Below are 58,871 nucleotides of genomic sequence, written 5' to 3'. Positions count from 1 at the left end.
CAGTTTCTTCATCCATCAAATGAAGATGACAATAGTAGAGTTGTTGTGTAGATAGAATGATATTATATATATAAACATTAAAGGCACATAGTAAAGCACCAGGAGAGCATATAACATGAAATCTTACATGCTGCTCTGGTGGCCTGCATGCTTCTTTCCAATTTTTATCCCCTGCAGTGGTCCTCAGGGGCACATGTACAAAAGCTCTATGAATCAGTAGAGCACTATCTGGACACTACTGATTAAATAAAGGAGTTTGTTCAGTTGTGTGTGAAAGAAGTCAGATCTAAGAGACTTAACAGAATCAGCAAGTGAATGATGTGTGGTAAATCAGAACTGAACAGGACCCCAGCATTCTAACTTGGATAACCTCTTGCCTGGTGTAGATGAGAGTCTTGTCTCCATGACGAAATATGGAGGAGACTGAGATCCTGAACATTCTATGGATGCTATAGGTTACTGAAAAGGAGGCAGCAGAAAAGGGACTGGATCAAAGCCCTGAGTTTCACCGATGAAGTTCTGCCCCCAAACCTCACTGCAGGACCTGTTTCTAGTGAACAGGCAGGATCCTGGTGAAACAGGGTGTCTCCTTCTGTTAAGGCTTCCTTTCCTTGGGTTCCATCCGGTCCCAGGCACGTATAACAAAAGGAAGAAGACGACGACCTAAGGATCTACAGAGACATTCCAAAGAGAGACCATACAGAGAAAACAAAGAGAATCCAGAAGACTTGCATTGGGAAAGGCAGTCTCATGCAGCCCTTACTCGGCCACATGAGAACGGGCCCTGCATCTGGAATATTTCCTTGGCGAGGGCTAAAGCCCACACTTCTGTGGGGGTATCTTTCCTTGTTTCAGGCTCAACGAGCACTCTTTTGTCTCTGCTTAAAGCACGTGCATTGTATGGCACCTGACCAACCCCATTGTTTTATCTGTCCTCTAAGGGGAGGGGACAAGGTTCCTTTCTGCGGCATGAATGGGGTGCAGTGCCTGAGCCAATTACCTTCTGTCAGCAGCAGGGCGAGACCCAATGGCTATGGGGGACCGTTGCCTACTACTGAAGCTGATCTTGCTTTGTCTCTTCTCTGTGTAAGTAAAGTGTTATCCTATCCAGTGCTTGACTGTGTTTTGTTTTTGTTTTTGTTTTGGGGGGTATTTTTTTGTTTTGTTTTTGTCTTTGTTTTTTTTTTGCAACTCCAGCACCAAGACATGATGGGCAAAAGTGTTTGGAGTATTCCCCCGGTTTCAGTAACCAGTGCTTGACACCATGCCACGTGGACACAAAAAATTTCTGTCCCTAAGGACTACGGCCAGAGGCCTCGTAATCCATTGGTCCTTTACCTACTTCCCAGGGGTGAGGTGAGGGGAGACAGCATTGAGCTCCCCTTAGAGTTGAAAGATGACAATAAACTGGAGAATGAGGGAATGGAGCAAGTTTTGATTTATTCTTTCCCATTGCAACAAATGTGTATTAAACACTTATAATGTATTACACACAACTCCAGGTGCTAAGAAGATAATGGTGAACAAAAACAGACATGGTCTTTGTTCCCTTGAAGCTTGCAGTCCAGGAGAGGAGAGAAATATTAATAGAAAGAACTGTTCAGTTAAATGTAAATTTACAACAAAGATACGAGTTGTAAAGGGAAATGCATGTTGCCCAGAGAGTATTTCATAGGAGGCCTGGCCTGGTCATGAAAGACAGGAAGAGAAATGATGGAGGAGCTGGAAGGAAGGGAAGAGTTAATAAGGTAAGGGGAAATTGCTGGGAAGGGGAGGAAGGAAGGGTGGTCCAGGCAGAGAAGTGCCAGGCTCAGTGGCATTTAGAGAACTGAAAGAAGACCAGTGTGAGCAGAGTGCACAGGAGTGCGCGGGACAATGAGAGGCCACAGGAAGAAGTCAGACCCTGCTGGGGTTACGGTTCGCGTTAAAGACTTTGAGCTTTCCCCTGGAAAACCACTGAGCTGTTTTAAGCAGAGAGGTGACCTATTAGACTCACAGTTCAAAAGATGACTCCAGCTGAGGCATGGAGAATGGATTAGAGGGCGGCAAGAGTACGCACATGAAGGCAGGTTACCAGGTTATTGTGACTTCCAGTTTAAGGTGACAGTTTGAACTGTATTTACTTCCATTCCTTTCAGAAATCCTAATAAAATATCAGAAAAGGAATTTTCAGAAAAAGCAAACACCGGCAAGAATGAAAATGATAAAGTAGGAGGCATTGGCCATAAAACTTTGCAAGCAGGAGACAGATTATTTCTTCTATGAACCCAAGAGGGCGAAATTCTACATTGACAGTGGAAAAAGCTAAGAAGCAACCTGATATGCACCAAATAGATCCACAAAGGCTTAGGAGGCCTCAGTATCATCTGCTGGGGAAGAAGGTGAAAACAGAGTTAGTTGAACATCGATTTATAAAGCCCTGAGGACATGCACTCAAGACTCCTTCCTTCCAGGACAAGAAACCTGTCTCTCCCCAGTTACAGCAGAAGACTGGAAGTTTGTTCTCTGGAGAGAGTGTGACTAGGGGACGAGGGGTACATATGAGATCAGGGGCTCTATCTATAAAAGATGAGCATTATGTCAGTGATGAAACTGAATGATGAAATTCTCTCTCCCAACTGAACCTGGCAGCCAGGCTTAAATCCTTCAGGGAGAAGATTATTTCTGGGGAATCTGATCAGCACAACGTAGAGGGCTAGGGAGAAAAATACCAGCATGGGGGGATGCTATGTGGTTCAGCCCGGGCAAATCAGCTACCCCGTGCAGCCCAGTCGAGAAGCCCCACCAAGGAGCTTTCTGGTGTACTCCACACGTTACATAGATATTACACATCTACATACAATATACATCGGCAGCCAAGGGCCACCAGGTTTCTAAGGAAATCCTCTAACACAAAACATAATTTTGAAGAAATTAGGCAAAAGAAACCTTTAAAACACTATCAGTGATGTCCTCAAAGAGATAAAATATTGCATCCATGAAAGAATACTAGGATGTTATAAATAAGATGTAATCAGCAAAAAAGATCTCCTAGAAATTGAATTAATAATAGTAGAAATGAAAATTTCAAGGGGATATCTGACAGGGAAAACTTAGACAATCTCACAGAAAATGGTGCAAAACAAAATAAAATGTAAAATGGAAGAGATAATATAAGAAAGTTAGAGAAACAGTCCAGCAGGTCTAATATCTAAAAAAATTGGGTATCCCAGTAAGAGAGAATAGGAGAAAAGGAGAAGAGGTCTTCAAAAGAATAAGTAAGGTCCACGAAGTGCTCAACACAAAAGAAGACTATGAAACACCCCGAGACACATCACTGTAAAATTAAGAAAAATGAGGACAGAGGGACAGCCTAAAGCCTTCCAAAGGGTAAAAAACAAATTACACACAAAAGATTAAGAATCAAAATGGCAGCAGATTGTTCAACAGCAGTGTTAGAAACCAAAAGGAAAAGGAGCAGTGTCTTCAAAATTCTGAGGGGAACTTATTTCCAAACTAGGAATCACATACCCAAGTAAACCACTGAGTAAGTGTGAGGGAAGAATAAAGGCATTTTCAGATACACAAGGTCTCAAAAATTTACATCTTATGCACCCTTTCAGAAAGCTGCTAAACTATGCGTTCTACCCACACAAAGAAGTAAACCAAGAAAAGAGGAGGATATACAATCCATTAAGCCTGAGATCTCTCCTTAACACAACCCTGTCTTCCTCTCCCAGCTTAACAGATTGCGTATTATCTTCAGTCTTGGCTTACTGCCTCGAGGAGAGATCACATAACACAGTGGTTAAGAACATAGATGCCTGAGGCATCAAAAACAAAAATAAACCATTGGGACTACATCAAACTAAAAAGTCTTCTGCACAGCAAAGGAAATCATCAATAAAATGAAAAGGCAACCTACCAAATGGGAGAAAATATTTGCAAATCATGTATCTGATAAGAGGAAACTATCTGAGCTATATAAACAATTCATACAGTTCAACTGCAAAACAAACCAAATAATCTGATTTAAAAATGGGCATAAAATCTGAATAGACATTTTTCCAGAGAAGACATACAGATGACCAAGAAGCACGTGGAAAGGAGCTTAACATCGCTAACCACTCAGGAAATGCAAATCAAAACCACAGTGAGATAACACCTCACACGTGTTACAATGGTTATTCTCAAAAAGGCAAGGAATAAGTGTTAGCCAGCACATGGAGAAAAGGGAACGCTTATGCACTGTTGGTGGGAATGTGAATTGGTGAGCCACCAATGGAATGGAAAACAGTATGGAAGTTCCTAAAAAATTAAAAATCGAACTACCATATAATCCAGCAATTTCACTTCTGGGTATTTATCTGAAGAAAATGAAACACAAACTCAAAAAGATGTATGCACCTCCATGTTCACTGTAGCATTATTTACAATAGCCAAGATGGAAAAACAACCTAAGTGTCCATCAATGGATGAATGGATAAAGGTGTGAGAGAGATACATATATCTATATAATATAATGATAATATATGATATACATATATATAGGTATATTATTTAGCCACCAAAAAAGAATGAAATCTTGCCATTTGCAGTAACATGGATGGACTTTTAGGGCATTAGGCTAAGTGATAATTCAGACAGAGAAAGACAAATACATATGATCATCATTTCACTTGTATGTGCGATCTAAACAAAATAAAACAAAACAAGCTCGTAGATACAGAGAACAGACTGGTGGTTGCCAGGGGCAGGGGGTGGGTAAAATGGGTGAAGGGGGTCAAAAGCTACCAACTTCCAGTTATAAATAAGTCATGGGGATGGAAGGTACAGCATTGTGTACAGTATACTGTATATCTGAAAGTTCCTAAGAGAGATCTTAAAAGTTTTCATCACAAGAAAAAAAAATTTGTAACTATGTGTGGTAACAGATGATAACTAGACTTACTGTGGTGATCATTTTAAAATATATACAAATGTTGAATCATGTTGTACACCTGAAACTAATATAATGTTACATGTCAATTACACTTCAATAAAAAGAAGTAAATAAAATAAAATATTTTCCTTAAAAAAGAAAAAGAACATAGATGCCTGGATCCTAATACCAGTTCTTATTAGATCTCTCTTTTCCTAAATTTTCTCGTCTATCAATTGGGGATAACAGTACCTACTTCAAAGGGCTATTATAAGGATTAAAACCACTTGGAGGAAAGCCTGGCACACAGTAAATATATTAAACATATTGAAAGGAGATTTACAGTTCCGAGGAAGAATTGAGGATTTTTTTAATGATAGCACATGGTAACTAAAGAAGCAAGAAAGCACTTAAGAAAGATAAAAATTGTGGTATGGTATATGACTCCAGTGTGAACAGCATTTAAGTAGTCATAATAATGTAAAAGTGATTACTACTCTAATTGAAATTTTAAATAAATATATTAGAAAGATGTAGGGGTTCAGAGAATGTGGTAGAAAGCAAATCTTCATCTTCCATAGCAGGCAGTCAATTGATAATGCCTAAAGCTGAAAAATTAAGTTTAAAAGAGGCCATTGCAGTAATTTAGATGGGGAGAGGTTCTATTTTAGGATGGTTGTGATGGTAGAGGTTAAGAAAAGTAAAAGAATTAAAGGGATATTTGGGCAATAAATTCAAGAGATATTTACAAGATAAAAATCAAGAAGTCTTGCCAATGGACTAAAATGGGAAGATGAAGGAGAGGAAAGCATCAAAAGTGACTCCTAGATTTCTAGCCTATATTACAGGTTGGATGATGTTGCCATTAACTAAGACAGAGGACGCTAGAAGAGAACAAGTTTGGGGGTGGGGGAAGGGATCGAGATCCCCTGTTTTTGGACACCTGGACTTAAAGATGCTTCATTCCACCTAAATGGAGTTTTCAAGAAAACAGCAGAAATGCTGATTCAGAGCTCAGAAAAGTTATTTGGCCTGGATATATGTAATTGTGTGAGTCATCCAGCAAAAGTGGTCATTGAAGGTCATGGACATGGTTGACATCACCTAGGAGGAAAACCAAAGAAAGGGAAGACAGAAGTCTAGCACAGAAGTCCCTCAGGGACTCCACATTTAATAGCCAAGTAAAGGAGGCTGAGCCTACAAAGGACAGAGAGCAGGAATAACCTGAAGAAAAACCAGAAGAGTGTTCCATTACGGAAACCAAGTTCAATTTGGAACATACCGAATACGATGTGGCAGTTGTTTATACTAAAAGGTACTGGCACTACGAGCCTGGAGTCTGGGAAAGAGTGCAAGGCTCACCACACAAAGTGCCCCAACTGTAAGACCTTGATCTCATTAATTCCCCTTCTGACCACAACCTCCACTTCCGCACTCTGAATTTGTCCTTCACATTCTGTGTGATGTTTTAATTCATTAATCCCCTCACGGACTCACTTGCCTTCCCCTTTTCTTTATTAATGCCCAGGAAGGCACACCCAGGGATTCAGGAACAGCAGTAATGAATTGGAGATAAAAGTATGGGCTCTGGTGTCAAATTCTAGGGTGAAAATCATGATCTGAGTGTGACCCTAGAAAGTCATATGTGCTTTCTAAGCCTTGGTTTTCTCATCTGTAAAGTAAAGGTGATGATAATTTAGGTCCCAATTTAGGATCAAATGAGGTACTGCAATGCCTGACACATTGAAAGCAAGCAATTAGTATCAATTATTTCCAGTTTTATCCATGGTCCTAACTCCCGCCAACATATTAGATAATTCCTGTAAGTTTAATTTCTACCTTTACTTTTTTTTCTCTATTCAATAAGAAGGCTTTATTGCCCCCCAGTATTTTTATGTTCCTTTAATGTCACAGTCCACCCAGTCACCCAAATCAGAAACCTGAAAGTGAACCTTGTTTCTGCTTCTTTACTTCTTCTGTCCAAGTCATAAAATTCTCACAATTCTTCCTCCTAAACAGGCTTTTCATTCATCTCTCCTGCCTCTCCCTTCTTCCTTTGCCCCAGTTTAGATCCTGGATTTCTGCTTTAGCCTCCCAAGTGATCTCTCCCTCTAGAGGGTTTCCATATACCTCTTTCCTAAGACTTTTTCTAAAATGCAAATCTGATCATGTTACTCCCTAGCTTAAAGCCTCAAAAAGCTTAAAACAATAGGAGGCAAATACAGGCATGCAAGAACCTTCATTTTTTATTTCTTCCTACTTTTTTAACCTCATCTCCTGCCACTGACCATACATATCATACACCTCAGGGATACTGAGATACATGTCATTCTCCAGTGTGCCTGCTCACTCACTCATGCCTCTGGGTCTGTTCTGCTGGTCCCTCTACCTATCCTGTCCTACAGTGTCTCCTCCTCTGTGATTTCTTCATTGATCTCCCTCCCTTCCACCAAGGGAGGGTTAATCCCATCTTCAGGTTCCACAGTCTCAATGAGAGCAGTTCTCTCAAAATATGTTAATAATTTGTTTCTATGTCTTCTTCTCTACTAGATTATGAGGCCCCTGAGGGAAAGCACCAGGGATGGATTCTTGTCCCTAACAAGTGTCTACTCACAGAAGTGCTCAATAAATGTTTGAAAAATCGTTGAACTCCCCACCAAAGAAGAGCTATCTTCTGACTTCTCACCTAGGACTCTCCTTCCTGGTGATCATGCTCTCTTAACTCAGTTTAGGGATTCAAAATCACAATAGTCTTTGGAGCACTCAAGGTGATTCCCATTTCCAAGTCCAACCTCTTGGCCAAGTCCTCAACATGCACATCCCTTTCTGCTATACCTCTCTACCTGTGTAGGCAGTTCATGCTCAGCATAACCAAGCTATACTCATCTTCTCCACACACTGCTCACCTTGACCCTAGGTCTTCGCTAGCCTATCCTATACCTGCTCCCACTCCACCAAGATCTAGCCCTGCAGGCAAGATCTAGACTTGCTGCCAGTTGTCAACCCTAATGATTTCTCTTACCCAGTTATCCACTCTACCTTTTTCAAAAGATTTCTTACTTTTACCTGTGTTTTTTACTGTTAGAATACTGATTTTGCTCAACTTCTCTGCTCCCCAGCCCAGGATTTCTTGATGGCTTAAATCATCTTTCTTTCTTCTTCCAACCTGAGAAAGAATGACTCTCCTCCCCTTAGATGGTCCTTCTCCCACTCTTACAACCTAGTCCTTGACCCCTTCCCAGGAGCTCAGGAGAGAGTCAGTTATTCCTCTCTTTATTTTTTTCCTCTCCACTTATAGACATATTCTCCTTATCCTAAAAAATAAAATTATTTTAGCTCAGTCCTTTCTTTTGCCATCCTCTGAAAGGAAAAGAGATGGAGATAAATTCTAGCTTCACCACTTCCTAAAGTGTAACTTTTTTGATCCTCAGTTTCTTCTTTTGTAAAAGGATACCAAAAAAGAGATAGTGTTCCCTCAAAGGACTGTTATGAAGAGTTAAGGTTAATGCTATCAAGTGCCTAGCACAGTGCACAGTGTGGAACACAAAAAATCTGCTCTTTTATTGCTATTACACAGTAGACAACGAGTAAATATTATTGCCCTGATCCCTCTCACAGAGCATATAACAGTATGTACTTTGTTAAGGAAGACTAGAGTTAAAATTCATCCATAGGAAGCTTTTGCAGATTAATCTCAACTATTCTGTCCATACCCTTTTTGAGACCCCATTAATATTTATACAGTCATATGTTTTTCAAAAATGATATTCAGATAAGTGATTTCTACTTCAAATTAGACACTCCAACAATATGGTAATTACTCAAAAATATTTTTTAGAATTCCTCTTTAAGGAAGTTTTCTCAGAACATACACATGACCTTCTTTGTCATAGATATTAGTGACAGAGTGAATGCTGGTCTTTTGGGGATGGTCACATGACAAATACTAGGTCTAATGGTGGCTAATAAAGTTATCTAACTTCCTTAGATGCATTTTTCCACACATATTGAGAATATTATATGTGTGTGGTTTTTCCTTAATAGTGATAAATCATCATTTTTCTTACAAAGTTTGTGCTTTTTTGAGAAAGCCAAAAGTCATTTAAAGCTACCAGTGATGAATAAGGTGGCTTCAAAATATGCCAGATTTTTTGGGGGGCAGGAGGAGGAAAAAAATATAACAATAAAACAAATAAAATGCAACAAAAGCAAAGTGAAATTTAACTATTAAGAAATAATTTTTTTCTTTTATGACCCAGAAACTGGCTTTGAAGGTAATTCTAAAATGTTTCGGGACTAATAGCCTCCAAGGGTGCATATTTTGAGAGACAACGTTCTATATGTGTAAATTTGACTTAAAAATAGGTTTCTGTTTTACTCACAACTGGGATAAAGACGATCTCAGTTTATATCCAAGATTTCCTATGCTCAAAACGAAGAACATAGAAACACAAAGAAAAGTCTGCCAGGAAAGATCCTTTTTTAGTGCTTGAGCCAATCTTCTAAAATTGCATATTTCAAATCAGTGTTTTTTCTTCTTTTTTAAACCAATGTATCTTGACAAATACATTTTTGAGATGTCTCCTTTAACACGAAAATGACCGAGTCTACAAAAATTCTGATGTAAATATTTAACAGTTCAATGAAACAATACTTACTCTTGATTTGGATGATAAAATCAGGTAATTTTTTCTCTATAGTATTCTATTTCGCGACCTTTTAAACTGATTTCACGTCCCGCTAATGGGTCGTGTCCCAGAGTAGATGCAAATGTTTAAATAGCCGGTCGCGGCTGCCACGATCCAGTTAGCTCGGGCCTTGACCAGCCAGCTTCCCGCGGCTTTAGTAACCTAGCAACCAGGTAGCGCAGGCCGACACTTCCGGAACCCTGGCCCGCCGGTGTCCAATCAGCTCTGCAGGTTCCCCGCGGAGGCTGATGGGGCGCTGGAGACTGCGTGCCCGCTGGAGACTGCGTGCCCGCTGGCGTCTGCACCATGGTGACTGGCTGCCGCGGGGCGTGGGTAGCAATGGCGGCTTGGTTCGCTTTCTCCATCGCGACTGCGACTGTATTCCTCCTGTTGGTCCTCTCTCGAGTTTCACAGGCTCAGGTCTTCTTCTTCCCCTTCCGGCAGCCGGAGACGTGTGGCCACAACGAGTACTTCGATATCTCCGCGCTCTCCTGTGTCCCGTGTGGGGCCAACCAGAGGCAGGATGCCCGAGGTGAGACGGTTCGGGGTGGGCCCTGACCAAAGTAATATTCTGGCTTTGAGGCTGCCAGACCCCGGCATCGCTGAAACACCTTTTCTTTTGCGGAAAGAATGCTTCTGAACGGTTAACCGCCCACGCCTGAGAGTGGGGTTTTCTTGGAGAACTCAGCTTGCACACAACACATGAGGTTAGGGAAAACCTGAGTCTGCTACCCCGTAGGCCGTCGCCATAATCAGTTTCTCGGCTCCAGCCCCCCGGTCTTCATCTGGGGGCTCTTTAGGGAGGTACCTGGAAAGCTGACTACCGAAGTAAGGAAAAATAGAGAAATGATCTGAGGTGCAGAGGAGCAGGTGACAGGACGGCTTGGGGAGGGAATGCAGGTTAACGCTTGTAAACTTGTTATCTTGCTTTTCAAATCCCAGAAATTTAGAGCTGGAAGGGACCTTAACCATAATCAGGTCTAGTCTTCTCGTTTTACAGGTGAGGAAACGGAAGCCGAGATGAGGTCGTAATGTCTTATTTGTCGCCTAAATTGGAGACTAGAAGAACTGCTGTCTCTTTGCCCTCAGTCTCCACCTGTGTATTCCCACTATATTGTATGTCCGTAATATAGATTTCCTTAGGACTCAGCCCTTTTATTGTTGAATATTACTAATTGCCCTTAAAATCCCTTTAAATTAAAATTAACTTTTTTTCTTGAAACGTTCATCACTTGGTCCTAGTTCTCCTCACTGAAACTGCTCAGAATAAGATACTTCCCATATTTTGAAGTCTCGGATTTCTTAATCTCGATTTGGTCACCCATTGTTTTAAATTTCTTCCATCTTCAAATCTGATGTATCCTTATTTAAATCATCGTATAGGGCAGGTCAGGCTTCTCAGGTGAGGAAATATGAATGAGAAAGCATCTCACAGACTCTGAAGTGTAAGGTGTTAGTTTTATAGTTATGAACCCTGATATCCTACTACATGGATTCCTATGGGTGCTCTGTCCACTTAATGCCTTCTTAGAGAATGCTGTCCTTACCTATTCAGCAAGTTGGCTAGTGATTGTCTTGTAATGTTTGCTGTCTTTCCAGAGGAAAACAGTTTTTTTTTTAATCAGGGTTAACTTTCCTAATAGGGTTTTGCTTTGAAAGGTAAATATGAATTCGTTGAATATATGCATATGGTTAGGTGAAACAGAAATGTAAAATTTCCCATAGCAGTTAATCAACAGTTTGATTATTAGTTTAATAGTTATAAGTTAATAGTTTATTTATTCTCACACTTAAAATGGTAACAGACAATATCCACTGTGCACAAGACACATTCTAAGACCTTTACATATAATAACTAATTTAATACTCAGTTAACTCCAAGAGGTAGATACTGTTGCCCCCATTTTACAGAATTAGAAGCCAAGGCACAGAGCAATTCAGTGCCTTGCTCAGGGTCCCAGGACTTAAGTAGCAAATCAAGGTTAGAACCTAGGCAGGACTGGCACCACTGTCTTGCTCTGGGCTACTGCTTCTCAATATCTTAAGAATTATTAAAGTTTTCATATCTCTGAGTTTTGCTTTTGTTTTCCAAGGTCAAAATTGGCTCTTTTCTTTCTAGGAACTTCATGTGTGTGTCTACCAGGATTTCAGATGATCTCTAATAATGGAGGACCTAATATCATTTGTAAAAAGTGCCCAGAAAACATGGTATGGAGTGTTTATTTAAAAAAAAAATTACTGTAGAAAATAATAAATGTCTTTATTTTTTAAACTACAATATAATGCTGTACTCTAATAATTTTCCCACAGACTTTAAAATTGTTAAGTTAACTTTGTTTTTACTAGAGTAAATTTTGGAAGATCAGTGAAATTTCGTAAACTTGGAAAAAACAGAAAGGTATTGCTTTTTAAATTTTAAAATTTTAAAATCTGGAATCCAAAAACATCACAAAGCTGTGAAAATTTGTGTGTCTTTATTTTTCCTCATAGAGTAACTGAGTTATAAAGGAAAATAGATGAGTGATACATACATAGCGAAGTTTGGAATATGTGTCTCCTGTGGTGCAGATTGAGCTCAGCATCTTAGGCTTATTGTGTCAACAGTTTTATATAATTCATGTTCATAATGATATCTAAGGTGTAAGTAAGTTCATGAAATGCTAATTCATCACTAGATAGGTTAAATAATATCTGTTGCTGTTTTGTTAATTTCATTATATCATAATTTTTGAAAAATTAGTAAATTAATATTAACTACATGTGACAATTCTTAATTAACAGAAATACATCTTTCAGTCATTTTGGATAATTAAGAGTCTTAGTGTGACAGTTCTGACTTTTATCGTAATGTTTCTTCTCATTATCTGTATTAAAAAAAAGTTGAATTTGGGAATTTAATAGTCTTTTAACAGTTATCCTAGTTGATGGCTGGTACTTAAACGTTTGATGATCATTTTGATACTTCATATTTTTAGAAACATTGATCCTACCTGAATTATCAGTGATTAAAAGCTGCTGATAGGAAATGGTACCAAAGCAGATTTATTTTTCAGTGATATTACTAAGCTATCATAATTTTTAAATAGTCCTATATGTATAAATGTACTGATAAATATAGGAGCATTTCTCGTATAGCCAGTCTTTTCAGCTAAAATTTGCAATAATCAGTGGTATTACTTTGTTATTACCATTGTTCTCTGTTAATTTTCATTACATCCATGTTTGTAAGAAAATTACTGTATTTTTACCCCAGGTTTTTCCTAAACCATATAATATTACAAGCCCAATTTTGGATGATACCATATTTTATCAGAAACCTTTACTAGTACAAACTATTAATGGATGGAAGGAAATATCCTTATAATTTAAACAACTTGAAGTATTTTTGAACCATAAAATTCACCCATCTGAATCATAACTTAATTTTTAAAAGCTAATATATTTGAATTTTTAAAAATTAGAATAATTATTTTAGGACAGGTAAGACTAAACTGTTAGTTGGCTATCTGTTGATTAAATCCTGTTGAATTTTATTGTTTTATGTTTGTAAATGGAAAAACTGAATGACAGTATTAATTATGAAAGAACTCATTTGAACTGGAAATCATGAAGAAGAAAGAACTATTGCCAAAAATTAATAATAGTCAATACATAGTAATAATGTATAGGTTCATTTTTTAATATAAGCACAAATTGGCGATCCAGGAAATTTTTATGCAGTTGATATGTATATAATTTATTTGAATATTGACTGCAAGTTATATACTGTTGTGGCTTTTTGAACTACATGACCAGTTAAGAAGAAGAAAGTTAATTAAGAAAGGGAAAATAATTTTTTTCTTTTTTTTTCTTTTTTTTTTTTAAGAAAGGTGTTACTGAAGATGGCTGGAACTGTATTTCTTGCCCTGCTGGTTTAACTGCAGAAGGAAAATGCCACTGTCCCACTGGCCATATTTTAGGTAAGAAGTAGATTCTTTGCAAAATAATAGTGATGAATCTTCATTTGTGTTTGTTTTTGATAAAGACATTAATTGAAATAGCTTGGTGATTTCTTAATAGAATTTTTTTGTATTACTGTTGTCCAAAATTCAGTGATGTTTAATACAGCAGCAGGAATTGGGAAGAGAATAAAAAGCCCTACCTGATCTAAAAATAAAAAATTGTTAATACTGTAGAATTAGATAGATACTTCCTTAACGTAACATGATAAAATATGTGTTTCAACTCAAAAGCCAAAATGATGCTTAATAGGGAAAATTTTTAAGCATTCTTACTAACGTTAGTACCTGGATAAAGCTCACTTAGGTAAGTGAAAGAAATAGGTTGTATAGTAATTAAATAGGAGAAAGTAAGAATCAGTTAGTAGCCACCCTCTATCGAAAGAACAATCTTTTAGCAAATGTGAAGAAAGAAAAGATCTCATCTGCATAGCAACAAAAAAGAAAGAAAAAAATCCTAGGCATAAACTTTAGAAAAAATGAACAATGTAAATTAATTGAAGAAACCTTAGAATGCTGCTGAGAGACACAAAGATAGGCTTTAATAAATGAAATACATACGTTGTTCTTGGATGAGAAAATTTAAATATTATACTAAGATGTCAGCTCTCCCAATAATATCTCTACATTTAAAGGAACTCTAATAAACTCAACTAGGATTTTGTTTGTGTTTTAGGGACTATCCAAACTAATTCTTTAATTCTAAAGTTTATCTGAAACAGTATGTGAAAGGCCAAGAAAATTCTGAAAAAAGAAAGAGGAAACTTCCCCATCAGATACTATGCACATTTTATAGCTACTGTAATAACATGTATGGCTGGCAAGTGGGTAACACAGGCTGATGGATGGAACTTAAAACAATTAAAGTAGATTCAATTCAAGTAGTGATGTGGTATGTGCTAAAAGTGGCATTTCATATTAGGGGAGAAAAGACTGATTAATAAATTGGTGTTGGGGAAACTGGGAAAATACTAAGTTGGGTTTTTACCTTATTCCTTAAAAAATAAGTTGTTTCAGGTCAGTCAAATATTTGAATATTAAGTATGAATCTATGAATGTAAATTAAAAATTAGGAAAAAAAATTTAATAGTCTTGGTGTGGAATAGGCCTTTCTAAGTATGAGAAAAAACACAAGCTATAGAAGAAAAATTGGTAAATTTGACTACATAAAAATAGTACCAGAAAAAACACTACAAACTCGAGAAAAGTTTATAATGCATGCAACAGAGAGCTAAATTCTACAAAATATGTAAAGCTTCCACAAATAAATAAGAGCAAGATGAATAACTTTTTTAAATGGCCAAAAATCATGAACATAGTTCACAGAGAAAAAATATTTAAATATTAAAAAAATATTCAACCTTCCCAGTAAGAATAATACTAAAATTTTAATTTAGACATAAATTTTGTTTTTAACCTACCAGATTATATTACCAACCTTTTTGAACTTGGACAGTGTATTTATAAGGATACAGGGAGACAGTTGTTCACATATTATTGGAGGAGTATAAATTAGTACAACCTCTCTGGAGAGCAACTTGACAGCATTTTGAAAATGTAGATCATTGTCCAGCAGCCCCCATGTAGGAATTTCTTGCCCCAGTACAGGTAAATATGTCTGAAGAAGTGTATGCATAGTTTTTTATTGTAACATTCCTGAGACAAAAGCTTATAAACAGTGTAAAATCTGTCAAGAGAGTATTGGTCACATAAACTCTGATATATCCATACAATGGTATAGGGTTTAGCTATAGAAAAATAATACAGTTGTATAAGTATTGCTGTGGAAGGAAATCCAACATATAATAAGTAAAATAGCAAAGTATAGAAATGTTGATTTTTTTTTTAATCAGCAAATTTTTATTGATTACCTGCTATTTGATCAGCACTGTTTTGTGTATTTGGTATGCTACCATGTATGGTTTCTAAAAAAGATTATATGTGCATATATGCTTGTATATGCATAGCCTATTTCTGGAAGAATTCAAAAGAAACTGGTAACAGTGTTGCCTCCAAGGTGGAAAACTGGGTGTCTGAAGGAAAGGGGTAGAAAAGAGACTTAATTTTCACTTTAAATTCTTCTGTGCCTTTTGTTTTTATATTTATATTTATGCATTACCTATTCAAAAATAATTTTTTAGAGGGATGAAAATCCCTGCCATCAATTTATTTAAAATCTAATTAGAAGGTAGGAGATGCATATGGAACAGTAGTTTGCAGAGCAAGATAGCAATAAAATATTTTCACAAGGGGCACATATATTAAATCATCAAATGATCACTATGGGCAGTCAATGCTCTAGGAGGAAGAACCCACTTCTACCAGGGCTGTTTGGGAAAGCTGCCGTGGGGAGCAGTGAAACAGGTGGACCGTGAAGGAGTAATGGGATTTCAGAAGGTAGCGAGAAAGAAAACAGTCCAGGCAGAAGGAACAGTGTGCGCAAAGGTATCATTACAAGTGTAAACATCCAGATTTGAGTGTGAAGGGATTATGAGAATAACAGTTTGTTGAGTTTAAAGGTGCGTTGGTCCAGGCTGTGGAAAGCCTTGACTGATATGATAGGATGTTCCGTGGGCATAGGCATTTCTTGAAAGTTTTGAACAGGGGCGTGATTAAGATTAATCTGGCAGCCATCTGTTGCATTTGTTCATTCAGCAAATATTTATTAAACTCCTGTGTGCTGGGCATTGTCCAGGGGCATGAAGAGTAAGGCAGTGAACACAGTGAACAGGGACAAAGTCCCTGCCTTCCTAAAGTTTACATTTAAGCTACAGAAGACCAGAAGTAGAACGGTGATGAGGCTATTGCAGTGCTGTACGCATGAGGATATGAGGACCTGAACCAAAATTAGGGTAAATCGTACACAAAGGAGTAGATGGTAGAAGCATTAAAAGGTTGATGATAGACCTAGGTGAGTGAAGGAACATGGGAATGAGGAAAAGAGAAAAGTCAGAACTGTCTCTGGGATTTCTAAGTGGGGTGAAAGCAATGATGATACATAGATTTAAATGCTGTGGAGAGCTGAGTGTGGGCTGAGTTACTGAGATTACTTTTGACAGTCTGAAATCCCTGGTGCTAAAGTTGCTGAGAGTGAAGGCTAGATGCTAGGGGGCCCAAACAGTGACTCTGGCACTTGTGATCCCTTCAGGTTGGGTGGCAGCTGTGAAAATAGTATTTCACTGTTTTAGAGGCTACTGTTACATATTTAAAATCCTTCATGGTATGAGTTCCTTAGCACCACCCTGAACTTTTGCTGTTAATTTTTTCTGTGGGTTTGCAGTAAGGATTGGGAAGGATGGGAGAGTGGACAGAAGGAGGGTACATTTTACTTCTTGCACAGCTCCTCCCAACTCTTCCTATTTCTCTTCTTTTCTAAGTAGAGATACTGGGGATTGAACCCAGGACCTCCTGCATGCTAAGCATTGCTCTACCACCTGAGCTATACCACTCCCCCATTTCTGATATAAGAAGGAAATGCGCAGGTAGTCAGGTAGATAAGTTTTTAAAAATTATTAACCCAGAAAGTACATATCATTAAAAATAACAATTCATAGGGCTATAGGCTGTAGGAAGAACAAGTTGTTCAATTTTACTTTTGTTAAAATTATTTTTATCACCTTGGAAAAGCTTAGATCACGTGGATAAAATACTTTGAATAATGTTATGATTGAGACTAATGGTCTTGAGCCATTTTTCCCCAGTGCTGATTCTCTGTTACTCCCTCAGCCCCAAAGTAATTGCTGCCATTTTGATGTCTGTGTCTGAGCTTCTAGCATCTTTTTTTTAACCTGTTTTTGACATACAGATATGCCCCAGGAAATGCAAGTGGTAAATGTTTCATACCAAAAATACTATTCTACAATGTACTTTTTTTAGTTAATAGTGTGATCCATTAGACAGACCTACCTCGTTCTTTTTAATCCACTCCATAATATTTCGTAGCATTTTGTTATTTTAAATATTCAGATTGTTTTCTAACAAATATTACTTTGATAAATATTCTTATACACAGGTAACAAGTGTTTCTGTAGGTTAGGTTTCTGGAAATGAAATTGTGGTATTGTAGAATATGTGAATTTACAATTTTAATAGTTATCACCAAAAGCCCAGAAACTTACCAGCAGTCTATGAAAATACTTGTTCCCCATACCCAGCATAACAGGAACATACAGGTAAGAGATAAGAAAATTTTTGAGGAAAATATAATAATTTATCATGAGGATGATGATGATGATGATTTGGAAATTAGTTTCTTCTGTATTTTTTGTTTGGGACTAAGTATTACTTTTCAGTACTTTTATTATAGAAGTGCTTGACATGCCTTTTTTGCAAATAAGGTGTTTTGAGAATTATTACAATAATAATTATAAGTGGATTTTACTAAGTGTATAGAAGCTTATATGTTGACTATGAGTTACATCTTAATTGTTTCTAAATTATTTAGTGGAAAGAGATGTTAATGGAACCTTGTTGTCTCAAGCAACTTGTAAACTCTGTGATGGAAGTGAAAACTCTTTTATGGTAGCAAATGCTTTAGGAAACAGGTAAGCAGTGTGCTGGATGCTGACTTCATTAATATCGTCTTATATTTATGTTGAATCTGTGCCTTTTCAAAGTATTTCCCTATCATGTTACTTGCTTCTCACAAATGACCCAAGGAAGGCAGATATTAACCAGTGAAGAAGCTGAGGCCCAGAGAATGAGACAGATTAGGGTTTAAATCTTGTTTCAGTCTCTTTTTAGTTGTTGGACCTTCAAAAGCTCAGTAAGTCAGTCTCCTTTTCTTTAGCATGGGGGTACACCACCCACTTCATAGGCTGTTTTTACAGCTCAGAAATAAATATGTAGAGTTCTACAGAGTTAGTGCTCAGTAAAAGGTAGCTATTTTTGTATGGTGTTATGTAATTTGTACATAATCTATGATATATAATAGTAACGTTTATTTGCAGCATGCTTATTGTCTACCGGGCACTATCTTTATGTATTATATTACATATAAATATATTAATAAATGTAATGATAATTGTAACCCAGTGTCCCTGCTTTATAGCCCTATTCTCTGTCATTCCCTGTTCCCCCTTTATGCGTGCATACCTGCACCCCCCCACACACCCTCTCTCTCTAACTCAATTATCCCTATTCCAGCTTCCTCAATTTTTTTAGAGGCCTACATGCTGACTTCCCTCTAAACACAGTTTCCTTTCCAGTTCCCAAGTTTAAGGTAGAAAATCCTTGAACAGCTTCTCGGGATCCTTAGTGTTAGATCATCATTTCTCTCAGGCTGACCTAGGTTGTGGCATCCGAATGCAGAGTGCGGGGCTGATCCCCTGTTGCTCCCCTCCCGGGCCTCCCCACACCTAGGTTGAGTTGTGTCCCATGCCCCAGCTCCTCCTCCTACCTGTTCTGTCTTGCAAGTAATGAGTAGCCATATAGACGCATCAGAGTCCCCACTGGTCCAGTGCCCTCCCTCCCTCCTATATCATTCATTAATGAAAAATATAAAGGGTTTTCCTAAAATAAGCAAAGATGATGGAAAGACTTTAAAAGTGTTGGTTGGGCACCATAGCAGTCCCAAGGCTAGCCACGAAAGGTCAAAGAGTGGGAAATGGCCAACTTTCTGGGAATCCCAGCCACTTCCCCTTACACTGGTCCTTCTACTTATTAGCATATGAAGCCACCAAGCCCATAAAAACCAGCAACATGGCGAGGCGGCCGCCCCTCTCTCCCTCTTCGAAGATGGCCCGCGCTCTGTCTATGGAGTGTGAACCTACTTTTAATCTGAGCACCCAGCCCCCACACCTGGTGGCCTTCCTCTTGTCTTTCAATGTATCTCTCTGAATAAATCTACCTTCACTCAAAAAAAAAAAAAGTTTTGGTTGTAGGTTTGATGAGCATATATTACCTTTTTGCTTTATGGTAGAAAAATAAGGAAGGTATATTCGATATAACTACTTACAAAAAAAGATTGAGTTTTATTTATATGAGTTTGTTGGGCTTCCTTGTTAATTGAGTGACTTAACCATCTTTGCTATTCAATATTATTTGTTTTATATTACATGGGATTTCAAAAGGATATTCTCCTGTTTTTGGTTAATTTTATCTATTTATACCTTGCCTTGTAATACAAAGAGTAGTATAAAACTATTCAAATTAGTGTTAATATTTTTAATATAACACTTTATTACAAGTACTTGCTTAGCTGACTGAATCTATTCTAATCCAGTGTTTAAGAAGCAGTTCTCAATTAAATTAGGGTTTGTATAATTCATTAACATTTTAAAAATTATTTTTGTTGTGTTGACAGGTGTGTCCGATGTGAACCAACATTCATTAATACCAGCAGGTCCTGTACATGTTCTGAACCTAACATTTTAGTAAGACTAATCAAATTGATAATGTATATATCTTTTAATTAAATTCCTTATATTCTTCCATAAACTTTTTTTGTCCTTATTTGTTTATGAAGACAGGGGGATTATGTTTCAGCAGCACAGGGAATTTTCCTCTACGTATGACTTCAGCTGCACGCTACGGAGAGCTTGTGAGTATGGTTCAGTTTTTTTGTTCCATTGTTAAGGATCTTTCCACATTTCTTCCTTCAGTAATTAATTTGGGGCTAAAATGAGAAACATTTATATGTAAATCGCTTTAAAACAGAAATTATCAGTCAATAAGAAACATTAGACTAACAACTCAGCATTATAATTTATAAGTACAGTTACTCTCTTTTTTACCTTAGCTTGTTTCTTTTTCTGTGAATTTCAGAATGTTTAAACTGGAAAGGTCCTTTATAGATCCTATAAAGAATGCAGTATAGTATAGATAAGTGCACCAGAGATTCTAAAGTTGAAGCCTGAATTTACCAGTCATTACTTTTATATGTTTGGACCTTCTAAACTTCAGTCTTAACTGTCTCTAAATTGGGCATGATGACACCGCCATCGCAGTGCGTATATGTGGTAGTCACCGAGATTTCAGGATTATTTGTATCCAAGTTCCTTATTTATAGGTGAGAACATGATGACATAGAGCTTTTGCCACAGAAGCTGGTGATGACAAGGTTTGGGATGTAAAATGGGAAGTGGATGAATTGGAACTGAAGAGGTCACCAACCCAACAGGATGGGAGGTCGATGACTAACTAGGAGTTAGTTAATGAGCAGAGCTTGGGTGCACAGGCTAGGACTGATTGCTACAACCTTCATTGAATTAATAGGATGACTAGGAGGGCTATAAAAGTAACCATGATAAGGGATCCTAGTGAATAAAGCAAAAATTCCTCTCCTCTAGTCTTGCGGGGTGACAGGCAAGTAATAAATATTTGTGAAACAATAAAATAAATGCTAAAAATAGGGGTATACATAGGGAGCTTAAGATCATCCAGAAATTGGCTCATTTGTAATAATATGCATGTCTTCTGGGGATTCTTCTCCAGTCTTAGATTATAGTGAACTTCTGTATACCATTGTCAAATTTGCAGGCCTTTGATTTTCATCTTTTTAAACATTGTTTTATTGAGTTGTAGTCATTTTACAATGTTGTGTCAAATTTCAGTGTAGAGCACAATTTTTCAGTTATACATGAACATACATATATTCATTGTCACATTTTTTTTTTGCTGTGAGCTACCACAAGGTCTTGTATATATTTCCCTGTTCTAGACAGTATAATCTTGTTTATCTCTTCTGCATATGCCTGTCAGTATCTACAGATTTTGAACTCCCAGTCTATCCCTTCCCCACCCCCTTGGCAACCACAAGTTTGTATTCTATGTCTATGAGTCTGTTTCTGTTTTGTATTTATGTTCTTTTTTTTGTTTTTTGTTTTTTTTTTAGATTCCACATATGAGCGATCTCATATGGTATTTTTCTTTCTCTTTCTGGCTTACTTCACTTAGAATGACATTCTCCAGGAACATCCATGTTGCTGCAAATGGCGTTATGTTGTCATTTTTATGGCTGAATAGTATTCCATTGTATAAATATACCACCTCTTAGTCCAGTCACCTGTTGATGGACATTCAGGCTGTTTCCGTGTCTAGTGCTGCTATGAACATTGGGGTGCAAGTGTCTTTTTGAAGTAATTTTCATTTTTTCCTTTTCAAAATAAGTTTTTTTGCTAAAAATTCCAGTGATGTCTCTTTGTCATACTTAGTCTCAGATTACCAGTCATTTAGAGGTCGTGTTGCTTTCAGTGTCCTCCAGTCTGGAACAGGTCCTCAGTCTTCTCCTGCCTTTCTTGGACTTGGCAGTTTTGAAGATTACAGGCCTTACAATCCAGAGGGTGACCCCTAATCTTGGCCTATCCAGTCTTCCTTCACAATCAGGACATGCTTGTCAGGAAACCCAAAGAGAGATGTTGTGTTCTCAGTGCATTGCGTCACGCCAGGGCACAGGATGTCCACTGTTCACCAGTGGTGATGTTAACCTTGGTGACCTGCCATGAACTCACCATGTCTGCTTTAAAGCTACCATTTTCCCTTTGGCTAGTATTTCTGCAGAGGATTTCCAGTATTACACTTTTTCTTCTTCACTAAATCTTGACTAAATAGCTTTAGTCTCCACTGATGATACTTGCCTTTATCAGCCACTACTGTGATGGTTGCCAAAGGTTTCCATCATTCCTGCCACATTATTAACATTCTACTGTAATAAGAATTTTCCCTTCTCATTTGTATGTTTATTTGTTCATTAAGGACAGTATGGATTTGTGGGTTCCTATTTTATTCAATTTTTATAATCCAGTATGTGTATTATTTGTTTTGATGCTCAAAGTGTCCTAGATTTGGCCATTAGAAGCCCCTTCAAGTTGGTTGCTATGTCTTTTTGACATATCTCAATCATTCTTTGAGCATTTCCTTACTTTCAGACAAAACAAGATTTCCAGGCTCATCTTGTCCTTTTTCTGCCCCAGCCCTGGAATCAGCCATTTCTCTAAGAAGCTCTTGAGGATAATATTTAGAAACCAAGGTTATCATGCTTAGCAGACATAGCTAGAAAATATATGCACACATACATACATCTATAACTATTTCTGTATTTATTTTTATGTGTATTAAAATCAGTGAGTTGATACTGATACTTTCAATTCCAAAGCAATACCTCAGTTCGTTTTAGTCCTTCCTTTCTCGACAGTTTCTTCTCTAATAGGGAGAAATCTGGATCTTGTCCTCAACTTACTCACCTGCTCAGTGTAACGCAGCTGTCTTCCACACCACCTCCACATCCTCCCTCCCTCCATACTGCTATGGAATAGATCCATTGCAGGCTTCTCTGCAGGGAGGGGAAGGTAGGCAGGGAAAGGTTAAAGTTAATCTGATTCAGTTAATGTATTTCATTTAAACATTCCAGTCTTAACACTGATGCTTTCCTGAGGTCAAGTTTGGAATCCCTGACTTTTAAGTCATTTTATAACTGGTGTTCAGACTGCTTGTGTGTAGCCAGGGTATGAAACATGTCAACAAGATGTAGTTAAGATGGTGTATCTTGGCCCAGTCCTCAGCTTGGAAGATATAAGAACTCAGTTTTATCAGGGCATTTGTAGGTCAGTCAGGATCTAAGGGACCAGTTCAAAGTATTTAAACTCACAAGAGATTAAGATTAATAAACCAGAATGCGTATTCATTAGTTTATGTTGAGACTGTAATTGCCAACTAGACTAAAATACTTGAATTGACCCGATAACATACACTATTCCTAACTAAAAAGTGTACTTAGAAAATCACAGATCATATTTTCTTGGGTGATGCACAATTGAAAATGTAATTAGTTTTGTGTGGTTTTATAAGAAAAGCATCCAGTTCTTGTCTAGGAATATACCTGACAATCAATAAAGAATTTCTAGATATATGGGTCAGTGTCTTCCCATTCCCTAAAGATTATGATCTCACATCTTTTTTATTTTTCCCAACTTTAATTTGGAAAATTTTCAAAGTTGCAGAAAAGTTGGAAAAGTAAGACAATGACTGTGTGTCTGTATTTTACTAGGTTAAGCAGTCATTAATGTTTGGCCACATTTGCCGTATTTTGGTCTGCATATGTAAACGCATACATACACGCACATGCACACTAATTTTTTTTTTTCTGAGCCACTTGAAAGTAAGTTGTAAACATACATTTCACTCCTGACTACTCACACATTGCAACTAATCTTTTAGTCTCCTTTAGTTTAGAACAGAGGCCCTTGCTCTGTTTTGCTTTTGTGGTTTTTCTGTTTTTGCTTTTTTGGCTTTTATGGCATTGACTTTTGCAGAGTCGAGGCCAGCTTCCTTGTAGTGGCCCACAATCTGGATTTTTCTCATTGTTTCTCATGGCTAGACTCAGTGAAACATCTTTTTGCAAGAATATGATATAGGTGTTGTGTACAGCCCATTGCAATAACAAGGAGCACATAATGTCAGGATTTCCAGTTATTGGTGATACTAAATATGATTGCCTGGTCATGGTGCTGTCTGCCACTTCTCTCCATTGTAAAGGTACCATGACTAATAAGTTAGGCTGAGATTTTACTTTGAGACTATGTAAATTATAACTTTTAAATTGTCACATAATACACTAGTTTATTCACTGAAATTTATATAATTGTACATCCATTGAATATTTAGATTTTCTGTTATTAATAGTATTGCTATCAAGGCAGGGAGGGTATAGCTCAAGTGGTACAGCGCATGCTTAGCATGCACAAGGTCCTGGGTTCAATCCCCAGTACCTCCTCTAAAAATAAATAAATGAATCTAATTACCTTCCCCCCCCCAAAATGATAGTACTGCTGTCAACCACAGGTGTGTTTTTCCTTTTGGGGAGATAATTGCCTTAAGACAGATTTCCTAAGCATTTTCAAATTCCTGGGTTAAAGTGTGTGGATACTGTTTTATAAAGGATCGTGCAACTTTAACACCGTCACTGGCATTGTCTGTGGCTTCATTTTGCTTTTATTTACCACACTGGTGTCATTGCTTTCCATTTTTATTAGTTTTTTGGTGTGTTATTCAACTGTCTATGCATATGTATATTTCTTACAAAATGAACATTTTTGCTCGTGCAGGAGATGAAAATAGTGGTTCATAATTTTATTTTGGATTTTCTTGGCAGCTGTGGTGCCACATTTCATATAAATTTGGATTTATTTCCTTTGTCTGTATCCAGAGAATTTCACTCCGAATGGTGCTCCACAATGCCTCATTTTTTTAGCAAGATATGCAGATAAGCCTTACAGCAGTGGTTCTTAGCCAGAGGCTTGTGTCTGCAGCTTTTAAAGCACACGTATGCCTTGGTCTCATCCTGGAGATTCTGATTCATTTGGTTTGGAATGAAGCCAGACATTTTCTGTATTTAGGAAGTTCCACAGTTGATTCTGACACCCATCATTTTTTGAGAATCACCATTTGGAGGATTTTAAATGTTAATTATTCTGCGTATCCACAGTCTCCTGTTGCTTAAAAATAATTCACAAATATTCCTTTTTTATTACTTGCCAATTTAATAAAGTATAATAACCCTAAATAAGCGAATGTTAACCAGTACTAAGTCAGGATCTAGTTTTTCTTTTTTTTTTTTTTTGCCACTTTGATTTTTGTTTTTTTGTTTGAGTGAAATGAACAAATAGTTTTTTGTATTACAGATATACTTTATTTCCTTATATCTTTTGCCTGAGTGGTGTGACTTTGTAATGTAGTCCTATTTGTAATTACTGACATTGGTTAGAATTAATTCTTATATTCCCTTTAGAATCTATTTTTCTGATAACAGAGTAATGTTTCTTCCCATTCAACAAGATGCATATTAGTGTCTTCTTAACAGTGTAAAGTTTAAGAATTTCTATCTATTTGAGCTTAAAACTAAAATTCATCTTTTTGTTTCCAGGGCGTGTCTTTAACCTCAGAATGGTTTGCAAAGTATTTGCAGTCATCAGCAGCTGCTTGTTGGGTATGTTTGAATTTTGAGAAAATAATTTTATTTCATTTCATTTTGAAGAATTGTCCTACAATTTTTTCCCCCAGTTAATAAAACTTTTCTATGTAGAGATATCTCCTTGGTCTTATGCTGTAAGAAAATCAAACCCTTTCTAGTGGACTAAAAGAGAATACTAAAGAAAACGTTATTCATTTCACATTTCATTTTACACAGATTGAACGTGTCCAGACTTACTCAGCTGAGACTGAGTGTCAGGGAAAACTGATTCATACTGACATTTAGTAAGTGTTTATTGATGATCTACGATGTGCCAGGCCCTGTTCTCAAATCAAGTCACCTTTTTCAGGAAAAGACAGAGAAAAGTCTCTCGTGGAATTATATTCTAAGTAAACGTCAGGTGGTGCTAAGTGCTCTGAAGACAAATCAGAATAAAGAGCATGGAGAGCGGAAGGCAGTGCAGGTTTATAGAGGGCGGTCAAGACAGGCCATTCTGAGAGGCTGACATCTGAGCAAAGACCTTCAGAAGTGGAAGTGAGCCATGTAAATATTTGGGGAAAGAGTATTCTAAGCAGAGACCCCAGCAAGTTCAGAGGTCCCGAAGCAGGGGTTCTCTGGCGTGCTCGTGCTTAGGAAACCAGAGGGAGGCCGGAGTGGCTAGAGCAGAGTGAGCAGGGCAGGTGCAAGGTGAGTCCAGGGATGAGGGGAATGACCATGATAAGGACCTGGAGTTTACAGTAAGGGATGTGGACAGATTTTGTGCAAAGGAGGACGTGGTCGAGCTTCAGGTTTTGAAAGGATCACTCTGACATGGAGAGCAGATTTTGTTTGGGCAAGGACGGAGGCAGGGGGACCAATTGTCACGAGAGTATTAGAGTAATCCAGGTGGGAAAAAGTGGACCCGCAGACAAGGGTGGTGCCATGGAAATGAGAGATGTGTTTAGCTTCTGGATATGCTTTGAAGATTGAGCCAACAGGATGTACTGATGACTTAGATACGGGAAGGGAGCGAAAGATGTTTACTGCAACGTTTTTTATTTGAATAACTGTAAAAACAGAGTGGCCTTTTCCTTATAGCGAAAACTGAGAAAGAAGTTTGAGGGGCAAACTCAACAAATGATCTTATTTTGTTGTTCATAAAACAAATTATTTAAACAAAATTGATTAGAGTTATATATATATATAAAATATCTACTATAGGAACAAATTATTATTCTTTTCAAATATAATTATTCCACTTAATTGTTTTTTTAAAGTCATGCTGTAGGTTTTTAGTCTTCTTTCAATTGTTTGTCTTTATATTCTCACATAAAATTTACAATTAAAATCATACACATGTGGAAAGTGCTTTTCTATTTAAATTAGAGCACAGGAATACCCCCAAAGAGAATTCATAGAATAGGTCAAGTTAAAACCAAGCATCATTTTTCTATCACCTTTTGCTTAGGGTATTAAAGTCCACGTTCTGTTTCTTTGCCATTGTTCTCATGTAGGTTTATGCCAACCTAACATCTTGCCAAGCTCTCGGAAATATGTGTGTGATGAACATGAATTCTTACGAGTCTTCCACTTTTGATGCGTGTCGACTGTTTCAGTTTATCTTTGAAAACACTGCTGGACTGCGCACTGTTCATTCTTTTTCATTTTGGTAAGGATAGTCTAACTACAGAACCGTCATTTTGACCTAATTCAGTGCAATTACTTTCACAAATACATACTAAGAACTGTTCACTATTATTAAACAATCGTAATTGTTTATAGGAGACAGAATCTTCCATGGCTGTTCTATGGAGACCAGCTGGGATTAGCACCTCAAGTACTCAGTACTACACCTCTTCCTACAAATTTCAGTTTTAAAGGGCAAAACCAGGTACAAGTCACTATATTACCGAAAGAAAACTACATTATGATTTATAATTTTAAAGCGTAACACGAATATATATATATATATATATGTATAACTGAATCACTTTGTTCTTACACCGGAAGTTAGCACAACATTGTAAATCAAAAAGATTTTTTTTAATTAAAAAGCTAACAAGAATGTTACTAGTCATAATTACTGGTTTTTAAATTTTTTAATTACCAAATTAAATCAGCTGCTGAGGAACTGAACACCATAGAGGTTAGCTGTCGTACCTGAGTACGCGGAAACCTCTGGGTTCTGGCTGTGGCAGCAAGTAGTACACTTGTGGGGCTGGGAGGGCTGGTTCCCATCAGCGGATGCAGAGCAGTCCCTGCATTTTTAAGAAGGGCTTCCAAAGACTGGCTGGGATTCTGTGCCTTTCCTCAGGACTTCACAGGTCCAAATTCTGACCTTCAACTTTTTGCCATTTTACAATGAAAGAATAGATTATTCTCTCCCCTGCTCAGCCCCGTCCACACGCACACACAGTAGCCAGGTTTGAGAGGAGGTTATGTCACTAGCACTGCCTCTCAATTCTGAAATAATAGCTTTTGTGCAAAAATCCAGTCCATTTAGTTAGGTGTGTTTAATCTGAGAGATACTTAGATTAATTTTGCTACCAAGTAGAGTTAGTTGAATTCAGTATATGATCTCCAGAAAAAGAAAGGTCAGTCAACAAGGAAAACATTGTGGTAGACTAGCTGTACACTCTGGAGGTCTGTCCTCTGAAGGTTGTTATAGACTATTCTATAGAGTACATTAAAGTGTTGGTAGACTCTCAGCATGTGGGATCGCTTCATTCTTGCTTTCCTTTCATCAGAACACAAAACTGAAGTTTGTTGCTGCCTCCTATGATGTAAGAGGAAACTTTCTCAAGTGGCAAACTTTAGAAGGAGGTGTTTTGCAGGTGAGTATGGTTCTAACTAGAGAATGACTAGCTTGCCTTACCTTTGACTGAGGCAGAGGTGAGGCCAAGACTAGATCATCGCTTGAATAGAGCATCAGTCGCTTGCTAGAGTTGTTTTCTTTTTGTGCTTTAAGTTAGAATTTCTTAAAACTGTTATGACTTAAAGATGCTCCCTTAACTTTTCATACCCTTGATACATTAAAGAAGTATTATAAACAGCATGTGTCCGTGTTGGGTGTTGAGAACGCTTGACTATGAGCAAAGAAGACATGTGTGAGATCCTTACCGGTTGTGCTCTTTTGCCGTAGCTTTGTCCCGACACAGAGACCAGACTCAATGCTGCGTATTCTTTTGGAACAACCTATCAACAGAGTGTAAGTCTGAGCTATTTTAGACAGTCTGTATTTTAGCCTCATTTTTCACATCAGCAATAATTGGAATAACCTTTGAATTTTTGCAACTGGAAATCTTTTGTAGTAATGAATAATTTCACTGATAGAATTCTTATTAATTTAATCAGCATGAAAAAAGTACCTTGTCATCTATAGAGTCTTAAATATTATAATCAACTGTTTGCTTCTAGGCATATAGATCTTAAAAATAATGTCTACCTCTGAGCATTTTAGAATAAGGTAAAAATATTACTTTATTTTTAGTGACTAGTAAAGTGCCTTTACTACCTGCTCCCTCTACCCTCCAGTAACAAATTAAAATGCTTCTTTTTCTCTCCCTCCATACTTCCCTCCCTCTCTCCCTGACCTTCCTTCCTTCGTTAAGGCATATTAAAACTATAGTATGGTACAAAGGAATACTATGAGTCATTAAACATTTGAAAGAAATTCGCTAGTCTACAAAAATACTTCTTGATAAAATGCATGTACACACACCACAGAACAAATTTTTCTGTGATCCCAGTTTTGTTAAAACCACAATGAAAAAGACCATCATGGAAAACAGATTGGAAGAAGATAAACATTTGTAACAGTGTGTATCTCTGGCTAGTGGGATTGCATGCATTTTCTTTTTTTTTTTTTTTTTCCAAATTTTCTATCATGAATGTGAATTTTCTTTTATTATCAGAATTGTCTTATACATTATTTAAAAAAATGTTATTGTGTGTCTATCTTGGGCCAGGAGAATCAGCACTTGTTAAATGTCCACTGCCGTGTGCTCAGCATTTTATCATTTTTATCTCATCTGATCTGTGAAATAACTTATGTGAAATACATATTATTTGTGTTTTACAGATTAAAAAATGGTGCTCAGTAAGATTACATAACTTACTCAAGGTCTTGCATCAAGTAAATGTTCAATTAGGCTTAAAAACCATAGTTTTTCCTCTGGTTGCCTCTCAAATAGTTCACAGCCTAGTAGAGAAAACAACCATATAACACAAAAGATTGCAAAGAATGTGATGTGTTGCTCTGTAGGTGTGAACAAGGTGCAATGTTGGTACAAAGAAGGGGCATCAGCAGCTCGTGGGGGAACACAGAAGGGCTTCACAGAGTGATACCTGGGCTTGTACAGTGAACGTGAGTTTGCCAGGCAAGCACAGTGGCGAAGGGGAAGGTCAGGCAGAAGCAACATTTGGAGTGTCAGAGAGACAGGTGCAGTAGCAGAGCATGTTTACAGACTGCAAGCAGGTGAGTGTGAAAGGGCCAGAGACGGGCAGGACGCAGTGGGAGACAAGCCCAGCTCTGCTAAGGGGAGCGAAATCATAAACGGCGCTGCACCCCACGAGGAAGAGTTAGGGCCTCAGCCTGTAGGGTAAGCGTTTTTAAACCTCTTCACTGTGTTGTACTTACTGTTGAGAATGAATGCATCCCCTCTCCAGCTGGGTTGCAGGACGAGACCCAAGCGGTTCTTTACTGCTGGGTTTTTTTTCTCTTATAAACAGATCATATTTATAGTATGCATGTTTTGAAAGGCACATGGAAATGTATATAAACAAGATAGCTTGAAGATATTTTATAATTAAAAACACTCTTAAATCTTTACATTTTCAATTGGGATACTATTTATTTATTTATTTATTTATTTATTTATTTATTTATTTATTTATTTTTCAGTGTGAGATTCCTGTCTCTAAGCTCTTAACTGACTTTCCCACCCCTATATTTTATGATGTGTACCTTGAATATACTGATGAAAATCAGCACCGATATATTTGGGCCGTGCCTGTGTTAAACTTAAACCTTCAGCACAATAAAATATTTGTGAACCAAGGTAAGACATCCATTCACACTACACTTGCTCTGAGGTGAAACTAATAAATAAGTCAACCAACATAATAATTTAATAAGCCATAGGTTATAAGGTTTTATATAGCATGCCAAAAAGTAAAACAGTAAGGTTGCTGGCATATTTAGAAATTTTTGCTGAATGTGTCAGACTTATTGTTAAGAAATTGTATGATTGCTAAAAGTGTATTGTGAGAAAAATTAGTAGAACTGTCAAATCGGGGCTTCTTAAAGCTGTCCTTGAGCTGCTTTTTGGACAAATTAGCATCTTTTATTATTTTTGTTGTTTCTTGTAAAATCCTGTTTATTTAGATAATTTGCCGGGAAAATCCTTCCAAACTGATCAGTCCAAACAATCAGAAGACATTCAAGTGAGGTGGGGAGGGCTGTTGCCAGGGATTTCTTACAGCAGTAGCTGTTTTTGCAACCATTTTACCTAAAACAAAATGTACTAATTTTATGTTTTAAATTTGTTCAGTAAACCTCTTGAGAGCCATCTTGAACAATTGAAGGTATTTTTTTAAATGTCATCTTTTTTTTTTTTTTTTTTAATGATAAAAGACAGTAGCTCTGGCAAGTGGCTTCTGACTCGGCGCATTTTCTTGGTGGACACACTAAGTGGACGAGAAAATGACTTAGAAAGTCAGCCAAGATTAGTTCGAGTTGCTACCCAAATATCACTGAGGTAAACAGACGTCCAGGTGTACCAAATGAGGCTTGGAGTATGTGGGAAAATGTTGTAGTAAAAGCGTTTACTAGTAATTATCAGATGAAAACAGTAAGAGCCCCCGAACTGGGCCGATACACAATGTGTCCTTAACTGTCCGTGTAGGTTGGTGTATGTTACTAGAGGGGAGGAGCTGAGGGGAGAGTTATGTCAGAAGAGCTTGAGGAGTTTTGCCAAAATTCACATTTAGGCCCGACTCTAGACCTACTGAATTAGAACGGTGGAGATGGAAGGGGGAGATCTTGGGCTGAAATGGGTGTGTTAGAAAGAGCCTGTCAGGCCATCGCAGCAGGCAGGCCTCCTCTGGCTCCCTCGCCTTTAACAGCTGCTCTTCCGTGTTGGCCCTCGTCTGTTACCAACGCCTCCCTCTTCCAGGACACTTACTGATGACCCTACCTTAGGGCCCGGCAGCCCTTGTGTGTCTTTTACAGTGTGAGAATCCTGTCTCTAAGACCTTCATTGGTGTTCCCACTCCAGTATTTTATGATGTGCCCCTTGAATACACTGATGCAAGTCAACACCATCATCTTTCTGGTGCTCAAACAGACGTTATTTTTTCACTGTCTTTTCATTTTGATTTTCATAATAATCTTATGAGATAGGCAGTAGACAGAAGCCTTGTCACATACCTTGCTGAAATCCAACAGTACTGTTTTCAGCATCCCCTCAGTCTGCTAATGTAGCATCTAACCCTAGTGAAAACAAAATTGAAACTAGTCAGGCCTGACCTGATCTTGCTGAAACCATGCTGGCCACTGGGCTTGGCACTTGCCCTTTGTGAGTTGACAAAGTGTACATTACTAATGCATTGAATTCACCAAAATGTACCCCACTATGTGCTGTAAGCAGTACTAGATATGGCACGTCTTATTTTGTTAAGAATTCACCTTTTTTGAAAATCAGGCTAGTATTTGTCTTTCTCTAGGCTTCATGTAACACCTCTTTTGAGCAGTCCCCAAAAGTGGTTCACATTACTTCAGTGACTTCATTTGTAAACTTCATACGATCTAGAAAAAGAAAAGTTTCTAATTTGTCTCAAAGGGTATATTTGAATACAAAATTTTGACCACTTCAGATAGCCTGCCTTGTTACCATTGGTTTATGTCTGACCTTCCCTGGTTTTTAGTAACCGGTTGGTTCTGGATCACCAAGACTATCCATATCAAATTCAGAAAAAAACGATGAGTTTAATGTCTGTTTAAGGGCCTAGATGTATTTATAACTAGAAATGAATTTTCTTTTCAACAGCATCCACCTTGTACCCAACACAAAGAATGGAAACATCTACCCTCCCCTAATTACCATTGCCTATAGTGACGTTGACGTCAGAGACCCCACCAGCCAGTCTGTGGAGGTGAGTCCCGCCCTGATCAGTGCCCCTCTGTGTGTTCATATAATACTGATACAGTTTGCGTTATGGTCAAAGGACAATTAGTCCTTTTTAAAGTTTTAAATAAACACTGCACTTTATGTAGTCAGGACTTAATTTTTTTTTTTTTTTTTTTTTTTTACTAACAATGGTAAGAGGTGAGTTCTTATGGATTATGAGTGTAAAAAAACAAGAATGAAGTGTTGGAGTAGACAGTGTCACCAGCACCTGGGCATCCCTGTTCAGGACCCTGGGGTGCAGTGAGTCATGCAGTGTCTGTTCCCCTCCTCTGTGGTCATCTGCCTTCTGTTAAGCTTTTGTCTCCTTGCCCAACTAAACAGGAACTCCAACTAAATGGGCATGAGTGTCCGTCTTCTCGCCCGCCTTGCCCACTTGATGGAGACACACTTCAACAGGCAGATTACTATAAGCTTTATAACTAAGAGCACTAAAGGAACTAGAGAACATGGTTTGGACCTGCAGCTAATTAGTCTTCTGACTGTTTCCCCGACTCAACTAAACTGAACCACGAAACTGAAGTCCTCCTCTGCCTGGAAGGGCCTGTATATGGAAGCAGGACCATATACATGCTGAAAACAGGCTACACCAAAGAGAATGAACCTGGGAAAGGCTGAACCATTTACAGACAGCCCCCCCAGGCAGCTGAAGCATCCTGCTTTGAGGAGGGGTAAATGAGAGGCTTAAGATAAAACCAGAACTAATCCTCCTATGCTTTTTCCTTGCTCCCTTCCCTCCCCAGAAACATGAGAATTGCCAGGGGGAGTGTTCCTCACTTACCTCCAGGACTCACTAATAGCTTTTAATTTCTACTGTTTTACTTTTCTGGATTTTGCTGTTCTGGTTCTTCAGCCAGTGCTCTGGCCTCTCTATTCTCCTTGGACTTGTACTCAGCTACTGTTGGATTCAGGCTTTCATTAAGCAGAAAATAGGCACATAACATAACTCTTCCCTGAAAGATTTCACATCCTCATTTGTATTGCCTGATCTGATGTTGAAGTTAGTTCCTGTTGCCTGAACTTGTATCCTTTGTAATGAGAGAAGAAAATCCAGGAACACACTTAGTAACAACAGAAGACTGCCTGGTTTAAATATTCTTGGAATGATCGTTCTTGAGTAACCAAGGGTATATTTATTTTAATATAAAACACTTCTGGGTGCTCTCTTTGAATATTTTTCTTGTCCAAAATATTCTAAGCTAAAAGTCTTGACAAATTGGAAAATGATAGAAAAAGAGTTGAATCATTAAACTATACAGATGAAGCCCACCTCAAATTCATTCTAGTTGCAGAATGTACAGTTCTTTTACCATTTCTTAATTTCTCATGGCAGCTATTGCAAAAGTTCTATATTAATTTTAAGCATCCAGCTCTATCTCTGCTCTCTACCAGTCGCAAATAACCTGCCTTTCCTATTGTGCTTAGCAGCTCAAAACCATCCAGTATGAATTCCCTCAGATTTCCCTTTAATACTTCAGGACCTGTGTTCCTTATCTTTTCCGGCTCTTGTTCTTATTTCTAAGAAATAAGGACCCTTCACCCTTTGTTAAGCAAATCTTCAGCCTGTACTTACTGATGGTACTTCTCCAATATCCTGTCTCACCCCCAAACCCTCTCTTCGGGCAGCTTCTCTGCCGGCCCCTTCCTTTGCTTATAACACCCTTTGGGTTGTCCCATCTTAAAAATCAGCGAAAACAGCCAAACAATAAAATCTCCCCTCAGTTCTGCCAGCTCTTCCGCTTGCTCTCCTGCATCTTGCCTTGACTTCCCAGCCATCTCCTCTTCCATCATTTGCAGTCTGGCTTTTCCCATTTTGCTTCTCTGGAAACCTCTTTCATGAAGTTAGCAATGAATTCCGCATTCACTGGCTTTATTTCTTTAACTTGACATTTACCCAGTTGACTCTGGAACAACACGGGTTTGAGCAGCACTGGTCCGCCTAGACCTGGATTTTTTAATTAAATACATTCCGCAGCGCTGTGCGAAGTTGGTTGAATCACAGATGCAGGGAGCCAACTGTAAAGTTCTGTCTGGATTTTCAGCTGCCCGGGGTTGAGCACCCCAAACCCCTGAGTTATTCAAGGGGTTGAGCTGTACAACATTTGACTACACTGTTGACCTCGTCCTTCTTAAAACCCCCTGTTCTGTGACCTTGGGAAGACTTAGGTGTCTTTCCTCTCCTACGTCTCATGCCCCTGCTTCTCTTAACCCTTTACTGGTTTCTCTTCCTCCTGTCTCAATACAGTCATGTCCCTAAAACTGTTGTTAATCTGCCTCCTTAAGGTGTGATTGTTTAGCCATTTGCTAATTCTTGGTGCATAATATCAGTCACATTCTTCAGTTACAGAAACCTATCAGAAAAAAATGTATGATTGGTTTGGCTTGACTGCTGTTAACCTAGCTAACCTAACCTACCTCCTGATGAACCCCTCCTCCTTTAATATGTGTTCAAAAGGGACGTTTAAAGCAACATGAATAGGGGTAAGGGCATATAGCTCAAACGGTAGAGTGCGTGCTTAGCATGCATGAGCTCCCGGGTTCAATCCCCAGTACCTCCTCTAAACATAAATAAACCTAATTACCTGTCCCTTGCCAAGATAAAATAAATAATACAATTAAAAATAAAGCAACATGAATAATTCCCCAAAGTGTATCCATTTATGTATAAATAAAGGTCAACTCAAGTAATACTGATAATTTAAAAGTATGGCATTTATCATAAAATCCAGCTACAGATGTATTCTTATAGTAAAAGTAGGTTTGTGTTATTTAATTTCAGTGTGGCTAATTTGCTTTCTTTTAAATATCAGGTTTCTTTCTCAGTCAGATATGAAATGGATCAAGGTGAAGCACACGTCCAGACAGATGTGAGTTTATTTTGAACTGTTAATATTTACAGTATATTTTTAAATTTTTTAAAAAAAATTTTTATATGTACAGGGAAGTTGTTGAAATAAAAGATTTGCCATATATCCGTTAGCCAGCCTCCCCTAACGTGAACATCTTACATGACCATAGAACAGTGATGATAATCAGGGAATTAATACTTGTGTACTCCTAGAAGTAATCTGAACACTCTTTGGGTTTTACAGAGTTTTCACTGTCCTTTTTCTGTTTCAGGACCCAGTCCAGGGTCGCAGATGGCTTCTGGTCCCCTTAGATCTGTGACATTTCCTCAGTCGTTCTATGTCTTTCATGACTGACTCTGACTCTAGTATTTTGGCCCTCAGTTGGGGTTATCTGGCATTTTCCCATGATTAGATGTGGTTTTAGCACAAATGCCCCAGGAAAGATGTGGTCCCTTTCTCAGTGACTCGTATCAGAAGATATTTGGTGTCAGCATGACTTAGTGACACTGATGTCAGCTTTGATCATGTGGCTAAGATGGTGTGTGCAGAGTTGTCCACTGTATTTTTCCACTTATAATTAACAAGTTTATTGTGGGGAGTTACTTGAGATTATGCATCCTGCTTCTCGTTATTCTTTTGCCCTCTAATTAGAAAGCATCCATTGATAATTCTTGCTGATAAAAAGTACTATGGTGATATTTGTCTGAGGGTGATTTTGTACTTCTGTCATTTCTTCTACGTTTGTTAACTGTACGGAGGAGCTATCCCTTTGTCCACATTGGTTTATTTATTCAATTATTTATTTAAATCATGAATATTTATTTATCCTAGCAATTTTGATTCATTACTATCTACTTTCTTGCTCAAATTTTCCCAGATTTGGCCATTGGGAGCGCCTTCAGTTTGGCTTCTATGTCCTCTTAGCATACCTTCCACCACCGTTTTTTGAGTATTTCCTTACTTTCTGTTTACAGTATCTTTGAACACTGATGAGGGAAATTAACATAAACTCCAAAATGTTCTTTGTTCCATTTAGATTGCTTTGGGTGTGTTGGGTGGACTAGCGGTTTTATCGTCTCTTTTGAAGACAGCGGGTTGGAAGAGGCGCGTTGGCAGTCCCATGATTGATTTGCAGGTATGATCTCAGGAATTTTTTAAGTATATTTTTATCTTTTGATTGTTTTATATTCTTCTAGTAAGACACAACCAGAGGGTGAGTAAAAAGTTGCCTTGGGTTCTCCGGGGTGTGTAACTAGGAGAGGGGTGTGCTCGCCCCCACGTTGCTGTGGGCCATTCCGCACCACGGCAGTGCTGGTCTTGTTTCCCCACGTCCTCGCCAGCGCTTGCTGTCCTCCCAGCCTTTCCATTTTTGCCAATCTGGTAGGAAGAGTGGTGTGACTGTTGATTTAATTTTCATTTCTCTGATTACTCTTCCTATGCTTTATTAATCGTGTTTCCCCTTCTGTGAACTTCCTGTTTATATTCGTTGCCCACTTTTCTGTTAAGTTTCCAGTTTTTCTTGTTTATTTAAGCAAATTTTTTGTATTTTATTTATTTAAAGGAGTTCTTTTTATTTTCTCAATACGAATCCCCTTTTGGTTTTTGACGTTGAAGTTTCCACTCTGAGGGTGACCCACCTGTTATTTTATCTGTGTGTTCCTTTGTTTAACAGAAACTCTTGGTTTTGATGCTGTCACATCTGAATAGGTTTTCCTATTACGGCGTGTGCTTTTAGGATCTTGTTTGGGAAAGCCTCCCCTATCTCAAGATCAAAAAGATATTCTCCCATGTTTTATTCTATTAACTTCATAGTTTCACTTCATTTAATCTGTTTTTATATTTTTGTTTTTCTTTTATTTTTATCTGTCATTTAGATAAAAGCTTAAAAGCTTTCTAAGTTTTACATGTGAAATTCATTTAGTCCTCACAATAGCTCTGTGAAATTAGGTGTTATTATCACTCTCACTTTATACATGATGAAATTGTGGCAGAGGTTAAAAAAATTTCCTATTCATTTCATTTTTATAGCAACTAAGTCTTAGGTGGTATTTCTATTTAGCTGATTAAGAACGTGAGAAAGGCAACGTGATGAACTTGTTTGGCCGGAATGTCTTCCTGACTCCAAAGCCAGTGTGCCAAGAGGAGCAGGGCTCGAGTCACTGTTCAGCAGAGTCAGGAGAGGCTTCCCAGAGGAGTGGACTGTAAGCGGGTTATCTGCGCTTCACAAACAGTCCCTGAGGGCCTGCTCCCCGAGCGCTGGGCCCTCTGCCAGGCGCAGGGGTTGGGGGGGTGTTGCTGAGCAAAGGCAGGCGTGGTCTCTGCCCTCAGAGCTCACGAGAGTTTGCCAGAGAGAAGGGAAGAGTATTTGATGAAACAATGCCCATTTCATTCCCCAAAACATTTGGGATGAAAGTGTGGAGTGGTTAATTATTGAGTGAGTGGTTGGAACTGGCACATGAGGCTGAAAATTTAATTTTGGTCTAGGTTGTGAGGGGCCTTGTGGGTCAGGAGTCTATACTTTAGTGAGGAGTCAACTACACATTCAAGAAGGAGAGGGACACAGTTTAATTTACATCTTAGAGAGCCAGCTCTGGTGGTAGTATGGAGGATAGCCTGAAGAGAAGGGGTCCGGACTAGAAGAGAATTAGGAAGCAGGAAGCAGTTCTGAATTTCTTGGATGGTGAAAGATGAAAAGTGTTGAAGAAGACAGGCTGTTGAGAATAAATCAAAACGTTAGAACCCAAAAGACACCTGGGAAGTGGCCGCAGCTGGTCTTTCTTGCTGATCCACGGGCACGTGAACGAAGGCTTCAAGCCTGAGAAACTGAGCAGACAGTGTTTTTTAAAGTAAAAGTATAAATAGACTGAGTCTGTAACAGCTGTAATTCTCTCTTTAAATTGCAGACAGTTGTGAAGTTCTTGGTGTACTATGCTGGCGACCTGGCCAATGTTTTCTTTATCATCACCGTGGGGACGGGTCTTTACTGGCTTATTTTCTTCAAAGTAAGTGACTTCTGAGTCAGCCTAGATGCCAATGCCTGAGTGACTGGTCAGCGGTCTTTATAAAGGAACTGCTTTTATTGACGGTATTTCTGATCAAGAACGTTGAGGCAAGTCCTAAGCTCGCCATTCTCTGAGTGTGCTGTGTTGACTGAGTGCATCACCACCTTCTTCTTTCATGCTTTCCTTCAGTTTTACCTTGTGTTTAGTAAACACCTCGTGTTGTCATATTTAAGGGCATACTTTTATCACAGGCACAGAAGTCTGTCTCTGTTTTGCTACCAGTGCCGGCCCAGGAAGAACGTTTTGTTACTTTTGTGGGATGTGCTTTTGCTCTGAAGGTAAGTTTCAGAGCACAGGTTACTGAATTTAAAAGACCTGCTAATAAACGTGTAAGTCTTTAAAATGACATTGCTTTCAAATTCTTCGATGTACAATTTAGTTCAATTTTGGAAGAATGCATGAATTATTCTATTTTACTAGGAAGTCTCCTGTTATTTGTGAGAGACATTTCATTCTAAAAATCCACCTTAAATAATTTTTAATTTAATCTGTTAATTTAGAGTAAAAGGCACCAATTAAAGTGGATAAAGTGCTGAACTCTTAGCATTTGTTCCCTCTGCCTCCATGTTCCTTTCCCCCTCGTCCGGTGGCAGCCCTGCCCCCTGCTTCGTTGTCCTCTGCGTGGACGGGAAGCTCTTTACATGCCTCTGGGGTAGATCTCATCCCACTTGTTGGGGTTATTAAGGGTCTGCTGTTCCCACTGATCTGTGAGCTCCGTGAAGACAGGCATCACCCCATACTTAGATTTTTATCCTTTGTTTGATCAATAATGCACCTACTAGGAAGATGCCTTCATTTAAACATATTCTGTAAATGAAAAATATTTTTTTAATCTGAAATCTCAGTGCCAGAAATAGAGAAAAAAGTGAGAGCATTTTAAAACTTTAATTAGTATAAGCAAATTACAGTTGAAAATGCCTTTACTTATAAAGAAGTTGCATGATCTAGAGAATGAAATACGCTTTGGGGAACCTTGAGGAAGAGTCATTTATGCAAGAGTGTCAGGAGGAGGTGGTACGTCCCCTTTCGTATCCCTATTTTGATGAAAGGCAGAAGGGAAGGCGGGTTAATGTGTGTGTAAACTTTCTGTGAATGTGATGATTCCATGTTACTCGATGAGCTTCGGGTGCTCCCCTCATGCTGTGCACCTTTGTCACTTGTGAAAGTTATATATTCTTGTGATCACAGTATGTTTGTTTCTTAAAGAATTAGTGTTGATTTCATAAGCAGGCTTGATGCAGATACTTTCAGGTGTTTTGCTTGTCATTCTCAGGCTCTTCAATTTTTGCATAAGCTCATCTCCCAGATTACCATAGACATATTCTTTATCGATTGGGAGCGGCCCAAAGGAAAGGTTCTTAAAGCTGTTGAAGGTAATGCAAATAACCATTTGTACCAAGAGTTTTTTGCCACCCTTGCAGAGCAGAGAAAGTGAAACTGTTTTACTCACTTTGTCTCCCCAACCAGGTGAGGGTGGCGTCCGGAATGCTACCGTTCCCGTCAGCATATGGAGAACATATTTTGTAGCAAATGAATGGAACGAAATTCAGACTGTGAGAAAGATTAACCCACTCTTTCAAGTACTTACTGTCCTCTTCTTTTTGGAGGTATAAACTGATGTAATTGTATGCAACTTATGAGTATCTCTTACATGGTCATTTAACATAATTCCAGCTGAGTTTTCATATCAGTGGAAGAGTTCTCTTAAAGTTAACATATGGTTATCAAGCCGTTAAAAAATACACATACCATGAAATTTACCATCTTAACCATTTTGAAGCGTGCAGTTCAGCGCTGTTAAGTACATTCCCATTGTTGTGCAGCCAATCCCCAGAACTCTTTCCATCTTACAAAACTGAAACTGTGTGCCCATTAAACAGCAAGTCCCTCTCCTCCCCTCTCTGCAGCCCCTGGCGACCACCATTCTACTTTCTGTCTGTTTGAATTTGACTACTCTAGGTAAGGAGTGGCTTTTAAACCACTGGTTTGTAGCAGACTCCCCTGGGGAGCTTTTGCAAAATACCTGTGCCTCCCCGCACCTCACCCCTAGAGGTTAGGTTTGATTTGGTGGCCCTGAGGTGAGCCCAGGTGTCTGTATTTCAGGAAGGACCCCCTCTCATGATTCATACGTACTCTCACTCCTGTATTAGACCCGCCAATAAAAGGTTGGAATTTTCTAACAAATTATCATTGAACACCTACCGTGAACTGTGCTCTGTGTCAAGAGCTGGGGTGCCAGCTGGACAAGAGACACTGAATGGGCACATGCTGATGATCCCTTTACAGTTATTTCATGGGTCTGTGTAGAATTATCAGAGGAAGTATTCGGTACTGCATATGAGACTGAAATACAGAAACTATATGAGTAACAGGTTTTCTCAAGAATTAGCTGCTTAAAGCTTTAAAAGGTGCTGCATGAGAAGAAAGTTGTTTAGTCAGGTTAAGTTTGGAAAACACTTGATTCAGTGAAGTTGTGTGGCTTCCTTTGCCGTAAAACTTCCCAGAGCTTTTATTCTACGAGGGTGGAAGACATGGAGGTGCGTGTAATATACAGACTAAACTCATTTAACCATGGCTTTCTTTTATCAAAGAATGTATCTTCCTCAAAAGACATTTTGGAAAATACTGTTTTAAAGTATAAGAAGTATTTTGCACAGGGCTTGGCATATGTTAAAAACTCATGAAGTGCTGGTTATTCATTGGTAGTTTACTGAAGAAAGCTTTATTCTTTTGACAGGAATTTTTGAGCTTTGTCAATATATGTAATAATAAGGTTGCATTTGGCCTTTAGTCGTATTGAAGAGAATACCAAATGAAATAGCTAAATATTTGTATTAAATGCTTTGCAGTTAAAATACTGGATGATTATTTTTATCTAGATTTTCTACCATTTGTACAAACTTATATGTTTTAGTTTTTCAAGGTAAGGAGTAGGGAGTGGTGTTTCATTTTCAGACTAGAGTTTTCTTTATCCATGTCTGTTTAAATTGTTTCTTTTTCTTTTTATTTCAGGTTGTGGGATTCAAGAACTTAGCATTAATGGACTCATCCTCCAGTCTCTCCAGAAGCCAGTCTAGCTACATAGCCCCTTACAGCCGTATTCTGAGATACGCGGTATCTGCTGCTGCATGGCTAGTCATTGCCCTTATGCAGGTAATGACAGGTTGTACTTAAGCAGCGTCACCCCTCTGTATTTCAACTCTGTTTACCTGCCAGTTATCCTCAGATATTGACCACAACCTGATTTCTGTAGCATAAAGAAGGTAACAAGAGCAACAATAATACTAGCTAATAGCTAATTCTTATGTAGTGTTACAGTCTAGGCTCTGTGTTAAAGAATTGTGTTACAACTTACTTAATGTTTATAGTAGCCCCCGGAGATTCTTTTAGTGTCCTCATTTTACGCTGAGGCACAGAAAGGTTAAATATTTGCCTAAAGTCATGCAGTGAGAAAATGGCAGAACTGGAATTTGATTCCAGAGTTCATTTTTTATCAGCAGTGGGGCCTGAAGGGTCTCTCAGAGTCTGCAGCTTTCCTGTCATGGGAAGGGCTCCTTGTTTAGTTTATATGTAACGCTAGGAATTGCTAAGCCACCCTTGATATTTTTTTCTTTTTTGAAATGCAACTTACTTACATTTATTTATGTATCATCAAATCTCACTCAAATTGCCAGTTACTCCTTCTGGAATTTTTTTTGGAAATATTTATTGAAATACCTGAAACTAAAATATATCTTCTCAGGTCCCATGGCTTTAGCAGAGGATCTTTTCTATGCTTGCTTCCCTTATCTTATTAAAGTTTAAAAAAAAGAATGAAAGGAAGAAAAGAAAGAAGCAACAGCTAAAGCGCTTAGCTCTAGTATCTGCATTTCTATTTTCTTTCTCTTGTTTACAGACACTCCCATGAGTGGAAAGAGCCTTTTTTGATTAAAATTTCTTTAACTTTTAAATAAACAAATGAAGGTGAGACCTCTAGAAAGAAAGGTGAAACTTACTGTAACCTGGCGAGCAAATATTTGCCTTAAAGGCTGTTTTAAAAGATCTTTTGGGATTGAAATCCCGAAATTCCTACAGAATTCAATCCAGGAGTCATCCTGTAACCTAAGAATGGGCTTTAAAATTGCATTTATTTTAGATTGGTGAGACTTGTTCAAACTTGAAGCTATAGGATAGAGCTAATGAGGGATACTTTGACAGAAAGATAGACAAACAGAAATTAGAATTTGAAATAAGATAGGATCAAAACGATACGGGGCTTGATTTTTTTTCTCTTCCAGTTTTATTGAGCTCTAATTGACACGTAGCACTGTATAAGCATAAGGTGTATAGCATAATGATTTGACTTGCGTAACACCGGGAAGTGATTACCATGATAAGTGTAGTGAACATCTATCATCTCATATAGATACAAAATTAAAGAAATAAAAAGAAACATATTTTTACCTTGTGATGAGGACTCTTAGGATTTAGTCTCTTAACAGTTTTCACGTATAACATACAGCAGTGTTATATTTATCATGGTGCGCATTACATCTCTAGTACTTATTTATCTTATAACTGGAAATGCGTGCCTTTAGACTGCCTTCATCTAATTCCTTCCACCTCTGCCTCCAGCGTCCACCTCTGGTAACCAGAAATCTGATCGCTTTTTCTAAGTATTTGTTCGTTTATCTGTCTTTTTGGAGTATAACTGACCTTCATAGTGATTTGATACTAGTTCCTGAAACACAGCAGAGTGATTTGATGTTTCTGTACATTTCAAAATGATCACCATGATAAGTCTGGCTACTGGCTGTCACCGTACTGTGGGGTTTGATGTTTATCATCAGTATAATAGTAAGAAAATACTTATTTTGTACATATACCAATGTAACTTTTTGTGGATAGATCAGATTCACCTGGATGTAGAGAACTGAAAGGAAGACCATCTGGAGCTTTTCATATTTGGTTGAGTTCAACAACAGCAAAGAGCCAAATAGCAGTGGCTGAAATGGGGGGACTGTTGTCTCCCTGCCACGGGAGAGAAGAGCAGATGGGGCAGCGCAGGCCAGCACGGGGGCTGCCGTCAGGCCCAGAGGCTTGTTTCTGCTCTGCCCCTCAGGACTTCATCTCTGAGGTCACCTCATGGTCCTTAGTGGCTGATGGAGTTGCAGGGGCGGCCGGGGAAGAAGGCTCCACCCTCTCCTCTTCTTTTCTTTCCCACTGTGAATTTTTTGTTTGTTTGTTTTTCTTTTTGATTGAAGTATAGTTGATTTACAGTGTTGTGGTACTTTCTGGTGTACGGTAATCTACGCATAATGAATTACAAAACTTTAATAGTTAAGTCATATTATCATTTATGAGGCATTCTTCATGATTTTGTAGACCCGCAAGACACTCTGCACACTTGTGTTTTCTGTTCTCCATTTTGGAGGAAGATTATGAAGAGAAAGGCTAAAATTTTTATAAATCAAAACCCAGCAAAGAGAAGTAAAATATAAAGAGAACAAAATCTACCTACAGCTTAGCACAGGTGGTGTTTAGCTCATGTTTTAGGTACGAAGCATGAAACAGTTTGTCTCATCTCACATGAAACAAAAGCAGGGGCAGCACTAGAGCTGAATCATGAAAACCCCAGTCAGTTGTTGTTAGCATGCCTCTTAATTTTTCTTTCCCCTGGTTTCTTGTCTTGTGTGCTGGAGTCTTGAGCAGGTGACTGCTTGAGGGGGTGCTGGCAATAATGAGCCATGCAGGAAGTGTCAGCAAACACAAAAAAGCAAATCTGGCCTTCACCCTGTAGACAGTCCACCCGAGCTGTTTAGCCACATACCCACAGATGGATCCAAGCATTGCAGAGAAAAGAATAATGCCCTGAAACGTCTGTTCAGCTTGCTCTGGTCACTGTAATGCACTTGTGTGGGCAGCGAGCCCAGATGCTCCGGCATGACTGACAGGAGGGGGCCCGCAGGGAAAGAGCGGCCCCAACTCAGGGACCAAGGGGCCGGGCCTGGTCCTGCGTGCAGATTGGTAGGCCTGCCAAGGGGGGGGAGTACGATGGCGGCTCACCCTCTCCTCTTCTGCGAGTCTTTTGAGAAGTATCTTCCACATCGCCTTTGCCAGAACCTGGTCACATGGCCACACCTCCTGCACTGGCATCTCTCAGCTGGGCAGCAGTGTTCCCTCTCAGAGAAGGGGTGGGGGGCCTGTCACTAAGGAGAAGGGGGAAGGATTGTTGAGACACAGCTGGCCATCTCGGGCGTCACCATCTAACCTCTCGGGCGTCACCATCTAACCTCGTTCTTTGTTTCTCACTCTGTCATTTGATAAGAAAGTATTTCTCTACACGATCACATTCTCAGATTATCAGTGTTGCTTCCTCAGGTATCCTTAAGAGTTCCTGTAGTCTGTTACAGTTCCATAAATTTGTCTCTACAAACTCTTCTTTTTTTTTTTTATATGGCATAGTGTTTCAGTCATACATATATTCATTTTTATATTCTTTTTCATCATGGGTTACTACAAGATATTGAATATAATTCCCTCTGCTATACAGAAAAAACTTGTTGTTTATCTATTTTTACAAACTCTTCTTGATTCTCATGTTAGGCTTTCTTGTTCACTCCTTATATTTCTCTAAACCCAGCTTCTTCAATTTTTAAATGGTAGCCTTTAGTTTTTAGACTTTAGTGTTGCTGTTTTTCATGTCCTTTAGAGGAGTTTTTAAAATACGTACACAGAATATTTAGGAAAGTGTTCTCAGCATTCAGCAGCTGTAGACTCCTTTCTTTATTCCCTCCCATATCTGAGAACATTTTATGTACTAGGCTCTGTGCTGAACTCAGATACAAGGTAACAAGAACAAGGGACAGACTGTGACCAGTGCTCTGCAGGGTGCATGTGGGGAGATGAGATAGCGAGCACATGGAGGGAAGGGGAGTGGAAGTTAGCAGTGGGGACAGCGGGGGCCAGCTTTACACTGGGTGGCAAGGAAATGTTATCCTTCTCTGAAGCATATCTAAGAAGATCTACAATGCATACTTTTCTCTTTTGATTTATAAAGCTTCCCTTTGTAGTACTGTTATTAAATCTATGTAAGAAAACCTTTGAAACCATTCCACTTGAATATTTAACACCTTATCTGTAGCTGAAACAGAATACTTAACATCTGCTTTTCAAGTGCTGCTCTATCAGAGAAGATTAATTTGAAAAACAGCAAAATCCTTTTTTAACGGATTTTGGAATTTAGGAGATGAGCAGAATCGCAGAACCAAATGTAGATCTGGCCATTTAATGCATTGGTTTGTCCTACAGTTTTTAAAGCCCCTTACTTCCTCCCCCTGTGTTTGTCCTGTCTTATTTTAATGACACAGGAAAGGTTTTTAAATTCAGAATAAGCCCCCTCAATGAATCTTAGCACATTCCAAAACATTCTTTTGATGGAAGAATCAGAAATGATAAGTAGGATTTTATCCCACAGGAACCGTTATTGGCCACTGTGTTCTTGGTTGGAACTTCTTTTTTCTTAAGATACTACACTGTGGCTATAAAAGCAAATTAAATCCTAAACGCTAATCATCATGAACTTGGCTTAATGTTTCAGATCGTGTTCTTTGTTGTCTTTTATGAGAGATTTATAGAAGATAAAATTCGACAGTTTGTTGATTTATGCTGCATGAGTAATGTAAGTACTTTCTGACTTTCTCTTGCACCTGTTATTTTTCCCTTTTTAAAGGTCATGAGTATGTTCAGAGAAGCTTTAAAAGTGATTTGCTGTGATTGGATTTTTAGTCTAATTTCCATTGGTGGTTAATTCCAGAGATGGCTATAATGAGCTGCAAGCTAATATTTACTGCCTTCATTTTTCCTTCTTTATTTGCAGTTTCTTAATTATGAATTCCTTATGTTACCAAATAGTTGACTCAGCCCAAAGTCCCTGAAAAGTTTTCGTATATCAACCCTGTTTCTTCCTTCCGTGGACGTATCTTCAGTCTCTTTTCCATCTACTTTTGTAAATAACCTCATTATCCTTTATTACCTTATTATCCTCTTTGTATGTTTTCCAAGAATTTAGCGCTTATTATTTTCAGGGAAAGGAAGCAATTTTAAGAAAAACTTAATTTTTATTGCTTTGCAGATGAGTTGCTAATTGCTCCTCCTTCTCTTTTGATAGATATCAGTGTTTCTGTTATCCCACAAATGTTTTGGGTATTACATCCATGGTAGATCAGTACACGGGCACGCCGACACTAATATGGAAGAAATGAATATGAATCTTAAGAGAGAAGCGGTATGAATGTATTTTACATCTTTTTGTTTTTTAAGTTTAGAGATGGGTTCTCTTAATCTAGGATTTGTAATATTTTTTTAAATCCTCATTGATTACTTTGGAAAGCAACTCATTACCCTGAATATTGAAAGAGGATGAATCAAATTTCATCCTGCAGTTCCTTTATGAACTGTATTTCAAAGAAATGAAATAATTCATGAGGAAATTCCTCCTGATGGAAGATAGACAGTAAAAGGGATTCTAAGTTAGAAAATCACCATTTTGTAATGACTGATGGATTAATGCATACAGGCCACAATCATCAGTGCTTGCTAAAACAAATAAATGAAGGATGACAGGGAACTTTCTAATGAGGAATCAGGTTGACATAATCTGAACACACTGGCTCAATCCTACTACAAGTAACAATTAAGAAAACTGCCATTATGCACTTCCTGTTACGATGCAGTAAGGAAGTACAGAATATCACCCATGAGGTATTCTTGCCTAAGAAAGTTAAAGCCAAATATGATGAAGCTTCTAGATCGAACCACCAGTTTACAGGAAATAGAGGGGAATAGAGGGACAATAAGTGATACCACAGGAAGCAGTTAGCCAGATCCAGGATGGGGGATATCTTACGGGACAGATGACCTAGTGTCTCCAGCAAATCCAAGGCACAGAAAGAAAAAGAGAGGTGGTGGTGGTGGTGGTGGTGAGATAGAGAAATTAAAGAAAATAACAGTCGAATACAATGTGTGGGCTTTGGATGCTGATTCAAACAAATGGACTATAAAAAAATAAATCTTTGGAAAAAATCTAGGAGATTCAATAGGCTAAATATTAAATTACATTAAAGAAAGATTAATTTTATTAGGTGTGAAAATGGCATTTTTTTAAAAAGATCTTACTGGTTACAAATACTTAAGAAGTATTTACAGATGAAATGACCTAGTATCTGGGGGTTTTTTAGAAAGAAAAAAGTTGGGAGGACAGATGAAACAAAATTGGTAAAATGCTGGTGATTGTTGAAGTTGGGTGATGGACAGTTTACTGTTCTCTCTACTATACACATTAGAAAACTTCCATAAGAAAATTTAAAAAGAAAACTATATGCTTAAGAGGAAAAACCAAGGGGATTTGTTGGTTAAGGGACTGTAACTCGGACTTGTAGGAATCTAATACATGATAATAACATCTCAGAAAGGAACAATTTATTTGATACATTGAGTTGGATTAGTTGGTTAATATTAGAAATTACACCTGGAATGAAAAGTTAAATGTTGAAAAATGAAACTATAAAAACTAGAAAAGACTATTTCAGACTGAGAGGTGACAATCTAAGCATAAAAAATAGAAAGCATCAAAAAAAGGAATATTTACTAATTTTACTTTATTAATGTAGGACATTTATATATCCAACAATTATATAAATAAAAGGCACAGGGTAAAATTCTTGTGGTAAATATGGCAAAGATGTTGATAACAATATTCAAAGTCATATAAATCCATAAGCAAACACTAGGTTAAAACCTCAATGGAAAAATGACAAAATTTTGTAATATGTAAATAAATAGAAGAGACTAATAAACTTCTAAAAATATTCAGCTCATAAATCATGAAATAAATAAATGTAAAAATAACATTTTTGCTCCCTTCAAATTACCAAACTTTAAAAAAAAAAACTAACACTTCGTAACATCAAGGACATGGTGAAATGGGCAGCCATTAAACTGCTGGTCTCAGGGTGAATTTTACAAACCTGCTGGAAAGCGTTTGGTGATACGTATATACCAAGAGCTTTTTAAGAGTTCACTATCTTTGACTCCCTAATTCTGTGAATCTAACTCAAGGAAGTAATTAGCAACTTGGATAACTAATTAGATTCAGAATTTTCTTCAGGGGGGTTATTTATAAGGGAAAAAATATGGAAAAATGAGAATATTAAGTAAATTGGTTTACCTATACAGTGAAATCTTAGGTAGACATTAAAAATCATGTTTTATCGAACATTGAATTGTGTGGAGAGTTGCTCAGGATATAACACTAAGTGCAAGAGAAATCAGTGTGATCCCAGCTAATGCCATCTTTATGTATGTACCTAGACAGTGACTGGAAATGAATTATCTTAAAGTACCTGTATCTCTTGCTGTTGAGATTATAGGTGGTTTTTTTTTTCTTTTTTGTATCTCTCCGTATTTTATAAATTCTTTATAGTAGTGTGTGTTTTTTCAATCTGGGGGAAAATTTTTTAAATAGAGAAGTTCACTACACATAGACTGCTTCTAAGTAGAAAGTGGCAAACCAACTGTTCTATCTGCAGATAAGGTTTAGACAAAGGAGAAGAATGTTAAGCTCTAGAGTAGGCAAAGTCAAGAGGATGGAAGCAAGAATACCTGAGCTGAACCTTGCTGCATCTATGAGAGCTGGCCAGGTGGGGTGCAGTGCAAAATGTTACCCGTATGTGGTTCTCAGCATTCAAGTCGTGCCAAAGAGACTTGAAATAGATAGATATCTGGTCCATAACATTAACCACTGGGTCAAGTATTGCTGCCTTTTTATTGGAACTAATTAAGGAAGTGTTTTTAAAGTGTTTAGAAAACGAGAAAGACCATTTATAAAAGTAGTTAGTTCTAAGACTAGACTTTCTGGCATGCATTAGAAGAGCAATAAATTAATCATAAAGAACACTAGGAATGTCCGTATACAGTGAACTTAGTATGAGGTTTCTTTGAAGTAGGGCAGAGTGAAGGAGATGCTATAAAGACCTGCAAGGGGGTATGACAAAGTAGAAATTAGTGGAACCTAGAGGGGCAGGTGGGAACTTTGGATAATATTAGAGTCTCTTTGTCCTCGAATATAGTTCTAGGACAATTTCAATTGGCTTCCGAATCTTATAATATTAAATATTACATTTTCTTTTTCAGATAGTCACAATTTTCATAATCTTGATTTTAATTTAAACTTATTTAACTTTCCAGGAAAATCTGTGTAGCCAGAGAGGTTTGGTACCCAATACAGATGGTCAGACTTTTCAGATTGCAATTTCTAGCCAGATGAGACAACACTATGACAGAATTCATGAGACACTAACAAGGGTTTGTATAAAGTTCAATTCAGGTATATTTTGTCAGTATTTCATGTTATTTAAATACCAGGAATGTAAGGCATGCTACATTTATCCTTGTCTCTTTTTCACATCAGAGAAATGGCCCTGCTAGGCTGTTGAGTTCACCAGCAAGTACTTTTGAGCAGAGTATAAAAGCATATCATACTATGAATAAATTTCTTGGCTCTTTCATCGATCATGTATGTATGTCAGCATTTATTTCTAAGCTAGAATCAGCAATTTTTTAAAAGTTAACCAGGAATGTCAATTATTTCTTCAGTAAACCAAGTCGGTGGACTTAGAACCCTTGTGGGGTTTTTGTTTGTTTGTTTTTGCTTTAAAAATTAATACTGTGGCTTAGAGTTAGCTTATATAAAAGTAAAATGAGATTTTTTACATGTCTCTTAGAAGATGATTACTTTAAAATATGGCAATACTGGAATTTTGTTAGTTTCCAAAATGTTATATTATTTATTATAGAAACGTGTTTTACCATGGTTCTATTCCTGAAAAGCTTGTTATAAATTGATTTTCAGTATATCTAACCCTAAATATTACTAAGGGCATTTAAATTTTAAAACGTTCCCAGAGAGAACTTTGTTATAAAACCTGGTGCAGTGAATTGTCTTTTTGAAGAACAGGTTTCCTTTGTGTACTGTTCATTTTTCTTTTTCTCTCCTTCTGATTTTATACAAATTGGGATGCTTTGTTTCACTGCTGTTTTTGAAATGACTTTTGCTTTTTGTTTTAGGTTCATAAGGAAATGGACTACTTTATAAAAGATAAATTGCTTCTTGAAAGAATTCTTGGAATGGAATTCATGGAACCAATGGAAAAAAGCATCTTTTACAATGGTATCTTTTGAATGCCTTTGCTGAACTTGATAATTATTTTCCAAGTTTGAAAAAAAATGCTCTTGTGGTCATTGTCTTGATTTTATAAATGTATATAGGAAACCTAATGACTTTAGCTAATTTCAAGGAATTAACAGTAGTTTTCTGTGTCCCATTTTATTATTCATGTAGCAAGAAACAAATATGTAAAAGATAATTTTTCTACAAGAAAGTAAAAGAGCTGAATTTTAAAATCAGTCGTACACATAGGAGAGAGTAAAACAAATACGTGAAGTTTAGCTTTTATTGGAATGTTCCTTCGGTGGCACACATAGGAGACACGTAAAGAGAATAATGTTTGCGATTTGGCTTTAACATTTAATGTTTCACTTTATCCAGATTCTTAAAAGTTGCAAATATCTGTGACAGGAATAGTGACCAAGCTGGCACTTTGTCAGTAAAAAGGCACTATGTGTGTCACTTTCAGTGTGACCGGTGTAACCTCTTGTGTGGCTTGGGAAGAGTGGAAATGCTCTAACTGATGTCACTCGCCCGTGTGTTACTGAGTGCCACAAGCTGTTCCAGTCCTGGGATGCACAGCCAGCGGTCCCTCCCTTGGGCATCTTGCTTAGTAGACTATGGAAGTAGGCGTGTGATGGGAGACTGGAGTGATGCTGGGATAGAAATCCGTGCAGACACAGGTTACACTGGGTGCAGGAAGGAACGTAGAAAATTAACCAGACCCAGGGTGAAGCCATACAGGCCACACTGAAAAGTTTGAACTGGGTCTTAAAAATAAGTTGCTGTTGCCAAGCAGGAGGGTCCAAGAAAGACAGGCAAAGACATTTGTGCAGAAGGTAGAACCTAGAGGAGGTGGGAACCTTGAATGATGTTAGAATCTCTTTGTCTCAAATGTAACTCCTATAACTGACATACAATAGCCATGAAGTATTACGGTAACTAGATTCTATTGTGCTGTTTTTAAATATCCAAACTTTATCACCAGAACTTTATCACAAGTTTATTTTATTTAAAATTTTTAATTTATATCTTATAAATTGCTTTTTTTTGATAGATGAAGGCTATTCTTTCAGCAGTGTTCTGTATTATGGAAATGAAGCCACTCTTCTTATTTATGATCTTCTGTTCTTCTGTGTTGTGGATTTGGCTTGCCAAAATTTTATTTTAGCAGCCTGCCTTACATACCTACAACAAGAGGTAAATGTTAAAGTTTTTTCTGGATTTCTTTTAAAAGAAATATGTTAGAAGTAACTATTTATTTTTATAGCAGAGAGTAAATGTCTACTTTTACTAGGAGTTTATAAACATTTAGAATATGATTAACCCTGCCAAAAAAACACAAAAACATTTCAACCAAGTTCGTTCTACGCTGTCCTTCAGGGTCAGTGAAATACTGGGCTCCTGTGGAGGGCATAAGTTGCTTGAGCAAATGTGAAAGGAATCCAGCAGGAAGACATTTAAATTGCCAGTCTCCTAGAGGCCAGAAGTGAGCAGTAGTTAAAGTCCCATTCACCCTCTGCACCAGAGGTTAATGTAACAAAAAGGCGAACACTGGAGATCTAGCTCAGGGTCAGCCACTTTACCTCGTCACTGTCACATGTTCTCTTCCTGCTTGGGTGAAAAACAACTGTGTGGATGGGTGTGGAGCCTGAAATGGAGACTTCAAGAAAAGCCAAATTTGTTCTAGAAATGTTAGTATTAATATCACCCAAATATTCTCCACTATGTCAAGGAAGTACATGAGGTAATAAGATAAATTTTATTAGTTCCTGATAGAGACCTAGGAATATGAAGAAATTCTGTTCCTTACAGGTCTTTTGCTATTTCCATAATTTTTAGAGCTAGAAGAAACTTGCCTTGCCAAATATTTAAAAGTATATTCCTGTGAACATGAGAGGATTTGTATTATTATTTGTAAAAATATATTCTAAGTAAGGACATACAGTGTTTCAATATTATGAAAGATGACAATAGTCTTGAAATAATTTTATATATCATCATGGAATTCAGATGTCAAATACATGAAAATAAATAATTGAGTTATTAGCTAGTTTAATTTAGATATTTTAATTGATGTGTGTATTTAATTTCATTTATATATTTTTTATTCTGAATTGTTTTACCTCTTTTTTAGATTTTTAGATTTATCCGTAATACAGTAGGACAGAAGAATTTGGCATCCAAAACATTGGTGGATCAGAGATTTCTGATTTAATTTATTGACTAGATAAAGACTCAATTATAATCATGGCAAAAAAAGTCATGATTATCAGATTAGTTTGCCATATTTTTTAAAATTTTGTAATACAAATTATTCTATTTTTGTTTTTTAATCTACAGAAAGATTTATTTTTATAACTTGTGGATATGTAACTTGCTTTGTGGCTGTGTAATGTGATATAATGGAAAACATGAATGTTGCTTTCAGCAAAACACTTTTTTAATGATAATCAAAACAATACCCATCATTTGTCTCTGTAGATTATTTCATAAACAAGGTTTGCCTACGTTTTCTCAATTGAAAAAAATTTTTGATTCCAACTTTGAGCCTAGTTTTCAATTCAGTATTTTCTTGTTTTATGTATTTTATAGTTAAATAAATGTTGAAGGTATTTTCAAGTTTACTTAGCAATTTGAAATTGTATTTGGGCCAGCTCACTTTGTCTCATTCTAGCTGCTCACCCTGCTTGGCAGTAGACTGTCCTGTTAGATTAAGAGGCATCCCGTGCAGTGGTGCATGTCCATTCCTTTGTGTGCCCGTATTATCAGGCCAATACACTCTTCCGTGAAGTACATTCATGTCTCTGATATCATTTACATTTATTAAACTGTAATGTGTGACATTTTCCCCAATATAATTTTCAATATACCTTTTTATTACTTAACATTTTTAGAGCACTCCCAAAGTTTTGCTCTTCAATTATGTTTAGACTTTATAAAAAATAAACTGTAAAATATCATGTTATGCTAACAAGGTTTATTGAAAGCAAATTTAGGCTTCATAGTTAGTAAATAGGCTTGTATTTTTTTTTTAATAAGGAAGAAATATTAGGAGTCAAAATATAATTAATGTAAATCCTGAGCCATGTGGCTAACAATTTTTTATGAAATTCTTTTTCTTCAATATACTCTTTAATAATCCCTTTTGTTGTGTACCATGAACTTGAAAGTCACCTTGTTTCAAGTGTAATGGTCATTAACCCCCAAACCTACATTTCTTACTTTCTTCTATGTTAATGCTGTATAAATACCTAAATGTAATTCTATGTAGATATTGTTTATATTTCTGAATTGAAAATATGGAATAAAACACTTGATGTTTCTCTTTCCTGTTGGATTAATGTTTATTTCATAAAATAACATTTAGGAAAATAACACTGCTGGGGCCAGGTTCCCCAGCCATTGTCAGAGTTGACTCCTTTACATTTCCCTGAATCTTGAGGATGGCTGAGGAGGAGGAGGGAAGGCTAATATGTCCATTACTTGAAACTCCAGTTTCTTAAGGGTCCCAGGACAGAAATGCCTTTATAAATGTAAGCCGCAGAGGTAAGTAAGTGTACCAGGGGGGTTTTTAAACCACCTATTCAGAAGCTTATGAAAGAAATACAGCTCTCTTACCACGTATGAGATGTTAATATTTATGTGAATGTTTTTAAATGGAAATTTTTTAAATAGGGTCAGGTTGCTCACCTGCTGATAAATTAAGACAGAGAAAAGACGTTTGAAAAAACCATTTTAAACTAGGCTTGTACATTATTTTTATTTTGGTTAGGTTCATAAAAATGTTTTCAAGTTTTCATACGCTGTTGACTCCTATGTTTATACCGCCACAAATTAAACTTTGTGATCAGGTACCTAATTTTCTACTGGACCCATAATCTTTTGTCCATTTCTGTAAGACTGACTCATTGTACTTTGTATCTTATGTCCCTAATTTTACCTAGAAACATTTGATAAATGTTTCATCATTTCATAATGAAACCACTCTAGGTTTACCTAGAAGTCCTTTATAATATTTATAAGAAGTTCTTTACAATATTGTTAAGAAAAGGTGAGGGGAAATAAATGTAAGTTGAAGAGCAGTAAGTAAGGGCCTAATGGAAAGTGCTCCAAATTTAGTAACAGAAGCCATAGATTTGAATTAGAATTTTACCTTTTTCACTTACTAGCTTTGGGACTTTTCACCAAGTCATTTGGCATCTCTGAGCTTCATTCCACATCCTTACAATGGAAATAATACCCTTTGTTTACCACTCGTTGTAAGGATTAATTCATTAAGAAGATAGACTTACAATAGTGAGTAAACTTTGAACATTGGAATTTTTATATATTTTAGCTGGAAATATGTGCCTTCAAATGTATTTTCTATTTTGCTAATTCATTTCCTGATATTAACACTGAGATTACTGATTTCAATCACTAACCGATGAAAACCCTGGGCCTTCCTCCTGCCTCAGCCACCCCAGCCTCACACAAGGAAGAACTCTCGGTAGATGTCACAGCCTTCAGTGAAAGAAGGAGCTGTGACACCATGTTGTGTATGTGGTTCATGGTACAGATGAGGAAAAAAGGAGTCAAGAGTGGAATGTTGTCTCCGGAAGGGAGAGTTTCTTTCATTTGCTCCTTCATTTATACTTTCATTCAAACTGCATTTCTACCTCTTTCCACTCCCGAGTCCCTCAGAAGGGTCTTGCAATAGTAGAGGGAACAGTAACTTAACCAGTAATTACAGTGGTCTGGAAAGTGCGACAGCCACCAGGGTGTGATGTGGGGAAAGCTCTTAGCTGCGCATCTGTGGTCATGAGGGCTTTGACCTGAGAAAAGTGGTATTTGATCCAAGATTTAAAGAGAAACAAGACAAGTGCCATCCAAGCAGGGAACAATATATGCTGAGATGAAGCACATGGCCTTTGGGTACTACACATAGTTTCAATACAGAACACATGTATTGTTTATGTTCTTTAAGATTTTCTATCTATTACGATGTCTTAACATGAAATTTTTTCTGGCTGGGGAGAGACTGCCCTGCTAAGACTACCCAGCTGTTACCCAGGAGCCGGCCTCGCGTGCAGACTCACCAGTCTGGAGCCGTATCTGTATGATCTGGCCCCTGCTTCTCAGGGGACAGTATTCCTCTGCCTTAATCATGCGAGGACCAGGTACCAGGCAACCAGGGAGCACTCCTGTAGCTTGGAGCCCGCTGTAATTGTTTAAGCTAGCCAGTCCTAAGCTGTACCTCGCCCTGCCTGCCTTTCCTGCAGAAATGCGGAATCTAATAAAGGCCAGGTCTAGGCTCTCCCCTGGTTCCTGTCCCTCTGCCTCCTGACCAGCACCGGTGCTCCCCCAGGTGGCTCTGTGTGGCATGGGTGCCTCCTGTTTCTCAGACCCAGGAGGATAATAAACTTTGTTTTCCTGAGCCTCTCCTGTGTCTCCTCTTGTGGCCAAACCTGACTGACTATCCCGTAAAGAACACAGAACAGTGTATTAGAGGGGTTTGGAGGGAGATGGTTGGAAAGGAAAACAGGAGCCATTTCATCAAAGGTTTTACATCCAGCCCCAGTGTAGGGAGAGTTTAAGCAACCTAGGTTTCCCAGCCTGTCTTCAAAGGAGTACTCAGTGCCCCAAAGAGCGAGTGAATGGACAGAGGGGACCTTCCGCAGTCAAACTGCCCTGCTGTGACTGATGGCCTGCGGGCTAGGAGACGTGCTCCTGCCCCCTGTTGCCCGGCCGCGTGTCATGGTTCACAAGGAAGTACATTGCCTATAAGAGAGGCAGTGAGGCAGGAAAGGGTAGTGGCTGAGAACGCAGACTCTGGAACCAGGCGGCCTGGATCCGCGTCCTGGCGCCCCCACTTAGCTGGGTCAGTTGCTGTGTCTTCCTCATCCATAAAAGGAAATAATAGTACCTATTTCACTGAGTTATCGGGAAGATTAAATGAGTTACTGTGTGTATGGTGCTTAGAAGAGTACCTGACACATAGAAAGTCCTACGTGGGTGTCAGCTAGCTGGTGGTGGTGGTGGTAGTAATAGTAAGTCCCATTAATATTTAATTGTGGAAGAAAGACCCAGATTGGCCCCTCAGAAACCTGTATTAAGATGCTGTCAGGGGTAGGTATAGCTCAGTGGCAGAGTGCACACTTAGCAAGCAGGAGGTCCTGGGTTCAAACCCCAGTACCGCTATTTAAATAAATAAATAAACTTAATTAACCACCCCCCAAAATAAATAAATAAAAATAATTTTTTTAAAAAGAGGATTTTTTTTTGAAGACGCTGTCACATTGCTAGGAATGCTAGAAGTAACAGTAGACAAAAGGCCCTGTGGGCTTTAAAACAGTAACTGCTTCTGTTATAGTTATTATTGCAGAAGAAATGCATGGCCAGTGGAATGGAGACTAGAAACAGAGCCACAGATATTGAGTCACGTGATTTATGACAAGGGTGACGTGCAGTGAGGAAAGAGTGGTTTTTCAGTGGTCAATGTGAATATCACGACGGAAAAAATAAAAGAATCTTTACCCCTATGTCACACTTAACAGAAAAATCAGTTTCAGGTAGATCTAAATATGAAAGGTTAAATGATAAAGCCTCTGAAGGTAACACTGGAGAACATGTTCCTAACGTTGGTGTAGGCCAAGATTTCTTAAGACCCAAGAAAAGGCCAACCATAAAGGAAAACATTGGTCAGCTTGACTTTACAATTTACATTAAATGTACAATTGTGCGTATTTTAGAGTAAGTGTAAATTTGCAATTTACATTGAAATTAGGAGCCCTGTTCATTTAAACCTACCATTATAAGAATGAAAAGACAGACTTCAGTATGAGAACAAGTATTTTAAAACGTGTAGCTGACAAAGAACTTCCATCCAGAATAAAGGACTCATCAAATCAGTAAGAAAAAGAGAAGACAGCCCAACAGGAAAAACGGAAGTAGGGCAAAAACTGAAGTATGCACCTCTCACAAGAGGGTGTCCAAGCTCCCAGTAATCACGTGTGACAGGTGCTCAACCTTAGTCACCATGAGAAAGCAAAATAAAACCGAGATACCCCTGACGACCAAACCACCGAAATGGCTAAAATTTAAAACCTTAAAGTACCTACTGTGGGTAAGGAAGTGGAGCAAATGACCTTTCATACTCTGTTTACTATATAAAGTGAGGGGATGTATCTTAATAAACAAGACTGTTTCCTAAGTGTCTCAAAGCTGTGAAGACCTGACGACTTTGCTCTGTGTGGTGACGCCACGGGGACAGCAGGTGGCGGTAGAGCGCACGCAGCGCTCTCCGCACCGCTTCCCCGGGCGGGGCGCTCCCCGACTGCAGGGCCGGGGGCCCGCTCTGCCTCGCCCCGCACACGCTTCGCGACCTTGTCACAGCTCCTCGCTTCTCATGTCCCTCCCGTTAGTGCATCTCAGCTGGTGGAGAGCACTCTATACGTGATGCTGAGGTTTTTGTAAACCCGGGTTTGGGAATCGAATGCTAAAAATAGAAATAAAAGGGAGAAAATCACAAAACATGACATGCCTTAGGGGGGAAAAACTAATTAAAAATCTAATGATTATGGAATCTTCACCTCTTATTTTAATAAAATACATTTTTATATTTAAATGTTTAAAAAAAAATCAAACCGCTATCCAGAGTATGCAGTGCCTCGTTTATAAACACCCTAAATGGGATGCCACTGCTGTTTTCCTCATATGCCGTGATATGTGGTGCATCCTGCTGTGAAACGTGGCTCGCTATATTGTATGTTAATACTCTGTGTTATATATCTTAATGTGGCAACTTTCAACCTTCAGCAAAAGGCAATCTAGTTTCAAAAACAGTGAACTTTATTCTCTTAGATTTTCTTAGAGTTCCTTTTACTTTAAGAGTGTATTAAGCAAGATTACACGAGATGGTTTTCCACGTGTATGTGTCTTTACACGTGGGTGTGTTTCTCCCTATTTTTTGTTTACACAATACTTGTCCTTTTTAATAGTTATGCTCTTACTTTTCTAGTGTGTACCTTACATTTATTCTTTTAAGTGATGGAAGCAGAAAAAAAATAATCCCACAAAATCTTCACCTGACTGAGAGAACTCCCCTTCAAGC

General features: G+C 38.0%; 1 protein-coding gene and 1 pseudogene across 3 annotated transcripts; one reads left to right on the top strand and one right to left on the bottom strand.

The window, feature by feature from the left end:
* The first annotated feature begins 9,870 nt into the window (after positions 1–9,870).
* On the top strand, positions 9,871–54,108 carry TMEM67 (transmembrane protein 67). 3 transcript variants are annotated; one of them, XM_006191990.3, is made up of 28 exons: positions 9,871–10,120; positions 11,708–11,796; positions 13,454–13,547; positions 18,031–18,130; positions 19,891–19,960; positions 20,053–20,127; positions 25,447–25,509; positions 26,988–27,142; positions 27,256–27,364; positions 28,221–28,307; positions 28,616–28,681; positions 30,377–30,533; positions 31,109–31,232; positions 32,523–32,628; positions 35,471–35,527; positions 36,546–36,644; positions 38,413–38,511; positions 38,763–38,849; positions 39,845–39,944; positions 40,039–40,178; positions 41,584–41,724; positions 46,151–46,231; positions 46,721–46,837; positions 49,798–49,914; positions 50,021–50,125; positions 50,677–50,779; positions 51,834–51,976; positions 52,914–54,108. In XM_006191990.3, the coding sequence occupies exons 1-28, from the start codon at positions 9,895–9,897 to the stop codon at positions 52,992–52,994; spliced, it is 2,991 nt and encodes a 996-aa protein (XP_006192052.1). In that variant the 5' UTR covers positions 9,871–9,894; the 3' UTR covers positions 52,995–54,108. The 3 variants fall into 3 exon arrangements, with proteins under 3 accessions (XP_006192052.1, XP_014420888.1, XP_032323589.1); XM_014565402.2 differs by lacking the exon at positions 38,763–38,849; XM_032467698.1 differs by lacking the exons at positions 9,871–10,120; positions 11,708–11,796; positions 13,454–13,547; positions 18,031–18,130 and having other exon boundaries at positions 19,891–19,929.
* On the bottom strand, positions 44,189–44,495 carry LOC116659752 (annotated as a pseudogene).
* Positions 54,109–58,871: the final 4,763 nt, after the last annotated feature.

The sequence above is a fragment of the Camelus ferus genome, chromosome 25 (assembly GCF_009834535.1).
Source record: "Camelus ferus isolate YT-003-E chromosome 25, BCGSAC_Cfer_1.0, whole genome shotgun sequence".
NCBI lineage: Eukaryota > Metazoa > Chordata > Mammalia > Artiodactyla > Camelidae > Camelus > Camelus ferus.
Note: the sequence above shows the minus strand (reverse complement) of the source record. Positions and strands in the feature narration are given on the sequence as shown.

Bases quoted from the DNA above. Each gene is read 5' to 3' on its own strand.
- TMEM67 (XM_006191990.3), top strand. From the start codon at position 9,895: ATGGTGACTGGCTGCCGCGGGGCGTGGGTAGCAATGGCGGCTTGGTTC. The intron at 36,645-38,412 runs GTATGATCTCAG...TTTAAATTGCAG, and splicing joins GTCCCATGATTGATTTGCAG to ACAGTTGTGAAGTTCTTGGT. The intron at 38,850-39,844 runs GTAAGTTTCAGA...TGTCATTCTCAG, and splicing joins GATGTGCTTTTGCTCTGAAG to GCTCTTCAATTTTTGCATAA.